This window comes from Arachis hypogaea, chromosome 12 (assembly GCF_003086295.3).
Source record: "Arachis hypogaea cultivar Tifrunner chromosome 12, arahy.Tifrunner.gnm2.J5K5, whole genome shotgun sequence".
Classification (NCBI taxonomy): domain Eukaryota; kingdom Viridiplantae; phylum Streptophyta; class Magnoliopsida; order Fabales; family Fabaceae; genus Arachis; species Arachis hypogaea.
Genome location: NC_092047.1, coordinates 35,043,606 through 35,115,694, shown reverse-complemented (window position 1 = coordinate 35,115,694; position 72,089 = coordinate 35,043,606). Strand labels below are relative to the sequence as shown.

Here is a 72,089-nt window from a genome sequence, read left to right as displayed (position 1 = left end):
GAAGCGCTTATTGGGAGGCAACCCAATGTAATTAATTATATTTAATTTTATAGATATTTGTTTTCCATTGTTATTTTATGTTTTCTTTAGGTTGATGATCATGTGAAGTCATAAAAATAGCTGCAGAATTAAAGCAAAATCAAAAACAGCATCAAAAATAGCACACCCTGGAGGACAGGCTTACTGGCGTTTAAACGTCAGTAAAGATAGCAGAATGGGCATTTAACGCCAAATCTGGGAGTATTCTAGGCGTTAAACGCCAGAATTGGCAGACAGACTGGTGTTTAACGCCAGAAAAGGATGTTTGGTGTCTGGGCGGCGTTAAATGCCAGAATTGGCAGACAGATTGGCGTTTAACGCCAGAAAAGGGTGTCTGGTTGGCGTTAAACGCCAGAAAGGGACATCAGCCTGGCGTTTAACGCCAGAAAAGGTAGCAAAGTTGGCATTAAATGCCAGAAATGGCACACAGAGGGCATTTAAACGCCAGAAAGGTGCAACGAGCAGAATTCCTTAACACCTCAAGATCTGTGGACCCCACAGGATCCCCACCTACCCCAACTCACTCTCTCTCCTCTTCACACCTCTCCATAACACTCTTCCCCAAATACCCTTGACCAATCACATCAATACCTCTTCCCTAAACACAATTCACCTATCAAATCCTACCCTCTTCCCTACAATCTCTTCACCACTCACATCCATCCACTACTCCCCAAAAACCCATCATAAAACCCCACCTACCTCACCATTCAAATTCAAAACATTTTCCTCCCAAACCTAACCCCCTCTTACACAAATTCCCTCTCCCTCTCACCCTATAAATACCCCTCCTTACCACCTTCAATTTCACACATCATAAACACTTTAAACCCCCTGGCCGAAACCAACACACCCCCTCTATCTCCTTCATTTCTTCTTCTTCTACTCCTTTCTTTCTTCTTTTGCTTGAGGACGAACAAACCTTTTAAGTTTGATGTGGAAAAAAGCTCTGTTTTTTGTTTTTCCATAACCATTAATGGCACCTAAGGCCGGAGAAACCTCTAGAAAGAGGAAAGGGAAGGCAATTGCTTCCACCTTCGAGTCATGCGAGATGGAGAGATTCATCTCAAAAGTCCATCAAGATGACTTCTATGAAGTTGTGGCCAACAAAAAGGTGATCTCCGAAGTCCCTCATCAAGAAATCCCTGAGATGCCTCAAGGGATGCATTTTCCTCCAAACAACTATTGGGAGTAACTCAACACCTCTTTAGGAGAATTGAGTTCCAATATGGGGCAACTAAGGATGGAGCACCAAGAGTACTTCATCATCCTCCATGAAATCAGAGAGGACCAAAAGGCCATGAGAGAGGAACAACAAAGGCAAGGAAGAGACATTGAGGAGCTCAAGCACTCCATAGGATCTTCAAGAGGAAGAACTAGCCGCCGTCACTAAGGTGGACTCGTTCTTTAATTTTCTTGTTCTTATTTTTCTGTTTTTCGGTTTCTATGCTTTACATTTTGTCTATATTTGTGTCTTTATTACATGGTCATTAGTGTTTAGTGTCTATGTCTTAAAGCTATGAATAATTCAATGAATCCTTCACCTTTTCTTAAATGAAAAATGTTTTTTGAAAAAGAAAAAGAAGTACATGAATTTCGAATTCTATCTTGAAAATAGTTTAATTATTTTGATGTTGTGGTAATACTTTTTGTTTTCTGAATGAATGCTTGAACAGTGCATATTTTTTATAGTGAAGTTTATGAATGTTAAAATTGTTGGCTCTTGAAAGAATAATGAAAAAAAAGAAATGTTATTGATAATCTGAAAAATCATAAAATTGATTCTTGAAGTAAGAAAAAGCAGTGAAAACCACAAAGCTTGCGAAAAAAAATAGAAATGCGAAAAATAAAGAAAAAAAAAAGAAAAAAGCAAGCAGAAAAAGCCAATAACCCTTTAAACTAAAAGGCAAGGGTAAAAAGGATCCAAGACTTTGAGCATTAATGGATAGGAGGGCCCAAAGGAATAAAATCCTGGCCTAAGTGGCTAAATCAAGTTGTCCCTAACCATGTGCTTGTGGCATGAAGGTGTCAAGTGAAAAGCTTGAGACTGAGCGGTTAAAATCGTGGTCCAAAGCAAAAAGAGTGTGCTTAAGAGCTCTGGGCACCTCTAACTGGGGACTCTAGCAACGCTGAGTCACAATTTGAAAAGGTTCACCCAATTATGTGTTTGTGGCATTTATGTATCCGATGGTAATACTGGAAAACAAAATGCTTAGGGTCACGGCCAAGACTCATAAAGTAGCTGTGTTCAAGAATCAACATACTGAACTAGGAGAATCAATAACACTATCTGAATTCTGAGTTCCTATGGATGCCAATCATTCTGAACTTCAAAGGATAAAGTGAGATGCCAAAACTGTTCAGAAGTAAAAAGCTACTAGTCCCACTCCTCTAATTGAAACTAATCTTCATTGATATTTTTGAGATTTATTGTATTTTCTCTTATTTTTATCCTATTTTGTTTTTAGTTTCTTGGGGAGAAGAAACAATTTAAGTTTGGTGTTGTCATGAGCAGATAATTTATACTATTTTTGGCATTGTTCTTACATAGTTTTTAGTATGTTTTAGTTACTTTTTATTATATTTTTATTAGTTTTTATGCAAAAATCACATTTCTGGACTTTACTATGAGTTTGTATATTTTTCTGTAATTTTAGCTATTTTCTGGCTGAAATTGAGGGACTTGAGCAAAAATCTGATTCAGAGGCTGAGAAAAGACTGCACATGCTATTGGATTCTGACCCTCCTGTACTCGAAGTAGATTTTCTAGAGCTACAGAAGCCCAATTGGCACGTTCTCAATTGCATTGGAAAGTAGACATCTTGGGCATTTCATCAATATATAATATTCCATACTTTACTCGAGATTTGATGGCCCAAACTGGCATTCAAACACCCACCAGAGACTCTTTTCTGGTGTAAAACGCCAGAACTGGCACCAAAACTGGAGTTAAAAGCCCAAACTGGCATCCAAGCTGGCGTTTAACTCTAGAAATGACCTATGTACGTGTAAAGCTCAATGCTCAGCCCAAGCACACACCAAGTGGGCGCCGGAAGTGGATTTCAACACTATCTGCACTTAGTTACTTAATTTCTGTAATCCCTAGTAACTAGTTTAGTATAAATAGAACTTTTTACTATTGTATTAGGGGATTATCACTTTTGGAATCACATGTTACGTTTTGGAGGCTGGCCATTCGGCCATGTCTAGACCTTTTTCTCTTATGTATTTTTTACGGTGGAGTTTCTACACCTCATAGATTAAGGTGCGGAGCTCTGCTGTTCTTCATGAATTAATGCAAGTACTATTGTTTCTCTTTTAATTCACGCTTACTTCTTCTCTAAGATATACTCTCGTACTTAATTCAGTTAAGTCAGAATGAAGGGGTGACCCATGACAATCACCCATTATCTTCGTTACTCGCTTAGCCAAGATTAGCGTGCCTGACAACCACAAGCGGTCTACATGATGTTCAACGTAGTCATTGGACGACAGCTCGAGTATATTCTCTTGGGTCTCTAATCCACAGACTGAGTCTGTGAGATTAGGATCTTCGTGGTATAGGCTAGAACCAATTGGCAGCATTCTTGAGATCCAAAAAGTCTAAACCTTGTCTGTGGTATTCCGAGTAGGATCTGGGAAAAGATGACTGTGACGAGCTTCAAACTCACAAATGTTGGGCGCAGTGACAGTGTGCAAAAGGATAGAGAGATCCTATTCTGACGCTAGTGAGAACCGACAGATGATTAGCCGTGCGGTAGCTGTACCTGGTATTTTTCATCCGAGACGAAAAATCCAACAGTTGATTAGCCGTGCAGAAATCGTACCTGGTATTTTTCATCTGAGAAGATCATACAGCTTGCCATGGAAGGGAGCACGCATGATTGGAAGAAGACAATAAGAAAGCAGAGGTTCAGAAGCAACAAAGCATCTCCAAACGCTTATCTGAAACTCCACCAATGAATTACATAAGTATCTTTATTTTATTTTATGTTTTATTTATCTTTTAAATATCAAAACCTCATAACCATTTGAATCCGTTTGACTAAGATTTACAAGATGACCATAGCTTGCTTCAAGCCGATAATCTTCGTGGGATCGATCCTTACTCACGTAAGGTATTACTTAGACGACCCAGTGCACTTGCTGGTTAGTTGTGCGGAGTTGTGAAAAGTGTGATCACAATTTCGTGCACCAATGGGCAAGCTGAAGTATCAAATAGAGAACTAAAGTGAATCTTATAGAGGACAGTAAGTACCTCTAGAAAGGATTGGGCTAAAAAGCTTGATGATACTCTATGGGCATACAGAACAGCTTTCAAAACCCCTATAGGAACATCACCATACTAGCTAGTGTATGGGAAATCCTATCATTTGCTAGTGAAACTAGAACATAAAGCCTATTGCGCTACCAGATTCCTTAACCTTGATGCTAAAGCAGTAGGAGAGAAACGGCTGCTCCAACTAAATGAGTTGGATGAATTCCGCTTAGATGCATTTGAAAATGCAAAGATCTATAAGGAAAAGGCAAAGAGGTGGCATAACAAGAAGATAGAATCCAGAGTCTTTGAACCAGGATAGAGAGTCCTTCTCTTCAACTCAAGGCTCAAATTATTCCTTGGGAAACTCAAATCCCGCTGGAAGGGACCGTATGTGATTACAATCACCTTACGGACATATAGAACTATGACGTGGCGGAAATTGGCGAATTAAGAATTGTTATGAGATATGCGTTGCAAGTATAGTTCTTAACCAACCAGAAGTCCGCTTATCAATTTAGAAGGGTTGTCACAAAATTAAAATTAAAATACTGGGAGTATGAATCCCAGGTCGTCTCCCAACGAGTTGCAGAAAGGTGTGCTATTTTATTAATCAGATGTTTTCAAAAAGGGTTTGATTTGAATAAACAGGAAATTAAATTGGAGAAATTAAGTAAGTTAAATAAAAGCCTTGACTGGGAGTAGATTAATTGGAAGCCCTATTCTTGTTGAAGTACTCTCAAGATTAATTGATAATTGAAGGTTGTTCTGTTTAGTTATCCCTTACAAGGTAAGGGAAAGTCAAATAAGTTGGAATGCTGTTTCTATTCACAAGTTCCAATCCACTCAATTGAAAAGGATTAGTATCAGTGACTAGAGAGCATTCCAACAATAAACCCAATTACAATTTTTCTTTTAAGCATCCCAACTCAATGGTTCCTTTCAATCAACTCTCCATCAAGTTAGGGAACTACTCACTCATTGTGAATGTAGAACTCTTAACATAGGAAAGGGAATTAAAGAAAGACATGATAAATAAAACTCAAAGGAATCAATTAAAAATAAAAGTAATTCTTGTATTAATAAATTCTAAATTAATCCAATAGTAAAATTGAGCAAATTAAAGGACATGGAAGAGTAAAGCCAAGTAAAGAAAACGAACTATAATGACAAAGTCTTGATGAGGTAATAACTCTTCTCAATATCCCAATGCAAAGAGCAATAGAAATAAAAATCCTAAGAACTATGAATGTGTAGAGAGAAAAACCTAGAGGAGGAGTAAAACTAGATCTAAAACCTAAAACTATGTAGAATGAATGTTGTTTTGGTTTCTGCATGTTCTCTGGCTCTAGTCTGCTTTTCTGGGCCGAAAACTGGGTCAAAACAGGGCCCAAAATCGCCCCCAGCGAATTCTGCAGATTATGCAGATCGCGCACGTCACACGATCGCGTCATTCACGTGGACGCGTCATTCGGCGTTTTGCTTTGCCACGCGGGCGCGTCATCCACACCTCTGCGTCACTTGTGCTATTCCAATCCGCGCGGTTGCGTGAGCCATGCGGCCGCGTCACTGCGATTTCCTCTCTTTCACGCGGTCGCGTGAGCCATGCGGCCGCGTCACTTCTCGCTGGTCATCTCCTTAATTTCTTGTGTTCCTTCCATTTTTGCAAGCTTCCTTTCTAATCTCCAACTCATTCATGCCCTATAAAGCCTGAAACATTTAACATACAGATCACGGCATCGAATGGAATAAAGGAGAATTAAAATACTTAATTAAAAGTCTCTTAGGAAGCAAGTTTTCAATCATGTAGTAATTTTAGGAAGGAAGTATAAATGCATGCTAATCATATGAATAAGTGGGTAAAGATCATGATAAAACCACACAATTAAGCACATTATAAACTATAAAATAGTGGTTTATCAACCTCCCCACACTTAAACATTAGCATGTCCTCATGCTTAGTTGAAGGAGATAAAATAAATGAGTAGGAACATGTAAAACTCATGCAATGCAATGCACCCTATATATGTAAATGCAACTATATGATTCTTGTCCACTTGATCAATAGTAAATAAGCTCCTCAAAACAATTACAAATTGAATTCCACTAATTCAATTCTTATACAGTAAGAACAGATAAAAATGCAAGAATGTAGCTTATGAAAGCAGGGAACATAGAATTTTAAGCATTGAACCCTCACTGATGATGTATATACGCTCTAATCTCTCTAGTGTATAGGGCAATCACTCTATCCTTCTCTAATCATGCTCTCTAATTTTTTTTCTTCTCCTAATCAATCAACAACATTTAATATACCAATGCAAACATCATGAGGTCTTTTCAAGGTTGTAATGGGGCCAAGGTAATGGTAAGGATACATATATGGCTAAGTAAGCTTATAAACTGAATCTTTAATTAACCCAAGCTTTAACATAACCTATATATATATATTCTATATAACTTTAGAATTCATACCTAGCTACCCAGAATTTTCCTTTCACATTCCATACTCATGTATCAACTTTTTTTTATCTTAATTTTTATCATACATGCATTGATCTTTGAATTATTAACTTAACATTGGGGTAATTTTGTCTCCTTATTTATTTATTGAATTTTTTTTCATAAACATAAAAATAAACATAGCTTATCAATGCACATAGATTTTTAATTCTTATAGTTTCACATGAGTAGATATCCAAATTCCCATTGTATTATCATGGCACATTCCCTTATTATCTTTTGTTCCCACAATTTCCCATACTTAATTAGCACACACAATTCTATCTTAAGCTAACCAAAGATTCAGTTTGGGATATATAATTGTTTTTTCGCTTAAGGCTAGTAATGTGGTAAAATGTAGAACAAATGGGATTTAAAGGCTCAAAGTGGCTAACAAAGGTAATTGAAAAGGTAGGCTTAATTTGGATAAGTGAGCTAAACAATTAATGGCCTCAATCATATGCAAACATATAAATATAATAAACATTGGACATATAGGATGGAACAAAATATAGATTACAATCATAGAGAAGTAAACACACAAGAATAAAATAATTATGGTTAAGTAGTATAACCATGCATAAAGGCTCAAATCTCATAGGTTGTGTGTTCTTTAGCTCAAAAATCATGTTCCAAATACAACTTCAAGCAAATTTAACATAAAAGTTTTAATTAAAATTAGTGAAATTTTGTTCCAAAAATAGAGTCTTAGAGGAAAACTTATTGTCTTTTCAACCAAGTAGAACATGCATGCAACTAACCTATTACTATGCAATTTATCCTATTCTACAAAAGAAAAACTAACTAAATATCCTAATTTATTGGTGTTTAGGGAAGAGAAATTACCTCCGGAAGTCAGGTACTAACCGACCTCCCCACACTTAAGGCTTTGCACCGTCCTCGGTGCCATCTGTCAGAAACAAAGGTGGGCTGGTAGCAGTATCTCCACAGTCTGGGCCATCATGGCTTCCTGTGCTGGTAAAGGACGTGGAGTCCGGGGTGTCTGAGTCCTTGAATTTTCCCATAATCAACTCCTTGAGGTATGTGAATCGGCGCTTGTTACGGCGCTCTCTCATCTTAGCTTTGTGTTCCTGCCGATCCAACCTTTCGAGTAACTGATGGAGCAGTTGGTCTGTTGTAGGTGCTTGTGGTGTTGAAGAAGGAATATCTTCAACCGGTTCAGTAGGATGGCTTATGGCGGCTGGTGGAGGTCTGATGTATTTCCCGTTAGGGACACACTGATCATCCCGTGGAAGCATGGCTTTGGTGTCCCCAGCTCTGTAGGAGACTCTGGCTGCTGAGACAAGATCTGAGACCAAGGAGGGAAAAGGTAAGTTGCCCGCAATTTGTACGTGTCCCATGGCATTCCGGATGTGTCTTGGTAGGTTCAGAGGTTGGTCTGTAAGGATGCACCATAGTAAAACGGCCATGTCCGCAGTGAAAGAGGACTCGTGAGTGATCGAAAAGACGTAATGGGACAAGATCTGTGCCCATACGCGAGCCTCCAAGGTAAGTGCTGAAGCCGATATTCCCTTAGGGCGGGTACGATGGTATCCGTAGATCCAACGGCTGCCAGGTAGTGCGATAACTCTGAGAACGGTGTCCCAGTCAAATTAGTACATCTGGCGCTTGAGTGCGGCTTCTTGAAAGGCGTCCAATCCTTTTGTAGTAGGGGGAAGATCTAGAGCTCTTTGAATGGCCTCTTCTGTAATGGGGACTTGCTTCTGACAGACAAAGACAGACTGTAAGGTTGGTAGGTGGAAGTTGGAGTAGAACTCGACTACCCAAGAAAGATTGACCTGCCTCGGCTGTCTCTGTAGGAAATCCCATTGTCTTTATGCAATTTGCAGCTTAACAAAGGTAGCAATATGGTTTGGGAGGAGAAGAAGGTATTCGTTGTTGTAACTCCTTTCTGCCAGGATGGGGAACATCTGCTCACAGTAGCGATTGGAAAATCGCGCAGTGTCCTTTGCTGGGAAGGCTTTTTCTTTATCATCAACCATTATAATCCTCTTAGTTCTTTTTGTTGAGGGTTTAACCGCAGTTGAAGAGGGCTCTGCCACTAATGCTCTTTTGGTTCCTCTTCTTGCTGGTGGTTTGGAATTAGCTTTCTCTTTTCCTTTCTTGGTGGCCATCCTGAAAGGGAGAAAAGAGGAAGTATGTCAAAATGTCAAGGGGTAAAGCAAGGAATATGATGGTATAGGTGGCAATCAATGAACATTAAAGATGAATAAAGTGAACACATGGTCATGACTACATGTGAAAAGTTCATTAAAGGGAATAAAGCAAGTGCATGTTTGGGTAATTAGATGCAAGATGTTTATTGGCATGCTGGCAAAGGCATGAGTGGCATAGGTCAAGCATCACTCGTAACAAACCATCACATTTGTATTGACAATTATTTTCAACGAATAAAATATAAAAGGGGTTTTGTGAAAAACAAGCATTTAATAGTAGAATAGAATAACGTAAAAAAATGCATAATGCCATATTGGCTTTTTCACAAACACATAGCATGCATGGTAAATAAGGTATAGAAAGTATTAAAGTGAACATGCAAGCAACCCTTTAAAAAAGTAATATATAATTGCCAAACAATTTTACAACAATCCACAAGCAAATAATGAGAAATAATGACTCAAATAAATTTCCAACTCCAAGTAAAAAGGAAAAAGAAAGAAAAAAGAAAATATGGATAATGAAAGTAAAAAGAAAAGAAAAGAAGATAACATATAAAAGTAAGAAGAATAATGAAAAAGTAAGGATGGAAGAAAAGAAAACCTTGTTAATGGGAGTGAGAGAGAGTGAGAGAGAGTAGAAAGTGAGAAAGAAGGAAAAAGGGAGAAAGAAGAAATAAGGGGGAAAAAGAGAAAATAGGATTTGGGGAAAAGAAAGATAAGATAATTGGCAAATCAGAGAAGCTGTGCAGCGCAAGCGACGCGGCCGCGTGGGGCACGCGGTCGTGCGAATTGCACTTATAATAATTGACGCGGTCGCGTCGGTCACGCCGTCGCTGACCCGTTTCATGCTACTGGCGCGAGGACAGCCTCGCGCTCGCACAACTCTCTGTTCGAAATTTTATTTTTGCCAAATCTAGGGTGATGCGATCGCGTGGGGCATGCGACCGCATGAGTGGCCATGAGAAGGATATGACACGGTCGCGTTGGTCACGCGGCCGCGTGGGAAGAATTGTGCGTTCAGCATCAATCTAGCACCACTCTAGCACAACTTTCGGTCGTGCACCCTTTTTACATCGAATTCCAGGGCACGCGGCCGCATGAGTGACGCGGTCGTGTGGGAGGCCAATGTTCCCATTTGACGCGGACGCATCGGTGATGCGGTCGCGTGGGGCATTTCGTGCCACTGGCACGCCTCCAGCCACGCTCTTGCGGGACTCTCTGTATATTTTATTATTTCCTCCATCTCCTGCGATGCGGACGCATCAATGATGCGGTCGCGTCGCGTGAAATTTTTTTTTGAAAATAAAAGTATGTAAATGCAGATGCACGAAATGTACTGATAAAGAGAAGAATTATTTAATAGGAAAACTGAGAACAAAGAAAAGAACGATCATACCATGGTGGGTTGTCTACCACCTAGCATTTTGCTTTAACGTCCGTAAGTTGGACGCTCCACTAGCTCAGGCTTCGGCGATGTGGGGATCTTCCAAGAGGAGGATCTCGAGCTCCTTATTTTTTTTCAGCTTCTCGCCATGGTACAGCTTTAAACGATGTCCATTAACTTTGATAAGTTCAGAGCTTGAAGGATGGCTTAGGTGATAAACTCCGTACGGTTCGGCCTTCTCTACTCTGTATGGACCCTCCCATCTTGATCTTAACTTGCCTGGCATGAGCCTCAGGCGAGATTTGTAAAGGAGGACTAAATTCCCAGGTTGGAACTCTTTTCTCTTGATGTGCTGATCATGTACAGCCTTCATCTTCTCCTTGTATAGTCTTGAGTTCTCATAAGCTTCTAGGCGAAGGCTTTCCAGTTCTTGCAGTTGCAACTTCCTTTCAGCTCTGGCTTTTTCAATTCCCATGTTGCACTCCTTTACTGCCCAAAAGGCTTTATGCTCTACTTCAACAGGGAGATGACAACCTTTTCCATAAACTAAGCGGAAAGGACTCATCCCAATGGGTGTTTTGCATGCGCTTCTGTATGCCCAGAGTGCATCTTGTAGCCTGGTGCTCCAATCTCTTCTATGAGGTTTGACTATCTTCTGTAAGATAAGCTTTATCTCTCTGTTTGACACCTCGGCTTGCCCATTAGTTTGAGGATGGTAGGCTGTTGCAACCTTATGAATTATCCCATGCTTCTTCATTAATCCTGTTAGTCTCCTGTTACAAAAATGGGTGCCTTGATCGCTCACGATTGCTCGTGGTGATCCAAAGCGACAAATAATGTGGTTTCTCACAAAGGAAACAACAGTGTTAGCATCATCAATGCGGGCAGGAATTGCTTCCACCCATTTGGAAATGTAATCCACAGCTAACAATATATAAAAATAACCATTAGAATTTGGAAATGGACCCATGAAGTCAATTCTCCAAACATCAAAAATTTCACAGAAAAATATAATTTGTTGAGGCATCTCATCCCTCTTGGATATATTACCAAATTTTTGGCATGGGAAACAAGATCTACAAAATTCAGCAGCGTCTCTAAAAAGTGTATGCCACTAGAATCCACAGTCTAAGATTTTTCTAGCTGTTCTTTGAGGGCCAAAATGTCCTCCACTCTCAGACGAGTGACATGCCTCTAAGATGGACTGGAATTCTGATTGAGGCATACACCGTCTAATTACCTGGTCAGCGCCACATCTCCATAAATATGGGTCATCCCATATATAATATTTAGACTCGCTTTTCAGCTTGGCTCTTTGATGCTTAGAAAAGTTTGGAGGAAAGGTGCGGCTAACTAGATAATTAGCTACAGGTGCATACCAAGGGACTACCTCAGATACTGCTAGAAGGTTATCAAATGGGAAATTATCAGCTATAGGAGTGGGGTCATTGATAAACCACTATTTTATGGTTTATATTGTGTTTAATTATGTGGTTTTATCATGATCTTTACCCACTTATTCATTAAATAAGCATGCATCTATAATTCCTTCCTAAAGTTATTGCATGATTGAAAACTTGCTTCCTAAAGACTTTTAATTATGTATTTTATTTCTCCTTTATTCTATTCAATGCCGTGATCTGTGTGTTAAGTGTTTCAGGCTTTATAGGGCATGAATGACTTAGAGATTGGAAAGGAAGCTTGCAAAAAATGGAAGGAACACAAGAAATTGAGGAGATGACCAGCGAGAAGCGACGCGGCCGCATGGATGACGCAACCGCGCGGAAGAGAGGAAATCGCAATGACGCGGCCGCATGGATGACGCGGCCGCACAAATTGGAAACTGCACAAGTGACGCGGAGGCGTGGACAACATGCCCACGTGGCAAAGCGAAACGCCGAATGACGCGTTCGCCTGAATGACGCGTCCGCGTGACATGCGCGATCTGCATAATCTGCAGAATCGCTGGGGGCGATTTCGGACCTTATTTTGACCCAGTTTTCGTCCCAGAAAAGCAGACTAGAGCCATAGAACATGCAGAAACCAAACACAACATTCATTCCGCATAGTTTTAGTTTTTAGATCTAGTTTTCCTCTCCTTTAGGTTTTCTCTCTACACATTCATAGTTTCCAGGATTTGTTATTTTCATTGTTTTTGCATTGGGATATTGAGAAGAGTTATTGCCTCATCAAGACTTCGACATTCTAGTTCGTTCTCTTTACTTGTCTCTTACTCTTCCATGTTCCTTAATTTACTTAATTTTACTATTGGATTATTTTAGCATTTATTAATTACAGGAATTACTTTTATTTTTAATTAATCTTTTGATCATTATTTATCATGTCTTTCTTTAATTCCCTTTCTTATGTTATGAATTTTACATTTACAATGAGCGAGTAGTTCCCTAACTTGATGGGGAGTTGATTGAAAGGAATCCTTGAGTTGGGATGCTCAAGAGAAAGATTGTAATTGGGTTTATTGTTGGATTGCTCTCTAGTCACTAACACCAATCCTCCCAAGAGCGGATTGGAACTTGTGGATAGAAATAGCATTCCAACTTGTTTAACTTTCCCTTATTTAGTGAGGGACAACTAAACATAATAACCCTCAATTGTCAATTAATCTTAAGAGTACTCCAACAAGAATAGGGCTTCCAGCTAATCAACTCCCAGTCAAGGCTTTTATTTAATTTTATATAAATTCTCTAATTTAATTTTCTGCCATTCAACTCAAACCTTTTTGAAAACATCTGATTAATAAAATAGCACACTTTTTTACAACTCGTTGTGAGACGACCTGGGATTCATACTCCCAGTATTTCAATTTTAATTTCTGTGACACCCTTCTAAATTGATAAGTGGATTTCTGGTTGGTTGAGAACTATACTTGCAATGCATATTTTATAATCATTCTTAACTCGCCAATTTCCGCCACCATCAATTTTTGGCGCCGTTGCCGGGGAGTTGCAATAGAGTGCTAAAGTTATTGATTGGATTTTATTTATTTGCATTTTATTTTATTTTACTACTATGAGCTACTTGTTTTTTTTGTTGGATGACGCGTTCGCTTCCTGACCCAAGCTTGCTAGTATTCGATCCTGAGATTGAAAGAACTATTTCACGAATAAGGCAAGCTCGGCGTCGGTTAGTCCTCTCTGAGGGCGGATCTGAAATGTCACTTGAGAAAGAAACCAGCCCCCGTTCTATTGATTTGGTTATTTTACATGCAGGTAACATGGCAGCAGCTAGGAGAGTTACTATCCAGGAGGCTGGAGCCCCTGATTTTACAATGCAACCATTTCAAGCGCATCACCCAGCGGTGGCTACAGACTTTGAAATAAAGACCGCACTACTCAATTTGATGCCCAAGTTTCATGGCTTGCCTGCTCAAGAGACTATCAAGCACCTGAGAGATTTTCAAGCAGCCTGTTCTACTGTCAGGCGTGATGGTGCAGATGAAACTTCAATTTTGCTGAAAGCTTTCCCATTTTCTCTTGAGGGGAAGGCAAGAGAGTGATACTACACTCAACCAGCAGCAATTGTATCCAACTAGGATACACTGAGAAGAGAATTCTTGGAAAAGTTCTTTCCAGCTGAAGTTACTGATAAACTGAGGAAAGATATTTCCATGATTGTTCAGGATGATTTTGAAACTCTCTATGAGTACTGGGAGTGCTTCAATAATCTTCTGGAAACTTGCCCCCACCATATGATTGACAAGATAGTGTTACTCAGTTATGTCACACAGGGCATGAGGCCCCAAGATAAGACCACATTGGAAAGTGCTAGCAATGGGTCTATGAAAAAGTACAAGACCACTGATGAGGCATGGCAATTGATCAGTAACTTAGCTTAATCTACTTGGAATCACAGGCAGAAACAAGGCCGTGCAAAAGCCGTTGCAGAAGTATCCTCTAGCAGAGAGACTGCTACTTTAACTCAGAGTATCTGTGAAATGACCAACTTGCTGAAGCAGATGCAATTGAATCAACAACAAGTTCAGCAAGCTTAACCTTCTCCAGCACAACAAAACCAACAGTTAGTCCCACAAAGAGTTTGCAGAATCTGTGCTGATTATAGCCATTATACTGATGAATGTCCGTAGCTCCAGTAGGAAGACAACACCGTGGCAGCCACTCATAACTTCTATGACCGCCCTAACCAAGGGTACAATCAAAGTGGCAATTACAACCATGGATGGCAGGACAATTCTAACCAGAATTGGAGGGACAACAACAACAATAGAGGAGGCAAAGATAATCAGGGGAATCAGAGGTGGAATAACAACAACAACAGGCAGCAGAACCAGTACCAGCCTTACAGAGCACCTCACCTAAGGCAATCCCAAGGACCACAGAATACCCAACAGCAGACCTCTCAAATTACCTATCCTTCTTCTTCTGCTAATGATGACTTACTACAATCAATTGATCGGAGACAGTAGACCATAGAAAATAACATTAATGCCACTCTGAATGGTCTGAACGCTACTTTGCAAGCTCTTGTCTCACAGATTGGTTCAATGAATAACTCCAATAATCAACCTTTGAGCTCTAGTGGAATTCCCTCTCAACTATCCCAATCCCAAGGGTGGTATTAATGCCATCACCCTAAGGTCCGGAACCACACTGCAGGAGAGGAACCAGGAGGAGCCAAGCTCACCAGAACACGCCTCAGCTGAAGAGGTAGTGGAAATAGAAGATGTTGAAGAGGAAGAAGACATACAGGACATAGCTGAAAAAGAAGAAGCTCGACCACAGGAGGAAGCATCAAAAGGCGCAGACACTGCAGAAGACACCACTCCTATTCCATTTCCACAACTTGCAAGGAAGCCTAGGAAGTAGCTAGAACCTGATCCAAAAATGGTAGAGATATTCAAAAAGGTTGAGGTAACTGTTCCTCTATTTGATGTTATTCAACAGGTACCTAAGTATTCAAAGTTTCTAAAAGATTTATGTATACATAAAGACAAAATTAATGAATTAGAAACTATTCCTTTAGGAAGTTCCATATCTGCTTTAATGGGAGGTTTACCTGAAAAGTGTAGTGACCCAGGTCCTTGTATAGTTAATTGTACTATTGGTGGTGTGATAATTTCTGACTGCATGTGTGATTTAGGAGCATGTGTGAGTATAATGCCTTTGTCTATATATGATGTTTTGAGGCTCCCTCCCTTAAAAAGGTCGGCAGCTCGTTTTGTGTTAGCAGATAAAAGCATTATTACAGTGGTTGGAGTTGCTGAAGATGTCTTAATGGGCATTAAGGGACTCACGTTCCCCACTGATTTTTATATCCTGGAAATGCCCCAAAATGACTCAGACAAGCCATCATCAATCCTACTCGGAAGGCCATTCTTGAAGACCTAAAAGTTTAAATTAGATGCTTTTTCAGGAACATACTCTTTTGAAATAGATGGCCGAATAGTGATCTTCAACCTGAATGGAGTTATGACGCACCCTCCGGAGGATCATTCTATCCTCCAGTGTGACATTATAGATGAAACCGTGGCTAAAATTCACCAGGAGGAATTTGAAGAGAAGCACACAGGACAAGGCCCAAGTGTGGGGACATTCTCAGAGGACAATGACAATGCCTTACCACTGTTACCAGCTTCAGACAACCCAGAGCCTGAACATGATCAGAAGTTAGAATTAAAACCCCTTCCTCCACACCTCAAATATGCTTACCTTGAAGACGAGCAGAAGTTTCCGGTTATCATTGCAAGGGAACTCACTTCTCAACAGGAAGAGCAGCTACTTGGTGTGCTGAGGAGGCACAAGAAGGCAATTGGTTGGAGTTTGGCAGACATAGTAGGCATCAATCCTCAAGTCTGTGAGCATAGGATATTTTTAGAAGAGGGAGCAAGACCTGTCCGTCAACCCCAGAGAAGACTGAACCCCACTATCCTAGAGGTTGTCAAAAAGGAAGTGACCAGACTACTAGAGGCAGATATCATCTATCCCATCTCAGACAGTGAATGGGTAAGCCCAGTACAAGTGGTGCCAAAGAAGTCTGGAGTCACTGTAGTGAAGAATGAGCATGGAGAGCTCCTGACAACCAGAGTTCAGAACGCCTGAAGGGTCTGCATTGACTACAGACGCCTCAACCAAGCAACCCGTAAGGATCACTATCCTCTTCCATTCATTGATCAAATGCTGGATCGCCTGTCAGGTAAATCACATTATTGTTTTCTAGATGGTTACACAGGTTATTTCCAGATTCATATAGCTCCTGAGGATCAGGAAAAGACCACTTTTACATGTCCTTTTGGGACTTATGCTTACAAGAGAATGCCCTTTGGCTTGTGCAATGCACTAGCTACTTTCCAAAGGTGCATGATGAGTCTTTTCTCCGATCTTATTGAGGACTGTATGGAGATTTTTATGGATGATTTTAGCGTATACGGCGATTCCTTTAGCCTTTGCTTAGATGGATTATCTAGAGTATTAGATAGATGTGTTAGTACAAACCTGGTATTAAATTTTGAAAAATGTCACTTTATGGTTAAACAAGGGATTGTACTAGGACATGTTGTGTCTAACACTGGCATTTCTATAGATCCAGCAAAGGTGGATGTTATTTCTAGTTTACCTTACCCCTCTTCTGTGAGGGAGGTCCATTCTTTCCTTGGCCATGCAGGTTTTTACAGGAGGTTCATTAAGGACTTTAGTAAGGTAGCACTTCCCTTATCCAGGCTACTGCAGAAAGATATTGAGTTCGAGTTCAGTGAAAATTGCAAACAAGCGTTTGATAAGCTGAAGACCGCACTGACTCAAGCCCCAATTGTGAAAGGATCATACTAGAGCCAACCATTTGAAATAATGTGTGATGCTTCCAACCATGTCGTAGGAGCAGCACTGGCTCAGCATGAAGGTAAGGATCCTTTTGTTATTGCTTACGTGTCTAAAACTTTAGATGCCGCTCAGTCGAATTACACTACTACTGAGAAAGAGCTTCTTGCTATTGTTTTTGCTCTGGATAAATTCCGAGCCTATTTACTTGGTACTAAAGTAGTAGTGTATTCAGACCACGCAGCTCTAAAGTATTTATTAGCTAAAAAAGAGTCCAAACCAAGGCTTATACGTTGGATACTGCTATTACAAGAATTTGATTTGGAAATTAAGGACAGGAGTGGCAACCAGAATTTAGTGGCAGACCCCTTGAGTCGCCTTGAACATATTACAGATGACTCCACTCCTATAGCTGATAATTTCCCATTTGATAACCTGCAAGCAGTATCTGAGATAGTCCCTTGATATGCACCTGTAGCTAATTATCTAGTTAGCCGCACTTTTCCTCCAAACTTTTCTAAGCATCAAAGAGACAAGCTGAAAAGCGAGTCTAAATATTATATATGGGATGACCCATATTTATGGAGATGTGGCGCTGACCAGGTAATTAGACGGTGTGTGCCTCAATCAGAATTCCAGTCCATCTTAGAGGCCTGTCACTCATCTGAGAGTGGAGGACATTTTGGCCCTCAAAGAACTGCTAGAAAAATCTTAGACTGTGAATTCTGGTGGCCTACTCTTTTTAGAGACGCTGCTAAATTTTGTAGATCTTGTTTTCCATGCAAGAAATTTGGTAATATATCCAGGAAGGATGAGATGCCTCAACAAATTATACTTTTCTGTGAAATTTTTTATGTTTGGGGCATTAACTTCATGGGTCCATTTCCAAATTCTAATGGTTATTTCTATATATTGTTAGCTGTGGATTACATTTCCAAATGGGTGGAAGCAATTCCTACCCGCACTGATGATGCTAACACTGTTGTTTCTGATGAAAAGTCATCTTAGCCTAGTTTCACTAGCCTTTTTCTTTTGTTTTCAATTGAATTATGCACTTTCTTGAGCCACAAGCAAGCCAATTGGGTAGATTTTCATGTTTCCTTTGATTTAATCAATCATAGATGAATTAATGCAATTTCATGAGGATTTATGCTATAATTGCCACATATTATGAAAGAATGACAAACTCATGATTTTGAGCATAGCTTTGATGTGTTTGGTTGTTTGATGATAAGTGAAGAAAGCTTGGAGAAAGGTTGAAGCAAGAAGGAATAGCTAGGAGCAAGAGAGAACAAAAAGTTTGAGCAAAAGTTTGCCTCAAACTTTAGCTCAAACTTTCGGAATAAGTGAAAACACCCCAGGGAACAAAAAGCTTGCGCCAACGTTTGCCTCAAACTTTTTGGCAAACGTTGGCGCCATCAGCAACACACCCTGGAGACAAAAAGTTTGCGCCAACGTTTGCCTCAAACTTTTTGGCAAACGTTGGCGCCATGAGTGTGCATAAGGGGGCCAACGTTTGAGAAAAAGTTTGACCCCAAACTTTAGCTCAAACGTTGGTAGCAGCAAGAATGGGGCAGCTGGTGTAAAAAGTTTGAGTAAAAGTTTGCCTCAAACTTTTACTCAAACTTTTACTCAAGCTTTTATAATTCCCAACCCGGTTCACTTCGGTTCTCTCTCCAACTCCAAGAGCAATCAACCAAGGCCTCTATCAATCCAATTCCATCAAGAGCAAAGGCCCAATTCAAGGCTTGAAGACCATTTGAAGAAAGTGTATAAATAGATGAGGATTTAAGTTTCTAGGGAGCTTTTTCTTTTCGGTTTTGATTAGGTAGTTTTGTAGAGAGCTCACCTTTACATTTTGGTATTGTTGTTTTAATTCAAGAAAATTTGGGGAGGAGAATTGATCTCTCTTCTTCCTTGTTCCTGCTTGAATACTCTTTACTTTTCTTGCTTCGGATCTTGGGTGGAGAATTGAAGAAATTCTGTTTCAATCTCACCTTGGGATCTTGTTTAATTTTCCGCATCATTGAATTTCAGTTTCTGTTAATTGCTTCTTCTTTTACTTTCTCTGCAATTTACATTTCTTCATTTCCTTTGCAATTGTTCTTGCTGGATCTAGGAAGGTATTGAGATCTAGACTTGGTTATCTAGTCTCTTGAGTCCTGAGATCTGGATTTCCCATTTTCGATTCTCTGTTTAATACTTTTCAAGCCCATTTACAATTTCGTTTTAGATCCGATTCAATTCAAGTTATCTTCTACTCTTCTGTGTGTTGAATTTTACTTTTCCTTGTTTAATTTCTGCAAATTCAATTCCCAATTCCCTTTACAATTCAAGCCATTTACATTTCTTGCACTTTAAGATTCTGCAATTTACATTTCTTGCGTTCTAAGTTTCTGCCATTTAATGTCTTGCTCTTTAAGATTTAGCACTTTAACATTTCAGTTCTCTTTAATTTCATGCAAATTACCCATTCCCTTTATTTTCCATGCAATCTAAATTCTGCAAATCATAAATCTCTCAACCAAATCATGATTCGCTTGACTAAATCAACCACTAAACTAAAATTGCTCAATCCTTCAATCCCTGTGGGATCGACCTCACTCCCGTGAGTTATTATTACTTGATGCGACCCGGTGCACTTGCCGGTGAGTTTTGTGTCGGATCGTTTTTCGCACATCAAGTTTTTGGCGCCGTTGCCGGGGATTGATTAGATTGACAATGATTAAGTGAGGTGGTGATCTAGATCTAGCATTTTTATTTTCTATTTCTCTAATCTTTGACTGACACGCTAACTGTTTGAAATTTTGCTTAAACAAAACTTCGTTCTAGCAATAGACTGAAGAGTTACTGGTGGTGTTTCTTTTGTTTTGTTTGTATGTCAGGTACAGGGAGATCCATTCCTGTTTTATCTAAAACTGACCAGAGAACTCTTAGAAGGTTGAGAAGAGCTGAAAGAGGGAAAAATATTGTTGGAGAGGAAGAATCTGAGGAAGAATATCACGAGATGGAAGGAGATCCATCTAATCCAGGAGGAGGGGTTAACAATAACCCACAGCAGAGGAGAGTATTGGCCTCCTATACCTTTGCAAATGCTAGACATTGTGGAAGCAGCATTCTCACCCCTAATGTCAATGCAAATAACTTTGAATTGAAGCCACAACTTATTACATTGGTCCAAAACAACTGCTCGTTTGGGGGAGGACCATTGGAGGATCCAAATCAACATCTATCTACCTTCTTAAGGATTTGTGACACTGTCAAGTCCAATGGCGTGAATCCTGAAACTTATAAGCTTCTGCTGTTCCCATTCTCATTAAGGGACAAGGCAGCACAATGGCTTGAAACTTTTCCTCAAGGAAGCATCACTAGCTGGGATGACTTGGTGACTAAATTTCTAGCCAAATTCTATCCACCTCAAAGAGTCATCAGGCTGAAGACTGAGGTGCAAACATTCACGCAATTGGATGCTGAAAATCTGTATGAAGCATGGGAGAGATACAAGGCTCTGCTGAGGAAATGTTCACCAGAAATGTTCACTGAGTGGGATAAGCTACAGAACTTCTATGAAGGACTCACTCTAAAGGCTCAAGAATCACTTGACCACTCAGCTGGAGGATCATTGCAACTGATGAAAACAGCAGAAGAAGCTCAAAATCTTATTGACATGGTGGCCAACAATCAATATTTCTTTGCTCATCAAAGAAATCGCCAACCATCACAAAAGAGAGGAGTAATGGAGCTAAAAGGGGTGGACTCAATCTTGGCTCAAAACAAGATGATGCAGCAGCAAATTCAACAACAATTTGAGCAAATGACCAAGAGGATTGATAGCCTCCAAGTTGCAGCAGTTAACACAAGCCAACCATCATCCACATGGGGGCAAAATGAAGAAACTCAAGAAGAACAACAATAAGAGCAAGTACAGTATATGCACAACCAAGGACCAAATGAAGTGTATGGTGATACATACAATCCATCCTGGAAGAACCACCCAAACCTCAAATGGGGAGATAATCACACCAAAAACCAACAACCATGAAAGAGGAACTCAAACCAAAACACTTCAAGAAACAACCAAAACCACAACCAGCAGCAAACTAACCAGAACCCCTACAGAAAACCTCAAAACAACTACCCCAACCCCATCCAGTACCAATCTAATAACCAACCCATCAACCAAAATGCCTACCATCCACCATCCACATCTCACAACCCACCACAAGCATCACCTGAATCTCAAAGACTCACTAACTTGGAGACCTTGATAGACAAAATGTTGAAACACCAGGAAATGACAACCAAGAACCATGAAGCCTCCATGAAGAGCCTAGAGAGGCAGATTGGGCAGATCTCTAAACAGATTTCTGTTGAGAGACCTTCAAGCTCACTGCCGAGTGACACAATTCTAAATCCTAAGGAAGAATGCAAGGCAATACAATTAAAGAGTGGGAGAACATTGAAGAGCAGCAAGAGACCACTAGAAGAGGAACAGCCAACACACACAGAGGAAGCCAATGATGATGATGCAATGGCAAGCAAGCAAGCTTCAAAGCAAACTCAAGAAAAGGAGGAACAATCAAAAATTCCAAAAAAGGGGAATGAAGCAATTGAAGAGCCAACAAAGAATCAAAAGCAACAAGCAGAGAAGACCTTTGTACCTCCACTGCCAAATCCTCAGAGATTCAACAAGGAGGCAAAGGACCAACAATTTCACAAGTTCCTTGAGACTTTCAAGAAGTTGGAGATAAATATTCCCTTGGCTGAGGCACTGGAGCAGATGCCCCTATATGCCAAGTTCATGAAGGAGCTAATCAACAAGAAGAGAAGTTGGCAAGAAAAAGAAACTATCATGCTCACTGAAGAATGTAGCGCTGTGATCCAGATGGGTATCCCACCAAAGCTCAAAGATCCAGGGAGTTTTGTAGTCTCATGCACCATAGGCAAGATAACATTGGAAAACGCCCTGTGTGATCTAGGTGCCAGCATCAATTTGATGCCTCTATCATTGATGAGAAAGCTTGTCATAGAAGAAATTAAACCCACCAGGATGTCACTAGTCATGGCCGATAGATCAATCAAGACACCCAATGGTATTGGGGAGAATTTACTAGTGAAGGTTGGAAAGTTTATCTTCCCCGCAGACTTCGTAATCTTAGACACAGAAGGGGAAGGAAGCAGCTCAATCATCTTGGGGAGACCATTTCTAGCCACCGCAAGAACCACTATTGATGTGGAGAAGGGAGAAATGACCTTCAGGGTGCATAATGAATAAATGGTAATCAATGTCTTCAAATCAATGCAACACCCCTCAGAGCAAGAAAACTACATGAATGTGGATATGATAGAAGGGCTGGTAGAAGAAATGTTTGAAGACGACTATTTGGAGCATTAGAAAGAACAAAGAGAGGAAGTGATAGAAATACTCATTGAAGACAAGAAAGAGGATAAACCGAAACAGGAGTTGAAACCTCTCCCTCCTCACCTCAAATACGTGTTTCTTGGGGAAGCAGAGGCATTACCAGTGATTATAAATTCCTCTTTGAACATGGATGAGGAAGCAAGGTTGATTGAAGTATTAAAAACTCACAAAACAGCCTTGGGGTGGACAATTGAGGACATCAAAGGCATCAGCCCTGCTATTTGCATGCATAAAATTTTATTAGAGGAAGAATCAAAACATGTGGTTTAACCTCAAAGAAGACTCAACCCAACCATGAAAGAGGTGATTCAAAAAGAAGTGATGAAGCTATGGAATGCAGGGATAATCTTCCCAATCTCAGACAGCTCTTGGATGAGTCCGGTTCAAGTTGTGCCAAAAAAAGGAGGAATGACAGTCATCACCAATGAAAAGAATGAGTTGATCCCCACTAGGACAGTGACTGGGTGGAGAATGTGCATAGACTACAGGAGATTGAATGATGCAACAAGAAAAGATCATTTTCTTTTGCCATTCATCGATCAAATGTTGGAAAGACTAGCAGGCCATGCTTATTATTGCTTCCTGGATGGGTATTCTGGTTACAATCAAATAGTGGTGGACCCCAAGGATCAAGAGAAGACCTCCTTCACATGCCCATTTGGAGTTTTTGCCTATAGAAGGATGCCATTTGGGCTGTGCAACGCCCCAGCCACTTTTCAAAGGTGTATGCTCTCTATTTTTTTTGATATGGTGGAAAAATTTTTAGAAGTCTTCATGGATGATTTTTCTGTTTTTGGCAATTCATTTAACACTTGCTTGCATAACTTAACTCTTGTTTTGAAAAGATGCCAAGAAACTAATTTGGTGTTGAATTGGGAAAAATGCCATTTCATGGTTCTGGAAGGAATAGTTCTTGGGCATAAAGTGTCATGTAGAGGTATAGAAGTTGATAAAGCTAAAATAGAAGTTATTGAAAAACTCTCTATACCTGTTAATGTGAAAGCAGTAAGAAGTTTTCTTGGGCATGCTGGCTTCTACAGAAGGTTCATCAAGGACTTTTCAAAAATAGCAAAACCATTGAGCAATTTACTAATGAATGATGTTCCCTTCATTTTTGATGATAACTGTAGACATGCCTTTGAAACTCTCAAGAGAAAGCTCATTACAGCACCAATCATCACACCCCCTGATTGGAATTTACCTTTTGAACTTATGTGTGATGCAAGCAACCTTGCTATCGGTGCTGTACTGGGGCAAAAGAAGGACAAATTACATCATGTCATATATTATGCTAGCAAAGTGTTGAATGAAACACAGAAAAATTATACCATCACTGAAAAAGAACTTTTAGCAATTGTATATGCATTTGATAAGTTTAGACAATACTTGATCGGTTCAAAAGTTATAGTATACACTGGCCATTCTGCTCTCAAGTATTTAATGTCTAAACAGGATTCAAAGCCAAGGCTTATTAGGTGGGTGTTGCTGTTACAAGAATTTGATATTGAAGTGAGGGATAGGAAGGGAAGTGAAAATCAAGTAGCAGATCATCTATCAAGAGTGCCACAAGAAGCTAAGCAAGACAAACCACATCAAGTAAATGAGAACTTCCCTGATGAACATCTTTTCCAAATTCAACAAACACCTTGGTTTGCTGACATAGCAAACTACAAGGTAGGAAGGAAGATACCTCAAGAATTTTCCAAGCAACAAATGAAGAAATTACTCAATGAAGCAAGGAAGTTCTTGTGGGATGAACCTTTTCTATTCAAGAGATGCGCTGATGGAATGATTAGGAGGTGTGTCCCTGAAAGTGAAATAAAGGACATACTATGGCATTGCCATGGCTCAGCATATGGTGGACACTTTGGACCAGAGAGAACAGCTGCAAAGGTATTACAGAGTGGGTTTTATTGGCCAACCATCTTCAAGGATGCCAGAGAGTTTGTTCACCAATGCAATGAATGTCAAAGAACTGGAGGATTGACAAAGAAAAATGAGATGCCTCAAAATTTCATCCTGGAAGTGGAGGTGTTTGACTTATGGGGCATTGATTTCATGGGGCCTTTTCCTCCTTCCTACTCTTTCAGATATATCCTGGTGGCAGTAGAGTATGTATCAAAGTGGGTGGAAGCCATAGCCACAACCACCTGTGATGCATAGATTGTCCTCCAATTCCTTAAAAAGCACATTTTCACAAGATATGGAGTGCCCAAGGGGCTAGTTAGTGATGGTGGTGGTCACTTTTGCAACAAACAGATGGAGAAACTCCTCCACAAATATGGAGTAATCCATAAAGTAGCCACACCTTACCACCCTCAGACTAATGGCCAGGCTGAACTCGCAAATAGGGAACTGAAGAAGATCCTAGAGAAAACAGTGGGAAGCACGAGAAAGGATTGGGCTAGGAAGTTAGAAGATGCCTTATGGGCATATAGGACAGCTTACAAAACCCCTATTGGCAAGTCACCCTTTCAGTTATTATATGGCAAATCCTGTCACCTCCCTGTAGAACTGGAACACAGAGCTTTTGGGGCCACTAAACTCCTCAACCTTGATTCCCAAGCTGCAGGAGAGAAAAGGTTGTTACAACTAAATGAGTTAGATGAATTCAGGCTAGAAGCCTATGAGAGTGCTAAGATATACAAGGAAAGAGCTAAGAGGTGGCATGATAAGAAGATCACAAAGAAGGAGTTCAAGCCAGGACAACAAGTGCTCCTGTATAACTCAAGGCTTAAGATCTTCCCTGGCAAACTTAAGTCTAAGTGGACTGGCCCGTACTTGGTGACAAAGGTTTTTCCTTATGGGATTATTGAATTACTAGATGAAGCAACAAAGAGTCAATTTACAGCAAACAGTCACAGAGCAAAGCTGTACTTGGGAGGACAATGGGATAAGGAAAAAGAGGTTCAGAACCTACAACCTTCTTGAAAAGAATTAAAGAATGTCAAGCTAATGACAATAAAGAAGCGCTTGTTGGGAGGCAACCCAACCTGAGGTAATTTTTGTTTTATAGCTATTTCAATAAAAAGGTTGAATGATTGGTATGTATTGCAAGGAGCTAAGTTTGGTGTTTCACACCAAAACAATTTAAGGGAGAATAAAGGATTCTAAGTTTGGTGTTCCACCAAAATCTCATTTCAAAGCACATTCTCACCTTCTGCACAAAGGGTTACTAGCTCCAAGCAATCTGATAAATCATTTAATCATTGTCTTTTTTTTTTAGTTTTATTACCTTTAGCAAAGACTTAGGCTTTCACATATGGATATTTTAATGCATGAGAAATGATGAGCGGATAATTTATACGCTTTTTGGCATTGTTTTTAGTATGTTTTAGTAGGATCTAGTTACTTTTAGGGATGTTTTCATTAGTTTTTATGTTAAATTCACATTTCTGGACTTTACTATGAGTTTGTGTGTTTTTCTGTGATTTCAGGTATTTTCTGGCTGAAATTGAGGGACTTGAGCAGAAATCAGATTCAGAGGTTGAAAAAGGACTGCTGATGCTGTTGGATTCTGACCTCCCTGCACTCAAAGTGGATTTTCTGGAGCTACAGAACTCGAAATGGCGCGCTTCCAATTGCTTTAAAAAGTAGACATCCAGGGCTTTCCAGAAATATATAATAGTCTATACTTTGGCCAAGAATAGACGACGTAAACTGGCGTTCAACGCCAGCTTTCTACCCAAATCTGGCGTCTAGCGCCAGAAAAGGAGCCAAAACCAGAGTTGAACGCCCAAACTGGCACAAAAGCTAGCGTTCAACTCCACAAATGGCCTCTGCACGTGCAACACTTAAGCTCAGCCCAAACACACACCAAGTGGGCCCCGGAAGTGGATTTATGCATCAATTACTTACTCATGTAAACCCTAGTGACTAGTTTATTATAAATAGGACCTTTTACTAGTCTTTTTGACCATCTTTGGTCTCAGTTTTAATCCATTGTTCATCTTAGGAGACTATTGATCATGTTTTAGGGGGCTGGCCATCTCGGCCATGCCTGGCCCTTCACTTATGTATTTTCAACGGTAGAGTTTCTACACTCCATAGATTAAGGTGTGGAGCTCTGCTGTTCCTCAAAGATTAATGCAAAGTACTACTGTTTTCTATTTAATTCATCTTATTTCGCTTCTAAGATATCCATTCGCACCCAAGAACATGATGAAGGTGATGATTATGTGTGACGCTCATCATCCTTCTCCCCTATGAACGCGTGCCTGACAAACACTTCTGTTCTACATGAATTAAGCTAGAATGAGTATCTCTTAGATCTCCTAACCAGAATCTTCGTGGCGTAAGCTAGAATGATGGCGGCATTCAAGAGAATCCGGAAAGTCTAAACCTTGTCTGTGGTATTCCGAGTAGGATTCAATGATTAAATGACTGTGACGAGCTCCTAACTCGCGATTGCAGGGCGTTAGTGACAGACGCAAAAGGATAGTAAATCCTATTCCAGCATGATCGAGAACCGACAGATGAATAGCCGTGCCGCAATAGGGTGCGTGAGCATATTATTCACTGAGAGGATAAGATGAAGCCATTGGCAAGGGTGATGCCTCCAGACGATTAGCCGTGCCGTGACAGGGCATTGGATCATTTTCCCGAGAGATGACCGAAAGTAGCCATTGACAGTGGTGATGTATCACATAAAGCCAGCCATGGAAAGGAGTAAGACTGATTGGATGAAGATAGCAGGAAAGCAGAGGTTCAGAGGAACGAAAGCATCTCCATTCGCTTATCTGAAACTCTCACCAATGAATTACATAAGTATTTCTATCCCTATTCTATTAATTATTATTCGAAAACACCATTATCACTTTATATCTGCCTGACTGAGATTTACAAGGTAACCATAGCTTGCTTCATACCAACAATCTCCGTGGGATTCGACCCTTACTCACGTAAGGTATTACTTGGACGACCCAGTGCACTTGCTGGTTAGTTGTATCGAAGTTGTGACATATTATGAATGTGTAATCACGATTACGCGTACCAAGTTGCTCACGTGCCAGGAATAGTTTGAGCCTGGACATCACAATTTCGTGCACCAAGTTTTTGGCGCCGTTGCCGGGGATTGTTCGAGTTTGGACAACTAACGGTTCATCCTGTTGCTCAGATTAGGTAATTTTCTTTTTATTCTCTTTTCAAAAAATTTTTCAAAAAAATAGTTCAAAATTCTCTCATCTGTTTTCGAAAAAAAATGTTTTCAAAAAAAAATTTTTTTTTATTCAAAATTTTTAAGAATGAATTCTAGTGTTTCATGAAGCATGTAAAGCCTGGCTGGCTGTAAAGCCATGTCTAAATTTATTTGGACTGAGGCTTGCAATTTGTTATCAAGAGAAATATACTCTCGTGTTAAATGCTGAAGCTTGGCTGGCCATTGGCCATGTCTAGTGTTTTGGACTGGAGCTTTCATTGAAAGCTTGGCTGGCTAATGAGCCATGTCTAATTCCTGGACTGAAGCTTTAGACTAACATGGCAAGATTCCTGGAATTCATATTAAAAATTTTGGAATCCTCATTTTTTCTTTCTTTTTCATATAATTTTCAAAAAAATCCAAAAAAAAAATTAGAAAATCATAAAAATCAAAAATATTTTTCTGTTTCTTGTTTGAGTCTTGAGTCATGTTATAAGTTTGGTGTCAATTGCATATGCATCTTGCATTTTTTCGAAAATAGCATGCATTCATAGTGTTCTTCATGATATTCAAGTTGTTCTTGGTAAGTCTTCTTGTTTGATCTTGATGATTTTTTGTTTTGTGTCTTTTCATGTTTATCATATGCATTCTTGAATTCTTAGTGCGTAACCATTAAAGAATTCTAAGTTTGGTGTCTTGCATGTTTTCTTTGCATTAAAAATTTTTCAAAAATATGTTCTTGATGTTCATCTTGACATTCAAAGTGTTCTTGGTGTTCATCTTGACACTCATATCATTCATGCATGCATTCATTGTTTGATCTAAAAATTTCATGCATTGCATCATTTTTCTTGTTTTTCCCTTGCATCATAAAAATTCAAAAATAAAAAAAAATATCTTTCCCTTTTTCTCTCATCAAATTCGAAAATTTGAGTTGACTTTTTCAAAAATTTTTAAAATCAAGTTGTTTCTTATGAGTCAAATCAAATTTTCAATTTGAAAATCTTATCTTTTTCAAAATCTTTTTCAAAAATCAAATCTTTTTCAAAATTCTTAGTTATTTTCGAAAATTCCAAAAATATTTTTCAAAAATATTTTTCTTATTTTTATATCAAATTTTCGAAAATAACATAATCAATTAATGTTTTGATTCAGAAATTTCAAGTTTGTTACTTGCTTGTTAAGAAAGATTCAAACTTTAAGTTCTAGAATAATATCTTGTGATTTCTTATGAATCAAGTCATTAATTGAGATTTTAAAAATCAAATCTTTTTCAAAAATAATTTCAATCATATCTTTTCAAAATATCTTCTTATCTTATCTTTTTCAAAAATATCTTTCAAATATCTTTTCTAACTTCCTAACTTCTTATCTTTTCAAAATTTGTTTCAACTAACTAACTAACTTTTTGTTTGTTTCTTAACTTTTTCAAAACCACCTAACTAACTCTCTCTCTCTCATTTTCGAAAATATCTTCCCTCTTTTTCAAAAATTCCTTTTTAATTAACTAATTATTTTTATTTTTTATTTTTGATTTCAAAAATTTTCGAAAATTACTAACATTTTTCAAAAACCATTTTCGAAAATCACTAACTCTTTTTCAAAATATTAATTTCGAAAATTCCCTCCTTCTCTCTCATCTTATTCTATTTATTCATTCATTAACTAACATCTCTTCCTCACATCATCACCAAATTCGAACCCCCTCTTCTATCTGTGTTCGAATTTCTTCTTCTTTTCTTCTACTAACAATAAGGAACCTCTTTACTGTGACATAGAGGATTCCTCTTCTTTTCTTGTTCTCTTCTCTTTCTTATGAGCAGGGACAGAGAAAAAGGCATTCTTGTTGAAGCTGATCCAGAACCTGAAAGGACTCTGAAGAGAAAATTAAGAGAAGCTAAATTACAACAATCCAGAGACAACTTAATTGAAAATTTCGAACAGGTAAAGGAGATGGCAGCCGAACCCAACAACAATGCAAGGAGAATGCTTGGTGACTTTACTGCACCTAATTCCAATTTACATGGAAGAAGCATCTCCATTCCTGCCATTGGAGCAAACAACTTTCAGCTGAAACCTCAATTAGTTTCTCTGATGCAGCAGAACTGCAAGTTTCATGGACTTCCATCTGAAGATCCTTTTCAGTTCTTAACTGAATTCTTGCAGATATGTGATACTGTTAAGACTAATGGAGTAGATCCTGAAGTCTACAGGCTCATGCTTTTCCCTTTTGCTGTAAGAGACAGAGCTAGATTATGGTTGGATTCTCAACCTAAAGACAGCCTGAACTCTTGGGATAAGCTGGTCACGGCTTTCTTAGCCAAGTATTTCCTCCTCAAAAGCTGAGCAAGCTTAGAGCTGATGTTCAAACCTTCAGGCAGAAAGAAGGTGAATCCCTCTATGAAGCTTGGAAAATACAAACAGTTGACCAAAAAGTGTCCTTCTGACATGCTTTCAGAATGGACCATCCTGGATATATTCTATGATGGTCTGTCTGAGTTATCTAAGATGTCATTGGATACTTCTGCAGGTGGATCCATTCACCTAAAGAAAACGCTTGCAGAAGCTCAAGAACTCATTGACATGGTTGCTAATAACCAGTTCATGTACACTTCTGAAAGGAATCCTGTGAGTAATGGGATGCCTATGAAGAAGGGAGTTCTTGAAGCTGATACTCTGAATGCCATATTGGCTCAGAACAAAATATTGACTCAGCAAGTCAATATGATTTCTCAGAGTCTGCATGGAATGCAAGCTGCATCCAACAGTACTCAAGAGGCATCTTCTGAGGAAGAAGCCTATGATCTTGAGAACCCTGCAATAGCAGAGGTAAATTACTTAGGTGAACCTTATGGAAACACCTATAACTCAACATGGAGAAATCATCCAAATTTCTCATGGAAGGATCAAAAGCCCCAACAAGGCTTTAATAATGGTGGAAGAAACAGGTTTAGCAATAGCAAGCCTTTTCCATCATCAACTCAGCAACAGAGAGAGAACTCTGAACAAAATGCTTCTAATTTAGCAAATCTAGTCTCTGATCTATCTAAGGCCACTGTAAGTTTCATGAATGAAACAAGGTCTTCCATTAGAAATCTGGAAGCACAAGTGGGCCAGCTGAGTAAAAGGATCACTGAAATCACTCCTAGTATTCTCCCAAGCAATACAGAAGAGAACCCAAAAGGAGAATGCAAGGCCATTGACATAAGCGCCATGGCCGAACCTGTGAGGAGAGGAGAGGACGCGAATCCCAAGGAGGAAGGCCTCCTGGGACGTCCAGTGATCAATAAGGAGCTTCCCTCTAAGGAACCAAAGGACTCTGAGGCTCATCTAGAGACCATAGAGATTCCATTGAACCTCCTTATGACCTTCATGAGCTCTGATGAATATTCCTCTTCTGAAGAGAACGAGGATGTTACTGAAGAGCAAACTGCCAAGTTTCTTGGTGCAATCATGAAGCTGAATGCCAAATTATTTGGCATTGATACTTGGGAAGTTGAACCTCCCTTGTTCATCAATGAACTAAGTGATCTGGATCAACTGACATTGCCTCAGAAGAGACAGGATCCTGGAAAGTTCATAATACCCTGCACCATAGTCACCATGATCTTTAAGGCTCTGTGTGACCTTGGTTCAGGAATAAACCTCATGCCCCTCTCTGTAATAGAGAAACTGGGAATCTATGGGGTGCAAGCTGCTAAAATCTGTTAGAGATGGCAGACAGTTCAAGAAAACAGGCTTATGGACAAGTAGAGGACGTGTTAGTAAAGGTTGAAGGCCTTTACATCCCTGCTGATTTCATAGTCCTGGATACTGGAAAGGAAGAGGATGAATCCATCATCCTAGGAAGACCTTTCCTGGCCACAGCAAGAGCTATGATTGATGTTGACAGAGGTGAAATATTCCTTCAATGGAATGAGAACTCCCTTGTGTTTAAAACTCAAGGATCTCCCTCTGAACTATGGAGAGGAAGCAGAAAAAGCTTCTCTCAAAGCAGAGTCAACCAGAGCCCCCACAGTCAAACTCTAAGTTTGGTGTTGGGAGGCCACAACCAAACTCTAAGTTTGGTGTTGAACTCCCATATCCAAACTCTAAGTTTAGTGTTGGAGAGTCTCAACAAAGCTCTGCACATCTGTGAGGCTCCATGAGAGCTCACTGTCAAGCTATTGACATTAAAGAAGCGCTTGTTGGGAGGCAACCCAATGTTTATCTAATTCTTATTTTTTATTGTTTTTCATGTTTTCTTAGGTTCATGATCATGTGGAGTCACAAAATAAATATAAAAATTGAAAACGAATCAAAAACAGCAGAAGAAAAATCACACCTGGAGGAGCATCTGTCTGGCGTTCAGCGCCAGAACAGAGCATGGTTCTGGCGCTGAACGCCCAAAATGGGCAGCTTCTGGGCGCTGAACGCCAGAACAGGCATGGTTCTGGCGTTCAACGCCAGAAATGGCACACAAATGGGCGTTGAACGCCCAAAATGGCCACCAACCTGGCGCTGAACGCCCAGAGTTGGGTACAAAGGCATTTTTACATGCCTAAAGGGTACAGGGATGTAAATCCTTGAACACCTCAGGATCTGTGGACCCCACAGGATCCACTCAGGATCTGTGGACCCCACAGGATCCCCACCTACCTCCACTCACTTCTTCTCACCACTCTCTTTCACACAACCCCATAAACACTCTTCCCTAAAAACCCTTCACCAATCACCTCAATCTCTCTTCCCCATCACCTCTTCACCACTCACATCCATCCACTCTTCCCCATAAACCTACCTCATAAACTCCACCTACCTTCAAAATTCAAAACCAATTTCCCACCCAAACCCAACCATATAGCCGAACCTTAACCCCCCCTCCCTTCCCTATATAAAGCCTCCATTCTTCATCAAATTCACACAACACACCCCTCTACACTCCTCTTGGCCGAAACCACATCTCCCTCTCCCTCTCCATATTTCTTCTTCTTCTTCTTCTATTCTTTTGTTTATTGCTCGAGGGCGAGCAATATTCTAAGTTTGGTGTGGTAAAAGCATAGCTTTTTTTGTTTTCCATTACCATTGATGGCATCTAAGACTGGAGAATCCTCTAGAAGAGGGAAAGGGAAGACAAAAGCTTCCACATCCGAGTCATGGGAGATGGAAAGGTTCATCTCCAAAGCCCATCAAGACCACTTCTATGATGTTGTGGCCAAGAAGAAGGTGATCCCTGAGGTCCCTTTTAAACTCAAAAGAAATGAGTATCCGGAGATCCGACATGAAATTCAAAGAAGAGGTTGGGAAGTTCTAACAAATCCCATCCAACAAGTCGGCATCCTAATGGTTCAAGAGTTCTATGCCAATGCATGGATCACCAAGAACCATGATCAAAGTAAGAACCCGGATCCAAAGAACTATGTTACAATGGTTCGGGGGAAATACTTAGATTTTAGTCCGGAAAATGTGAGGTTGCGTTCAACTTGCCATACATGGAAGAGAACACACGCCCCTACACAAGGAGAGTCAACTTTGATCAAAGGTTGGACCAAGTCCTTATGGACATATGTGTAGAAGGAGCTCAATGGAAGGTTGACTCCAAAGGCAAGCCGGTTCAACTAAGAAGATTGGACCTCAAGCCTGTAGCTAGAGGATGGTTGGAGTTTATTCAATGCTCAATCATTCCCACTAGCAACCGGTCTGAAGTTACTATAGACCGGGCCATCATGATCCATAGCATCATTATTGGAGAAGAGGTGGAAGTTCATGAGATTATACCTCAAGAACTCTACAAGGTGGCTGACAAGTCCTCCACCATGGCAAGGTTAGCCTTTCCTCACCTCATTTGCCACCTATGCAATTCGGCTGGGATTGACATAGAGGGAGATATCCTCATCAAAGAGGACAAGCCCATCACCAAGAAAAAGATGGAGCAAGCAAGAGAGCCCAGTCATGGAGCTCAAGAGGCGCAAGAAGCTCATTTCCATGAGATCCCGGAGATGCCTCAAATGCACTTTCCTCCACAAAATTATTGGGAGCAAATCAACACCTCCCTAGGAGAATTGAGTTCCAATATGGGACAACTAAGGGTGGAACATCAAGAGCACTCCATCATGCTTCATGAAATAAGGGAAGATCAAAAAGCAATGAGGGAGGAGCAACAAAGACAAGGAAGAGACATAGAAGAGCTCAAGGACATCATTGGTTCCTCAAGAAGGAAACGCCACCATCACTAAGGTGGATTCATTCCTTGTTCTTCTTTCTTCTGTTTTTCGTTTTCTATGTTATGTGCCTATCTATGTTTGTGTCTTCACTACATGATCATTAATAGTTAGTAACTTTGTCTTAAAGATATGAATGTCCTATGAATCCATCACCTCTCTTAAATGAAAAATGTTTTAATTCAAAAGAACAAGAAGTACATGAGTTTCGAATTTATCCTTGAACTTAGCTTAATTATATTAATGTGGTGACAATGCTTCCTGTTTTCTGAATGTATGCTTGAACAGTGCATATGTCTTTTGAAGTTGTTGTTTAAGAATGTTAAATATGTTGGCTCTTGAAAGAATGATGACTAGGAGACATGTTATTTGATAATCTGAAAAATTATAAAAATGATTCTTGAAGCAAGAAAAAGCAGCAAAGAGCAAAGCTTGCAGAAAAAAAAAAGAGAAAAAAAAATAGGCGAAAAAAAAATTATAAAGAAAAAGAAAAAGCAAGCAGAAAAAGCCAATAACCCTTAAAACCAAAAGGCAAGGGCAAATAAAAAGGATCCCAAGGCTTTGAGCATCAGTGGCATAGGAGGGCCTAAAGGAATAAAATCCTGGTCTAAGCGGCTAAACCAAGCTGTCCCTATCCATGTGCTTGTGGCGTGTAGGTGTCAAGTGAAAACTTGAGACTGAGCGGTTAAAGTCAAGGTCCAAAGCAAAAGAAGAGTGTGCTTAAGAACCCTGGACACCTCTAATTGGGGACTTTAGCAAAGCTGAGTCACAATCTGAAAAGGTTCACCCAATTATGTGTCTGTGGCATTTATGTATCTGGTGGTAATATTGGAAAACAAAGTGCTTAGGGCCACGGCCAAGACTCATAAAGAAGCTGTGTTCAAGAATCATCATACTGAACTAGGAGAGTCAATAACACTATTCGAAATCTGAAGTTCCTATAGATGCCAATCATTCTGAACCTCAATGGATAAAGCGAGATGCCAAAACTATTCAAGAGGCAAAAGCTATAAGTCCCGCTCATATGATTGCAGCTATGTTTCATTGATTGTTTGGAATTTATAGTATATTCTCTTCTTTTTATCCTATTTGATTTTCAGTTGCTTGGGGACAAGCAACAATTTAAGTTTGGTGTTGTGATGAGCGGATAATTTATACGCTTTTTGGCATTGTTTTTAGTATGTTTTTAGTAGGATCTAGTTACTTTTAGGGATGTTTTCATTAGTTTTTATGTTAAATTCACATTTCTGGACTTTACTATGAGTTTGTGTGTTTTTCTGTGATTTCAGGTATTTTCTGGCTGAAATTGAGGGACTTGAGTAGAAATCAGATTCAGAGGTTGAAAAAGGACTGCTGATGCTATTGGATTCTGACCTCCCTGCACTCAAAGTGGATTTTCTGGAGCTACAAAACTCGAAATGGCGCGCTTCCAATTGCTTTGGAAAGTAGACATTCAGGGCTTTCCAGAAATATATAATAGTTCATACTTTGGCCAAGAATAGATGACGTAAACCGGCGTTCAACGCCAGCTTTCTACCCAAATCTGGCGTCCAGCGCCAGAAAAGGAGCCAAAACCAGAGTTGAACGCCCAAACTGGCACAAAAGCTAGCGTTCAACTCCACAAATGGCCTCTGCACGTGCAACACTTAAGATCAGCCCAAACACACACCAAGTGGGCCCCGGAAGTGGATTTATGCATCAAGTACTTACTCATGTAAACCCTAGTGACTAGTTTATTATAAATAGGACCTTTTACTAGTCTTTTTGACCATCTTTGGTCTCAGTTTTAATCCATTGTTCATCTTAGGAGACTATTGATCACGTTTTAGGGGGCTGGCCATCTCGGCCATGCCTGGCCCTTCACTTATGTATTTTCAACGGTAGAGTTTCTACACTCCATAGATTAAGGTGTGGAGCTCTGCTGTTCCTCAAAGATTAATGCAAAGTACTACTGTTTTCTATTCAATTCATCTTATTTCGCTTCTAAGATATCCATTCGCACCCAAGAACATGATGAAGGTGATGATTATGTGTGACGCTCATCATCCTTCTCCCCTATGAACGCGTGCCTGACAAACACTTCTGTTCTACATGAATTAAGCTAGAATGAGTATCTCTTAGATCTCCTAACCAGAATCTTCGTGGCGTAAGCTAGAATGATGGCGGCATTCAAGAGAATCCGGAAAGTCTAAACCTTGTCTGTGGTATTCCGAGTAGGATTCAATGATTGAATGACTGTGACGAGCTCCTAACTCGCGATTGCAGGGCGTTAGTGACAGACGCAAAAGGATAGTAAATCCTATTCCAGCATGATCGAGAACCGACAGATGAATAGCCGTGCCGTGACAGGGTGCGTGAGCATATTATTCACTGAGAGGATAAGATAAAGCCATTGGCAAGGGTGATGCCTCCAGACGATTAGCCGTGCCGTGACAGGGCATTGGATCATTTTCCCGAGAGATGACCGAAAGTAGCCATTGACAGTGGTGATGTATCACATAAAGCCAGCCATGGAAAGGAGTAAGACTGATTGGATGAAGATAGCAGGAAAGCAGAGGTTCAGAGGAACGAAAGCATCTCCATTCGCTTATCTGAAACTCTCACCAATGAATTACATAAGTATTTCTATCCCTATTCTATTAATTATTATTCGAAAACACCATTATCACTTTATATCTGCCTGACTGAGATTTACAAGGTGACCATAGCTTGCTTCATACCAACAATCTCCGTGGGATTCGACCCTTACTCACGTAAGGTATTACTTGGACGACCCAGTGCACTTGCTGGTTAGTTGTATCGAAGTTGTGACATATTATGAATGTGTAATCACGATTACGCGTACCAAGTTGCTCACGTGCCAGGAATAGTTTGAGCCTGGACATCACAATTTCGTGCACCAAGAAACATGACAAGGGATTAAGTTTGGTGTTCACCCACCAATGTAAGTTCAAACGCCTACAAGAAAGTCTTACACACTAATCAGTCACCTAAGGGCTTGAGAAACAAGCAACTTCCATTAACACTGCAGGAATTCAATTACTCTCTTGGGAGGGCTACACACCATTAGCTGAGAGAAAAGAAGAAGAAGCCACCAAGAGGTTGTATTGTCACTTAACTCCATCAGCATTGAATTGCTTTAAATTGGAAGTGTGAATATGCCCATCTTAACAGTAACTGTTAGTTTAGTAGTCTTTGCATTATGTTTGTTTCTCTTAAAATAAGTAAGCTAGCCTATGTGTGTGCTTGGGTGTTTACTTTCACTGAACAAAAAGCATGCTTTGTCCCCTGCATCTTTAATTCAATAAAAGAAAGGTTTGAATGTGAAGTGAGATAGTTCTCTGTTAGATAGAAGTACAATAAAAGTAAGTGGTGGTATGAATGTGTGATTGCATAATAGCTCACTTTTAATGAATAAGAGAACTAGGATGTCTCCTCTTAAGTAGAAAGTGGCCTACTGTCTATGAATCTCAATCAAATAAAAATCCTTGGTTAAAAAGAAAAACAAAAAAAAGAGAGAAAAGAAAAGCCAAAAATGGCAACAGAACAAAAGAAAAACAAAAAGAAACAAAGCTAGACACCAATAGCTTGAACCTTAGAATATATGCCTGTGGTGTCTTTGTACTAGGATCTGCTTGGACTATTAAGCTCTTTGGAGTGCATCAACACTCGGTGACTTGGGTTAACTAACCTGGGATCATCAGCTGAAAGTCCACTATCAAGAGCAACCTAACTACAAGGCATTTAGTAGCCCAAAGAGGTGCTGGGCATCAATGTTTTAAGAAGGAATGTGAGCCAAGTGTCTATAGTGAATAATGTGTCAAGTATAAAGAAATCAATGAACTTGTTACACATGACACTCAAATAAAGCTTATGAACAAAATAATAGCCAAGGATAAAGAAATAATGAGAGGTTATAGCAGTGTGTTGCTTGATGCTTGACGAAGACTTTCTAGGCCTAAGAGTCAATAAGAAGTGAGTGTTTACATATCCACATAAAACCTCATGAACTACCAATAATACTCTGCTAGCATGAACATCATCTTCCATTTCATTCTTTTTTCTCAATAATTCATTTCTTGCTTGGGGACAAGCAAGCTTTAAGTTTGGTGTTGTGATGACAAGTCATCTTAGCCTAGTTTCACTAGCCTTTTTCTTTTGTTTTCAATTGAATTATGCACTTTCTTGAGCCACAAGCAAGCCAATTGGGTAGATTTTCATGTTTCCTTTGATTTAATCAATCATAGATGAATTAATACAATTTCATGAGGATTTATGCTATAATTGCCACATATTATGAAAGAATGACAAACTCATGATTTTGAGCATAGCTTTGATGTGTTTGGTTGTTTGATGATAGGTGAAGAAAGCTTGGAGAAAGGTTGAAGCAAAAAGGAATAGCTAGGAGCAAGAGAGAACAAAAAGTTTGAGCAAAAGTTTGCCTCAAACTTTAGCTCAAACTTTCGGAATAAGTGAAAACACCCCAGGGAACAAAAAGCTTGAGCAAAAGTTTGCCTCAAACTTTAGCTCAAACTTTTGGGAAAAAAGCTTGCACCAACGTTTGCCTCAAACTTTTTGGCAAACGTTGGCATCACAAATCAATACCCTGGAGGACAAAAGCTTGCGCCAACGTTTGCCTCAAACTTTTTGGCAAACGTTGGCGCCATCAGCAACACACCCTGGAGACAAAAAGTTTGTGCCAAAGTTTGCCTCAAACTTTTTGGCAAACGTTGGCGCCATGAGTGTGCATAAGGGGGCCAACGTTTGAGCAAAAGTTTGACCCCAAACTTTAGCTCAAACGTTGGTAGCAGCAAGAATGGGGCAGCTGGTGTAAAAAGTTTGAGTAAAAGTTTGCCTCAAACTTTTACTCAAACTTTTACTCAAGCTTTTATAATTCCCAATCCGGTTCACTTCGGTTCTCTCTCCAACTCCAAGAGCAATCAACCAAGGCCTCTATCAACCCAATTCCATCAAGAGCAAAGGCCCAATTCAAGGCTTGAAGACCATTTGAAGAAAGTGTATAAATAGATGAGGATTTAAGTTTCTAGGGAGCTTTTTCTTTTCGGTTTTGATTAGGTAGTTTTGTAGAGAGCTCACCTTTACATTTTGGTATTGTTGTTTTAATTCAAGAAAATTTGGGAAGAAGAATTGATCTCTCTTCTTCCTTGTTCCTGCTTGAATACTCTTTACTTTTCTTGCTTCGGATCTTGGGTGGAGAATTGAAGAAATTCTGTTTCAATCTCACCTTGGGATATTGTTTAATTTTCTGCATCATTGAATTTCAGTTTCTGTTAATTGCTTCTTCTTTTACTTTCTCTGCAATTTACATTTCTTCATTTCCTTTGCAATTGTTCTTGCTGGATCTAGGAAGGCATTGAGATCTAGACTTGGTTATCTAGTTTCTTGAGTCCTGAGATCTGGATTTCCCATTTTCGATTCTCTGTTTAATACTTTTCAAGCCCATTTACAATTCCGTTTTAGATCCGATTCAATTCAAGTTATCTTCTACTCTTCTGTGTGTTGAATTTTACTTTTCCTTGTTTAATTTTTGCAAATCCAATTCCCAATTCCCTTTACAATTCAAGCCATTTACATTTCTTGCACTTTAAGATTCTGCAATTTACATTTCTTGCGTTCTAAGTTTTTGCCATTTAATTTCTTGCTCTTTAAGATTTAGCATTTTAACATTTCAATTCTCTTTAATTTCATGCAAATTACCCATTCACTTTATTTTCCATGCAATCTAAATTCTGCAAATCATAAATCTCTCAACCAAATCATGATTCGCTTGACTAAATCAACCACTAAACTAAAATTGCTCAATCCTTCAATCCCTGTGGGATCGACCTCACTCCCGTGAGTTATTATTACTTGATGCGACCCGGTGCACTTGCCGGTGAGTTTTGTGTCGGATCGTTTTCCGCACATCAGTTTCCTTTGTGAGAAACCACATTATTTGTCGCTTTGGATCACCACGAGCAATCATGAGCGATCAAGGCACCCATTTTTGTAACAGGAGACTAACAGGACTAATGAAGAAGCATGGGATAATTCATAAAGTTGCAACAGCCTACCATCCTCAGACTAATGGGCAAGCCGAGGTATCAAATAGAGAGATAAAGCGTATCTTGCAGAAGATAGTCAAACCTCATAGAAGAGACTGGAGCACCAGGCTACAAGATGCACTCTGGGCATACAGAACAGCATACAAAACACCCATTGGGATGAGTCCTTTCTGCTTAGTTTATGGAAAAGCTTGTCATCTCCCTGTTGAAGTAGAGCACAAAGCCTTCTGGGCAGTAAAGGAATGCAACATGGGAATCAAAAAAGCCAGAGCTGAAAGGAAGTTGCAACTGCAGGAACTGGAGAGCCTTCGCCTAGAAGCTTATGAGAACTCAATACTATACAAGGAGAAGATGAAGGCTGTACATGATCAGCACATCAAGTGGAAAGAGTTCCAACCTGGGGACTTAGTCCTCCTTTATTAGTCTCGACTGAGGCTCATGCCAGGCAAGTTGAGATCAAGATGGGAAGGTCCATACAGAGTAGAGAAGGCCGAACCGTACGGAGTTTATCACCTAAGCCATCCTTCAAGCTCTGAACTTATCAAAGTTAATGGACATCGTTTAAAGCTGTACCATGGCGAGAAGCTGAAGAAAAACAAGGAGCTTGAAATCTTCCTCTTGGAAGATCCCCACATAGCCGAAGACTGAGCTAGTGGAGCGTCCAACTTACAGACGTTAAAGCAAAGTACTAGGTGGGAGACAACCCACCATGGTATGATCGTTCTTTTCTTTATTTTTAGTTTTCTTATTCAATAACTCTTCTCTTCATTAGTACATTTCGTGCATCTGCATTTCCATACTCTTATTTTAATTAAAAAAAATTCACGCGACGCGACCGCCTCATTGACGCGTCTGCGTCGTAGGTGTGGGAGAGAATAATAAATTGAACAGAGAGTCACGCGAGAGCGTGGCTGGAGGTGTGCCAATGGCACAAATTGTCCCATGCAAACGCGTTGCCGACGCGACCGCGTCATATGGGAATAATGGCCTCACACGCGACCGCGTGCCCCACGCGGCCGCGTGACCAGGATTTCGACGTCAAAGTGGTGCACACCCGAAAGTTGTGCTAGAGTGGTGCTGGACTGGCGCTAAACGCGCAGTCCCTCTCACGCGATTGCGTGCCCCACGCGTCCGCGTCGTACCCCAATAATTGACCACTCACGCGATCGCATGCCCCATGCGATCGCGTCACCCAAAATTTGGCATTTAATGATTTTGAACAGAGAGTTGTGCGAGTGTGCGGCTGCCTTCGCGCCAATGGCATAAAACGGGTCATGCGACCGCGTAACCGACGCGACCGCGTCAATTAGTTTCAACGCACGTCGCGCGACCGCGTCGCTTGCGCCGCACAGTTTTCCTAATTTGCCAATTATCATATCTTTTTCTCCCCAAATCCTATTTTCTCTTTTCCCTCTTTATTTCTTCTCCCTCCCTTCCTCCCTTCTTCCTTCTTTCTCACTTTTTCCTCTCTCTCACCCCCATTAACAAGGTTTTTCTTTTTTTTTTCTCCTTCCCTCCTTACTTTTCTATTATTCTTCTTATTTTTATATGTTATCTTCTTTTATTTTCTTTTTACTTTCATTACTCATATCTTCTTTTTCTTCCTTTCTTTTTCCTTTTTACTTGGTGTTATAAATTTATTTGAGTCATTGTTTTTCATTATATGCTTGTGGATTGTTGTCAATTTGTTTGACAATTATATATTGCTTTTTAAGGGATTACTTGCATGTTCAAATTCTTATTTTCAAGAGCTTCTTCTACATGCATGCTATGTGTTTGTGAAAAAGCCCATATGGCATTATGAACTTCTTTACATTTTTCTACTCTAATATTCAATGCTTGCTTTTCACAAATTTCCTTTACTATTTTATTCATTGAATTTAATTATCAATACAAACGTGATGGTTAGTTACGAGTGATAACATATTTTAATTGGACACTGAATGCTTGATCTATGCTACTCATGCCTTTGCCTGCATGCCAATAAACCCCTTGCATTTATTTGTCCCCATATGCACTTGCTATATTTCCATTGATTACTTTTTCCATGTGGTCATAACCACGAGTTAACGTCATTCTTCTTTATTGTACATTGATTATCACTTACACCACCCTCTTCCTTGCTCTACCCCTGTAAATTTAATTTACTTTCTCTTTCTTTTTTCAGGATGGCCACCAAAAAAGGAAAGGAGAAAGCTACCCCCAAACAACCAGCAAGAAGAGGTACAAAAAGAGCATTAGTGGCAGAACCCTCTTCAATTGCGATAAAGCCCTCCACAAAGAAAATTAAGAGGATCATAAAGGTTGATGATAAAGAAAAAGCCTTCCCAGCAAAGGACACTGCGCGATTCCCCAATCGCTACTGTGAGCAGATGTTCCCCATCCTGGCTGAAAGGAGTTACAACAACGAATACCTTCTTCTCCTCCCACCCAATATTGCTACCTTTGTTGAGCCGCAAATTGCCCGAAGACAATGGGGTTTCCTACAGAGACAGCCAAGGCAGGTCATTCTTTCTTAGGTAGTCGAGTTCTACTCCAACTTCCACCTGCCAACCCTGCAGTCTGTCTATGTCCGTCAGAAGCAAGTCCCCATTACTGAAGAAGCCATTCAACAAGCTCTAGGTCTTTGATGCCAAGGCATCTTAGGCTAGTTTCACTAGCATTTTTCTGTTAGTTTTAGTTGTTTTATGCATTTTCTTGAGCTTAAAGTAACCAAGAATGGTTAAATGAATAACAAAGCAATGAACCATCCAAACAGTATGATTTTGATGCAAATTCCATGAGTTTTTAGTTATATTACTTGAAAGCTATGAATGGAAGATTCTCATGAAAATTTGCAAGACTTTGATGCAGTTGTTTGGATGATTTCAGGAAAGAAGAGGCTAGGCAAGGAAGCAACAAAAATCAATAAAGGAAGCTTGAATATCACATGTGGAGTTTAAGTTCCAGTTTAAGCTTAAACTGGAACTTAAACGGCCAAAATCATGAAAGCTGAGGAAAGGGTGAAAGTGGCGTTTAACCTCCAGTTTAACCTTAAACTGGAAGTTAAACGCCAGAAATGGGAAATGCACCAGGGAGCCATTTCCACGTTTAAGCTCCAGTTTAACCTTAAACTGGAGCTTAAACGTGTTCGACCAAGTTTTCTCCTCCAGGGTTGCTCTCTCCATTTCCACGTTTAAGCTCCAGTTTAACCTTAAACTGGAGCTTAAACGTGTTCGACACCTCCAGGGCTACCTTTCTCCGCTTCCACGTTTAAGCTCCAGTTTAACCTTAAACTGGAGCTTAAACGTGTTCGACCTCCAGGGCTACCTTTCTCCGCTTCCACGTTTAAGCTCCAGTTTAACCTTAAACTGGAGCTTAAACGTGTTCGACCTCCAGGGCTGCCGTTCTCTATTCCCACGTTTAAGCTCCAGTTTAACCTTAAACTGGAGCTTAAACGTGTTCGACCTCCAGGGCTGCCTTTCCTATCTCCACGTTTAAGCTTCAGTTTAACCTTAAACTGAAGCTTAAACGTGTTCGACTACGTTACCCTCCAGGGCTGCCTTCTTCCATTTCCACGTTTAAGCTTCAGTTTAACCTTAAACTGAAGTTTAAACGTGCTTCCACAAAAGGCATCACTGGAAGTGTCTGGCGTTTAAGCTGCAGTTTAAGCTTAAACTGCAACTTAAACGCCACTCTTGGAAAAGGTTTCTGGGCCAAAAATATTGCAGTTTAAGTTAGCATTTGAGCACAAACATTAACTTAAACTTACTCTGGTATGAAACCCAATTGAATATCATGGTTTATGGGATTGGGCCTGAAGGATTGATGAGTCTGGAATTTCAATTTGTTGAGTCATGTGTCATTACTTGATTATCACTAAGTTGGCTCAATGAATGTTACAGAATTTGGATCAGCAGCCTCATCAAGATTATGGATCATAAACCCAAAGCAAAAGGAAAGCAGGGAGAGGCCTCAAAGCCCAAGAAACACAACAGAAGCTCAATATAGAAAGTGTATAAATAGGATAGAATTTAAGTTAGGAAGGACTTTTACCTTTTCATTTTGCTAGTTTTCATACCTTTGTAATTGAATTCAGAGCTATGACTCACTAAACCCCTTTCATTGGGTTAGGGAGCTCTATTGTAATTCAATGAATCAATAATAGTTTTATCTTCTTCTTCAATCTTTTCTCTTGAATTTTGTTAGAAAGCTTCTCGATCTAATTCCATTGGGTAGTTGTCTTGGGAAAGAAACTACCCATAATTGGAATCCTTCGGAACCTTGGGAAAGGAATGGAGGATTCATGCTAGAGAAGCTTTCTCACAGTGAATTGGATTGGGGTTTGGATGGATATTGTGACATGTAATCCTACCAAATTGTGGTTCATGAAACTGTGTGGTATAATCAGTGATCGAGCATCATCTCTTCTTATGAACATTTAAACCAAGGGATTGGGAATTTGTTTGTTTTTAGAGAGAATTAGTGAGCCAAGGGATTGGGATCCAATCATATAAGATTGCCAAGCAAAATTTAATGAACGCATTGGTTGAGGAAGAGATAAACATGTTTTGATTCGGAGATCTCAATATCTCCTATAACCCAATGAATTCCCCATTTCTGATTTCCACTTTCTCTTTACATTCTGCAACTCAATTCATGCAATCACCCCCATTCCCTTTTAATTTCAGCAATTTAGCTTCTGCTCTTTAATTCATGCAATTTAAGATTCCGCCATTTCAATTTCTTGTCATTTACGTTTCCCGCCAATTTTACATTCCGCAATTCTCATCTAATTCTTGATTCCGCTCAACTAGACACACTTCTAATCCGAATTGCTCATTCAACCAATCCTTGTGGGATTCGACCTCACTCTATTGTGAGTTTTTACTTGACGATAACCGGTGCACTTGCCGGAAGGAATTTTGCCGATCGTGCAATTTCCTAAATCGTAGCATAACAAGTTTATGCGCATCAAGTTTATGGCGCCGTTGCCGGGGATTGGTTTTCGATTGACAATTCTCAAATTGGAAGTTAACTAGACTGAGCATTTTTTTGTTTTGATTAATTCAGTACAAGTTACTTGTTGAATTTTAATTTCTGCACTCTGTTACATGCTTTCTTTCTTTATGCCTTTAAATTCAAGCAACTAACTCACTGACTCACTAACTGTTTGAATTAATTCCTCAACTGCTCTAACCATACTCTTCCATTAACCAAGAGTATTTCACTTGTTTGTTGCCTGTGCTGTGTTCTTGTATGACAGGTAGGAGAGGAGAGACATCAACTCCTCCATATACCGAACCAGAGAGGACCCTTCATAGACTTAGAAGGGAAGCAAGAGGGAAGAGAGTACTGGGAGAAGAAGAATCTGAAGGAGAATCTGAGGACAATTTTGAGGAAGCTTTAGATCTCAACATGGATAGAGAAGTTCACAACCATAAGAGAGCTGATGGAACAATGCCATCCCTGAGAGGAGGGTTCTTAGTTCATACATAAACCCAACCTCTGGGAATTGTGGTAGCAGCATTCAGAAACCACCCATTCAGGCCAACAATTTTGAGCTCAAACCACAGCTAATATCACTTGTGGAGAATCATTGTTCATTTGGTGGGAGTGCTAATGAAGACCCAAACCAACATCTCACAAAATTCCTGAGAATTTGCGACACTGTGAAGTCCAATGGAGTCCAGGAAGATGCCTATAAACTGCTTTTGTTCCCATTTTCACTTAGGGACAAGGCAGCTAAGTGGCTGGAATCATTCCCAAGGGGGAGCCTAACAACATGGGACGAGGTGGAAAGCAAGTTTCTGGCACGTTTCTACCCCCCACAAAAGGTCAATAGGCTTCGATCTGAGGTTCAGACTTTTAGACAACAAGATGGTGAAACTCTCTACGAGGCATGAGAGAGATTCAAGGATTTGACAAGGAAATGCCCACCAGACATGTTCCATGACTGGGTGCAATTGCATATTTTCTATGATGGACTCTCTTATGAATCAAGGAAGGCTGTAGACCATTCATCAGGAGGTTCATTGAACAGGAAAAAGACTGTGGAAGAAGCCATTGAAGTGATTGAGACAGTGGCTGAGAATGAGTACTACTATGCATCAGAGAGACACAACACTAAGGGAGTCATGGAGCTGAACCAGGTTGATACAATTCTAGCCCAAAACAAGGTGTTTGCCAAGCAACTAGCAGAGCTCACCAGGAAATTAGAAACAAAACAAGTGGCTGCAATACACACACAAGATCAAGAGGAAGAAAGCACTGAAGGAGGTGATTGGGAAGAGGCCAATTATGTAGGAAATCAACAAAGGCAACCATATGATCCACATTCCAACACTTACAACCCAGGCTGGAAAAACCACCCAAACTTTGGGTGGGGAAACCAGCAAAACCAACATAACAAGTCCACATACCAAAACTCCAACCAAAGATCATACCAAGCCACACAAAACACTTACTCCCAACCATCATATCATGGCCAAAATAATCAACCTACCCAACCTAATCCGAACCAACAATTTCAAGATCAATTAAACAGGATAGAAGGAATGCTTGCAACCATGAGTCAAGACATAACCGAATTGAAAGCTTTTAAGGAAGAAGTAAATTCTAACCTGCAAAACCAAGGAGCTGCCATCCAGAAGCTAGAAAATCAAATTGTGTATTTGTCTAAGCAAACCCCTGGGACAAGCGTTTCTCATGCTGCCAAGGCTATTGCAAGGGAAGAATGTAAGGCCATAACCCTCAGAAGTGGAAAGAATCTAAAGGAGATCTCAAAGGAAACCACAGAGGATGAAGCAAAGGAAAATGTGAGAGACAAGGAACAAGGACAATCTTTTACACCGTCTGCAACAAAAGAAAAAGAAAAAGAAAAAGAGGTCCTGAAGCCTTATACACCTAAAGCACCATACCCTCAACGTTTGATGAAAAGTGAAAAGGATGGCCAATTCTCCAGGTTCATGGAGATTTTCAAGAAGCTTCAAATCAACATTCCGTTTGCTGAGGCAATAGAGCAAATGCCACTCTATGCAAAATTCTTAAAGGAATTAATGACCAAGAAGAGAAGCTGGAGAAATGAGGAAACTGTGTTGTTAACTGAAGAATGCAGTGCCATCATTCAGCACAAATTGCCTCAGAAATTGAAGGATCCAGGCAGTTTCCAAATCCCCTGCATCATAGGAGAAGTCATGGTGGAGAAGGCCTTATGTGACTTAGGGGCCAGTATCAATTTGATGTCCCTAACAATGATGAGAAGAATGAAGATTGAGGAAGCCAAACCAACAAGAATGGCCCTCCAATTGGCAGATCGAACTTTTAAATTCCCTCATGGGATAGTTGAGGATTTGTTGGTGAAAGTGGGAGATTTTATATTTCCTGCTGATTTTGTGGTGTTAGATATGGAGGAAGAAGCCAAAGCTTCAATAATTCTGGGAAGACCCTTCCTGGCTACTGCTGGAGCCATCATAGATGTACAAAAGGGTGAGCTCACTCTTAGACTACATGATGAGAAATTGGTGTTTAACGTATTCAAGGCAATGAGCTATCCATCAGAATCACTAAGGGAATGCATGAGGGTAGATGTAGTGGACATTGCAGTACAAGAAACCTTTGAGGAAACAACAAAGGAAGTGGCAGAGGAAGAGTTCACCAAGGACATAGAAGTTAGTGACATCAAGGCTGCTGAAACAACCATGCCAAGCATGCCAGAGATAGTGAAAGAAGAGAAGGAAGCACCAAAACCTGAGCTCAAAGCATTGCCCCCTAATCTCAAGTATGCATACTTGGGTAGTGATGAGAGTCATCCTGTTATCATCAGCTCTGCCCTGAGTCAAGAACAGGAAGAAGAATTGATCAAGGTGCTACAAACTCATCAAGATGCCATTGGATGGACCCTAGCTGATTTGAAAGGGATAAGTTCATCCATATGCATGCATAAAATCTTGTTAGAAGAGGATGCTAGACCCTCCATCCAAGCTCAGAGAAGATTGAATCCCGTCATGAAAGAAGTGGTACAAAAGGAGGTCATGAAGTTATGGCAAGCAGGGGTAATCTACCCCATTTCTGATAGCCCATGGGTTAGTCCCATCCATGTAGTTCCCAAGAAAGGTGGCATAACTGTGGTGCCAAATGAGAGGAACGAACTCATACCCACAAGAACTGTCACTGGGTGGAGGATGTGCATAGACTACAGGAAGCTCAATGAAGCCACCAGAAAAGATCATTTCCCACTCCCATTCATGGATCAGATGCTTGAAAGGCTTGCAGGACATGCTTACTATTGCTTTCTGGATGGATACTCAGGCTATAATCAGATAGTAGTTGATCCTAGAGATCAAGAGAAAACATCATTTGTTTGTCCATATGGAGTTTTTGCTTATAGACGCATGCCCTTTGGATTGTGCAATGCACCTGCCACTTTCCAAAGATGCATGCTGTCCATCTTTTCGGACATGATTGAAAAATTTATTGAGGTCTTCATGGATGATTTTTCTGTGTTTGGAGATTCTTTTCCTAGCTGCCTACACCACCTTGCCTTGGTGCTTAAGAGGTGCCAAGAGACCAACCTAGTATTAAACTGGGAAAAGTGTCATTTCATGGTCACAGAAGGAATAGTCCTTGGCCACAAAATCTCTAATAGAGGCATTGAGGTGGACAGAGCTAAGGTGGAACTCATTGAAAAACTACCTCCACCAAGTAATGTCAAGGCAGTTAGGAGTTTTTTGGGACACGCTGGTTTTTACAGAAGGTTTATTAGAGACTTTTCTAAAATAGCCAAACCTTTGAGTAACTTGCTTGTCTCTGATACACCCTTTGTATTTGATAAAAATTGCATGCTAGCCTATGAACTTTTGAAGCAAAAACTTTCCTCTGCACCTATCATTGCCCCACCTGATTGGAACTTACCTTTTGAACTGATGTGTGATGCATCAGACCTTGCTATTGGGGCAGTGTTAGGACAAAGGAAAGATAATTTGGTACATGTGATTTATTATGCCAGTAAAGTCTTGAATGATAACCAAAGGAATTACACAACCACTGAAAAAGAACTCTTGGCAATAGTCTTTGCATTTGACAAATTTAGATCCTATCTCATTGGATCTAAAGTCATTGTCTTCACTGATCATTCAGCTTTAAAATACTTACTTGCTAAACAAGAATCCAAACGAAGACTTATTAGATGGGTTCTTTTGTTGCAGGAATTTGACATTGAAATCAAAGACAAGAAGGGTGTAGAGAACAAGGTGGCAGACCATTTATCAAGGATACCATGTGAAGAAGGAAGCGCACAAAGCACACATATAAATGAGTGCTTTCCTGATGAACAACTCATGGTAATTCACAAAGCACCCTGGTTTGCAGACATAGCAAACTTCAAGGCCACTGGGAGTTTGCCGTTGGAATTTAACAAGCATCAAAGGAAGAAATTGGTAAATGATGCCAATTACTTCATCTGGGACGAACCATACTTGTTCAAAAAATGTTCGGATGGCATACTCAGAAGATGCATATCAGAGGAAGAAGGAAGGGAAGTCTTATGGGACTGCCATGGCTCTACTTATGGAGGACATTTTGCAGGAGAAAGAACAGCAGCTAAGGTGTTGCAGTGTGGTTTTTATTGGCCCACTATCTTCAAAGATGCAAAGGAACTAGTGAAGCACTGCCATGAATGCCAGAAAGCGGGGAACCTGCCAAGAAGAAATGAAATGCCACAACAATTCATTCTGGAACTTGAATTGTTTGATGTATGGGGGATAGATTTCATGGGACCCTTTCCCTCCTCATACTCAAATAATTACATTCTTGTGGCAGTAGACTATGTCTCCAAATGGGTTGAAGCAATAGCAACTCCAACCAATAATAATAAGGTAGTCATGAACTTCCTCAGAAAACACATTTTTTGCCGCTTTGGGGTTCCAAGAGCAATCATCAGTGATGGAGGAAGCCACTTCTGCAACAAACCATTAGAGGCATTGCTTCTAAAATATGGAGTCAAACACAAGGTAGCCACACCATACCATCCACAGACAAGTGGGCAAGCCGAAATATCTAACAGAGAACTCAAAAGAATCTTGGAAAAGACTGTGGGAACTTCAAGGAAGGACTGGTCGATTAAGCTAGATGATGCTCTTTGGGCATATAGGACAGCTTTCAAAACACCAATTGGAATGTCTCCTTACCAACTAGTATATGGAAAAGCTTGCCATTTGCCACTGGAGTTGGAGCACAAGGCATTCTGGGCCTTAAAAATTTTGAACTTGGACAGCAAAGCTGCTGGAGAAAGAAGGATGTTGCAAATTCAAGAGTTAGAAGAATTCAGAGCTGAAGCTTATGAGAATGCCAAAATTTACAAAGAAAGAGCAAAGAAGAAGCATGACAGCAACATAGCCCCAAGGAAATTTGAAGAAGGACAAAAAGTATTGCTTTACAATTCTAGGCTGAAGCTATTTCCAGGGAAGCTAAAATCAAGGTGGTCTGGACCATTCCTTATCACCAAGGTCTCCCAGTATGGACAAGTAGAAATCATGGAAGAAAAGTCACAACGAACCTTCACTGTGAATGGTCAAAGACTCAAACATTACTTGGGAGATGTGGAGGAGAAGGACAAAGTTAAATATCACCTCAACTGAGGAAGCTGACCGTCAAGCTAATAACGTTAAAGAAGCGCTTGTTGGGAGGCAACCCAACCTGAGGTAGTACCCCTTTGCTGTTTCTTTTATTTGTTTCAATAAAAAGGGTGAAGTAGTTTCTGTGCATTGCAAAGAATTAAGTTTGGTGTTTCACACCAAACAATGAATTCGTGGATCAATAATTCAAAGGGGAATGTGTGACTCTAAGTTTGGTGTTCCACCATAAAGATCAACTGAACACAAACAACCTTTGAATTATATGAAAGGAACAACCATTCTAAGCAGTCACAGAAATGCTTAAAACCCTTAGCAGCAACTTCATTCCAAAGAGAACTCAAGGATTCAAGGAACAGAGAAGTAAGTGGGAGACTAAGTTTGGTGTTCACACACCAACTTAAGACTCAGACACTTACCCACACATAGTTGAGCTAACCACTCAAGTGCTTGAGAAGCAAGCAACTTCATCACTCTTTGCAGGAAAGGAAACAAGGATCTTAAAGCATAAAGCAACAATTAGGAGAAGAAGGAGAAATCAATTTGTTTCCTGGCAACAAAGAGAAAACAAGGAATTTCACAAGGTGGTGTTGTTCCTTAATAATTCTTTAAAAAGGGCAAACAAAAGCATGCTTGTTCTGGTTTAAACTGTAAATGTTGAATCTTTCTGGAATGTGAAGTTTTTAGTATGTTTGTCTGTTTATTGCTTTGAATAAAGTGAATGCCTAGATGTTTGGATATAACTTCACCTTCTTAAACAAATGCTTGCCATGCTTGTTCTGTTTCCAAAAATAAAAGAAAAGTTTGAACAAAAGTAACTTGGCTCAATTAGTGACAAATCAAGTAGAATTAAGTGGTGGTATGCATGCTTGATTGTTTAGTCAGATCACTGGAAATAGAGTGTAGAATTATCATTTTTTGTGTAGAAATTGAAAACTGTCTATGGATCTTGATGAATAAATGTCTTGGGCCATGAAAAAGAAAGAAAAAGAAGAAGAAAAAGCCACTGAAAAAGGGCAACCAAAAAGCAAAAAAAATTGAGAAAATAAGCTAGGCACCAATGGTTCGAACTTCTGAGACAAATGCCTGTGGTGTTTATGTATTAAGGATATGCTTGGATGAATAGGTTCTGAGGAGTGTTTCAACACTTGGTAACTTGGGTTAACTAACCCGGGATTATCAACCAAAAGTCCATTATCAAGAGCAACCTAAATACAAAACATTTAGTCACACAAAGAGGTGCTGGGCACCAATGTCTCAAGAAGAAATGTGAACTAAAATGCCTGCAGTGGATATGTGTAGTGCACTGATAAGAAAAAGAAAATGCCAAAGGCGTGTGCAACACATGACACTAAGCAAACAAGGAGCAAAGGAGCTCAAAGAAAAAGAAAAGAAAAACAAAGAAGAGAAAAGTGCCAAGGACATAAGAATAACAAGAGGCCATAGCAGTGTTTGATGAATGCAATGAAAAAGTGATGCTGCAACTTTCTGCATAAAACCCTTCTGATGAACTTCAAATGCTTGCTAATATAGCCAATGTAATTGCTTTCTGTTTCATACTTTCTTCTCAAATAACTCAGGACTTGCTTAGGGACAAGCAAGTATTAAGTTTGGTGTTGTGATGCCAAGGCATCTTAGGCTAGTTTCACTAGCATTTTTCTGTTAGTTTTAGTTGTTTTATGCATTTTCTTGAGCTTAAAGTAACCAAGAATGGTTAAATGAATAACAAAGCAATGAACCATCCAAACAGTATGATTTTGATGCAAATTTCATGAGTTTTTAGTTATATTTCTTGAAAGCTATGAATGGAAGATTCTCATGAAAATTTGCAAGACTTTGATGCAGTTGTTTGGATGATTTCAGGAAAGAAGAGGCTAGGCAAGGAAGCAACAAAAATCAATAAAGGAAGCTTGAATATCACATGTGGAGTTTAAGTTCCAGTTTAAGCTTAAACTGGAACTTAAACGGCCAAAATCATGAAAGCTGAGGAAAGGGTGAAAGTGGCGTTTAACCTCCAGTTTAACCTTAAACTGGAAGTTAAACGCCAGAAATGGGAAATGCACCAGGGAGCCATTTCCACGTTTAAGCTCCAGTTTAACCTTAAACTGGAGCTTAAACGTGTTCGACCAAGTTTTCTCCTCCAGGGTTGCTCTCTCCATTTCCATGTTTAAGCTCCAGTTTAACCTTAAACTGGAGCTTAAACGTGTTCGACACCTCCAGGGCTACCTTTCTCCGCTTCCACGTTTAAGCTCCAGTTTAACCTTAAACTGGAGCTTAAACGTGTTCGACCTCCAGGGCTACCTTTCTCCGCTTCCACGTTTAAGCTCCAGTTTAACCTTAAACTGGAGCTTAAACGTGTTCGACCTCCAGGGCTGCCGTTCTCTATTCCCACGTTTAAGCTCCAGTTTAACCTTAAACTGGAGCTTAAACGTGTTCGACCTCCAGGGCTGCCTTTCCTATCTCCACGTTTAAGCTTCAGTTTAACCTTAAACTGAAGCTTAAACGTGTTCGACTACGTTACCCTCCAGGGCTGCCTTCTTCCATTTCCACGTTTAAGCTTCAGTTTAACCTTAAACTGAAGCTTAAACGTGCTTCCACAAAAGGCATCACTGGAAGTGTCTGGCGTTTAAGCTGCAGTTTAAGCTTAAACTGCAACTTAAACGCCACTCTTGGAAAAGGTTTCTGGGCCAAAAATATTGCAGTTTAAGTTAGCATTTGAGCACAAACATTAACTTAAACTTACTCTGGTATGAAACCCAATTGAATATCATGGTTTATGGGATTGGGCCTGAAGGATTGATGAGTCTGGAATTTCAATTTGTTGAGTCATGTGTCATTACTTGATTATCACTAAGTTGGCTCAATGAATGTTACAGAATTTGGATCAGCAGCCTCATCAAGATTATGGATCATAAACCCAAAGCAAAAGGAAAGCAGGGAGAGGCCTCAAAGCCCAAGAAACACAACAGAAGCTCAATATAGAAAGTGTATAAATAGGATAGAATTTAAGTTAGGAAGGACTTTTACCTTTTCATTTTGCTAGTTTTCATACCTTTGTAATTGAATTCAGAGCTATGACTCACTAAACCCCTTTCATTGGGTTAGGGAGCTCTATTGTAATTCAATGAATCAATAATAGTTTTATCTTCTTCTTCAATCTTTTCTCTTGAATTTTGTTAGAAAGCTTCTCGATCTAATTCCATTGGGTAGTTGTCTTGGGAAAGAAACTACCCATAATTGGAATCCTTCGGAACCTTGGGAAAGGAATGGAGGATTCATGCTAGAGAAGCTTTCTCACAGTGAATTGGATTGGGGTTTGGATGGATATTGTGACATGTAATCCTACCAAATTGTGGTTCATGAAACTGTGTGGTATAATCAGTGATCGAGCATCATCTCTTCTTATGAACATTTAAACCAAGGGATTGGGAATTTGTTTGTTTTTAGAGAGAATTGGTGAGCCAAGGGATTGGGATCCAATCATATAAGATTGCCAAGCAAAATTTAATGAACGCATTGGTTGAGGAAGAGATAAACATGTTTTGATTCGGAGATCTCAATATCTCCTATAACCCAATGAATTCCCCATTTCTGATTTCCACTTTCTCTTTACATTCTGCAACTCAATTCATGCAATCACCCCCATTCCCTTTTAATTTCAGCAATTTAGCTTCTGCTCTTTAATTCATGCAATTTAAGATTCCGCCATTTCAATTTCTTGTCATTTACGTTTCCCGCCAATTTTACATTCCGCAATTCTCATCTAATTCTTGATTCCGCTCAACTAGACACACTTCTAATCCGAATTGCTCATTCAACCAATCCTTGTGGGATTCGACCTCACTCTATTGTGAGTTTTTACTTGACGATAACCGGTGCACTTGCCGGAAGGAATTTTGCCGATCGTGCAATTTCCTAAATCGTAGCATAACAAGTTTATGCGCATCAAGTCTTCCCCCTATTCCAGAAGGATTGGACGCCTTTCAAGAAGCCGCACTCAAGCGCCAGATATACCAATTTGACTGGGACGCCGTTCTCAGAGTTATCACACTACCTGGCAGCAGATGGATCTACGGATACCATCGTACCCACCCTAAGGGAATTTTGGCTTCAGCACTTACCTTGGAGGCTCGCGTATGGGCACAGATTATGTCCCATTACGTCTTTCCGAGCACTCACGAGTCCTCCTTCACTGCGGACATGGCCGTTCTACTATGGTGCATCCTTACAGACCAACCTCTGAATCTACCAAGACATATCCGGAATGCCATGGGACACGTACAAATCGCTGGCAACTTACCTTTTCCCGTCCTGGTCTCAGATCTTGTCTCAGCAGCCGGAGTCTCCTACAGAGCTGGGGACACCAAAGCCATGCTTCCACGGGATGATCAGTATATCCCCAACGGGAAGTACCTTAGACTTCCAGCAGCCACTTTTAGCCAGTCTACTGAACTAGTTGAAGATATTCCTTCTTCAACACCACAGGCTCCTACAACAGCCCAACTGCTCCATCAGATACTTGAAAAGTTGGATCAGCATGAACAGAAAGCTAAGATGAGAGAGCGCCGTAACAAGCGCCGATTCACATACCTCAAGGAGCTGTTCATGGGAAAATTCAAGGACTCAGATACCCCGGACTCCACTTCCTTTACCAGCACAGGGAGCCACGATGGCCCCGATGATGGAGATACTGCTACCAACCCACCTTTGTTCCTAACAGATGGCACCGAGGACGGTGCAAAGCCCTAAGTGTGGGGAGGTCGGTCAGTACCTGACTTCCAAAGGTAATTTCTCTTCCCTAGCACCAATAAATTAGGATATTTAGTTAGATTTTTTTTTTTGTAGAATAGGATAAATTGCATAGTAATAGATTAGTTGCATGCATGTTCTGCTTGATTGAAAAGACAATAAGTTTCTAAGACCCTATCTTTGGAACAAAATTTCACTAATTTTAATTAAAACTTTTATGTTAAATTTGCTTGAAGTTGTATTTGGAACATGATTTTTGAGCTAAAGAACACACAACCTGTGAGATTTGAGCCTTTATGAATGGTTACATTATTTAACCATAATTATTTTATTCTTGTGTGTTTACTTCTCTATGATTGTAATCTATATTTTGTTTCATCCTATATGTCCAATGTTTATTATATTTATATGTTTGCATATGATTGAGGCCATTATTTGTTTATCTTACTTATCCAAATTAAGCCTACCCTTTCAACTACCTTTATTAGCCACTTTGAGCCTTTAAATCCCATTTGTTCTATATTTTACCACATTACTAGCCTTAAGCGGAAAAACAATTATATATCCCAAATTGAATCTTTGGTTAGTTTAAGATAGAATTGTGTGTGCTATTTAAGTATGGAAAATTGTGGAAGCAAAAGATAATAAGGGAATGTGTCATGATAATATACTGGGAATTTGGATACCTACTCATGAGAAACTATAAGAATTAAAAATCTATGTGCATTGATAAGCTATGTTTATGTTTATGTTTATGTTAAAAAAAATATTCAAAAAAATAAATAAGGGAAAAAAATTACCCCAATGTTAAATTAAGAATTCAAGGGTCAATGCATGTATGATAAAATTAAAATAAAAGGTTGAAACATGAGTATGGAATGTGAAAGGAAATTTCTGGGTAGCTAGGTATGAATTTTAAAAGTTATATAGAATATATATAGGTTATGTTAAAGCTTGGGTTAATTAAAGATTCAATTTATAAGCTTACTTAGCCATATATATATCCTTACCCTCACCTTGGCCCCATTACAACCTTGAAAAGACCTCATGATGTTTGCATTGGTGTATTAAATGTTGTTGATTGGTTAGGAGAAGAACAAAAACTAGAAAGCATGATTAGAGAAGGATAGAGTAATTACCCTATACACTAGAGAGACTGGAGTATACATACACGTCAGTGAGGGTTCAATGCTTGAAATATTATGTTCCCTGCTTTCACGAGCTATCTTCTTGCATTTTTAGCTGTTCTTGCTGTATAAGAATTGGGTTAGTGGAATTTGATTTGTAATTGTTTTGAAGAGCTTATTTACTTTAAGTGGACAAGAATCATATAGCTGCATTCGCATATATAGGCTGCATTGCATTGCATGGGTTTTACATGTTCTTACTCATTCATTTTATCTCCTTCAACTAAGCATGAGGACATGCTAATGTTTAAGTGTGGGGAGGTTGATAAACCACTATTTTATGGTTTATATTGTGTTTAATTATGTGGTTTTATCATGATCTTTACCCATTTATTCATTAAATAAGCATGCATCTATAATTCCTTCCTAAAGTTATTGCATGATTGAAAACTTGCTTCCTAGAGACTTTTAATTATGTATTTTATTTCTCCTTTATTCCATTCGATGCCGTGATCTGTGTGTTAAGTGTTTCAGGCTTTATAGGGAATTAATGAGTTAGAGATTGGAAAGGAAGCTTGCAAAAAACGGAAGGAACACAAGAAATTGAGGAGATGACCAGCGAGTAGCGACGCGGCCGCATGGATGACGCGACCGCGCGGAAGAGAGGAAATCGCAATGACGCGGCCGCATGGATGACGCGGCCACGCGAATTGGAAACTGCACAAGTGACGCGGAGGCATGGACGACGCGCCCGCGTGGCAAAGCGAAACACAGAATGACGCGTCCGCCTGAATGACGGGTCCGCGTGACATGTGCGATCTGCATAATCTGCAGAATCGCTGGGGGCGATTTCGGGCCTTATTTTGACCCAGTTTTCGGCCCAGAAAAGCAAACTAGAGCCAGAGAACATGCAGAAACCAAACACAACATTCATTCCGCATAGTTTTAGTTTTTAGATCTAGTTTTCCTCTCCTCTAGGTTTTCTCTCTACACATTCATAGTTTTTAGGATTTATTATTTTCATTGTTTTTGCATGGGATATTGAGAAGAGTTATTGCCTCATCAAGACTTCGACATTCTAGTTCGTTCTCTTTACTTGTCTCTTACTCTTCCATGTTCCTTAATTTACTTAATTTTACTATTGGATTATTTTAGCATTTATTAAATACAAGAATTACTTTTATTTTTAATTAATCTTTTGATCATTATTTATCATGTCTTTCTTTAATTCCCTTTCTTATGTTATGAATTTTACATTTACAATGAGTGAGTAGTTCCCTAACTTGATGGGGAGTTGATTGAAAGGAATCCTTGAGTTGGGATGCTCAAGAGAAAGATTGTAATTGGGTTTATTGTTGGATTGCTCTCTAGTCACTAACATCAATCCTCCCAAGAGCGGATTGGAACTTGTGGATAGAAACAACATTCCAACTTGTTTAACTTTTCCTTACTTAGTGAGGGACAACTAAACATAATAACCCTCAATTGTCAATTAATCTTGAGAGTACTCCAACAAGAATAGGGCTTCCAGCTAATCAACTCCCAGTCAAGGCTTTTATTTAAATTTATATAAATTCTCTAATTTAATTTTCTGCCATTCAACTCAAACCTTTTTAAAAACATCTGATTAATAAAATAGCACACTTTTCTGCAACTCGTTGGGAGACGACCTGGGATTCATATGCCCAGTATTTCAATTTTAATTTCTATGATACCCTTCTAAATTGATAAGTAGATTTCTGGTTGGTTGAGAACTATACTTGCAACGCATATTTTATAATCATTCTTAACTCGCCAATTTCCGCCATCATCAGTCATCTGTAATGTGCTCGAGGCGACTCAAATGGTCTGTCACTAAATTCTGGTTACCACTCCTATCCTTAATTTCTAAATCAAATTCTTGTAATAGCAGTAGCCAACGTATGAGCCTTGGTTTGGATTCCTTTTTAGCTAATAGATACTTTAGAGATGCGTGGTCTGAGTACACTACTACCTTCGTACCAAGTAAATAGGCTCGGAATTTATCCAGAGCAAAAACAATAGCAAGAAGCTCTTTCTCAGTAGTAGTGTAATTGGACTGAGCTGCATCTAAAGTTTTAGACGCATAAGCAATAACAAAGGGGTCCTTACCTTCACGCTGAGTCAGTGCTGCTCCTACTGCATGGTTGGAGGCGTCGCACATTATTTCAAATGGCTGGCTCCAGTCTGGTCCTCTCACAATTGGAGCTTGAGTCAGGGCGGTCTTCATCTTATCAAACGCTTGTTTGCAATTCTCACTGAACTCGAACTCAATATCCTTCTGCAGTACCCTGGATAAGGGAAGTGCTACCTTACTGAAGTCCTTAATGAATCTCCTGTAAAAACCTACATGGCCAAGGAACGAACGGACTTCCCTCACAGAAGAGGGGTAAGGTAAACTAGAAATAACATTCACCTTTGCTGGATCTATAGAAATGCCAGTATTAGACACAACATGTCCTAGTACAATACCTTGTTTTACCATAAAGTGACATTTTTCAAAATTTAATACAAGGTTTGTCCTGACACATCTATCTAATACTCTAAATAATCCATCTAAGCAAAGGCTAAAGGAATTGCCGTACACACTAAAATCATCCATAAAAACTTTCATACAGTCCTCAATAAGATCAGAGAAAAGACTCATCATGCACCTTTGGAAGGTAGCTGGTGCATTGCACAAGCCAAAGGGCATTCTCTTGTAAGCATAAGTCCCAAAAGGACATGTAAAAGTGGTCTTTTCCTGATCCTCAGGAGCTATATGAATCTGGAAATAACCTGTGTAACCATCTAAAAAACAATAATGTGATTTACCTGACAGTCGATCCAGCATTTGATCAATGAATGGAAGAGGATAGTGATCCTTACGAGTGGCCTGGTTGAGGCGTCTGTAGTCAATACAGACCCTCCAGGCGTTCTAAAATCTGGTTGCAATGAGCTCTCCATGCTCATCCTTCACTGTAGTGACTCCAGACTTCTTGGGCACCACTTGTACTAGGCTTACCCATTCACTGTCTGAAATGGTGTAGATGATATCTGCCTCCAGTAGTCTGGTCACTTCCTTCTTGACAACCTCTAAGATAGTGGGGTTCAGTCTTCTCTGGGATTGACGAATAGGTCTGGCTCCCTCTTCTAAAAATATTCTATGCTCACAGACTTGAGGGTTGATGCCTACTATGTCTGCCAAACTCTAACCGATTGCCTTTTTGTGCCTCCTCAGCACACTAAGTAACTGCTCTTCCTGTTGAGAAGTGAGTTCCCTTGCAATGATAACTGGAAACTTCTGCTCGTCCTCAAGGTAAGCATATTTGAGGTATGGAGGAAGGGGTTTTAATTCTAACTTCTGATCATGGTCAGGCTCTGGGTTGTCTGGAGCTGGTGACAATGGTAAAGCACTGTCATTGTCCTCTGAGAATATCCCCACATTCGGACCTTGTCCTATGTACTTCTCTTCGAATTCCTCCTGGTGAACTTCAGCCACGGTTTCATCTATGATGTCACACTGGAGGATAGAATGATCCTCCGGAGGATGCTTCATAACTCCATTCAGATTGAAGATTACTACTCGGCCATTTATTTCAAAAGAGTATGTTCCTGAAAAAGCATCTAATTTAAACTTCGAGGTCTTCAGGAATGGTCTTCCGAGTAGGATTGATGATGGCTTCTCTGAATCATTTTTGGGCATCTCCAAGATATAAAAATCAATGGGAAATGTGAGCCCCTTAATGCCCACTAATACATCTTCAGCAACTCCAGCCACTGTAATAATGCTTTTATCCGCTAACACAAAACGAGCTGTCGACCTTTTTAAGGGAGGGAGCCTCAAAATATCATATATAGACAAAGGCATTATACTCACACATGCTCCTAAATCACACATGCAGTCAGAAAATACCACACCACCAATATTACAATTAACCATACATGGACCTGGGTCACTACACTTTTCAGGTAAACCTCCCATTAAAGCAGATATGGAACTACCTAAAGGAATAGTTTCTAATTCATTAATTTTGTCTTTATGTATACATAAATCTTTTAGAAACTTGGCATATTTAGGTACCTGTTGAATAACATCAAAAAGAGGAACAGTTACCTCAACCTTTTTGAATATCTTTACCATTTTGGGATCGGGTTCCAGCTGCTTCCTGGGCTTCTTTGCAAGTTGTGGAAATGGAATGGGAGTGGTGTCTTCTGCAGTGTCTGCGCCCTTTGGTGCTTCCTCATGTGGTTGAACTTCTTCTTTTTCATCTATGTCATGTATGTCCTCTTCCTCTTCAACATCTTCTATTTCCACTACCTCTTCAGCTGAGGCGTGTTCTGGTGGGCTTGGCTCCTTCTGATTCCTCTCCTGCAGTGTGGTTCCGGACCTTAGGGTGATGGCATTAATGCCACCCTTTGGATTGGGTAATGGTTGAGAGGGGATTCCACTGGAGCTCAAAGGCTGGTTATTGGAGTTATTCATTGATCCAATCTGTGAGACAAGAGCTTGCAAAGTAGAGTTCAGACCATTTAGTGTAGCATAAAGGTTATTTTCCATGGTCTATTGCCTCCGATCAATAGATTGTAGTAAGTCATCATTCGAAGATGAAGAAGGATAAGTAATTTGAGAGGTCTGCTGTTGGATATTCTGTGGTCCTTGGGATTGCCTCAGGTGAGGTGCTCTGTAAGGCTGGTTCTGGTTCTGCTGCCTGTTGCTGTTGTTATTCCACCTCTAATTTTCCTGATTGTCTCTGCCTCTTCTGTTGTTGTTGTCCCTCCAATTCTAGTTAGAATTGTCCTGCCATCCATGGCTGTGATTGCCACCTTGATTGTACCCTTAGTTGGGGCGGTCATAGAAGTTATGAGTGGCTGCCACGGTGTTGTCTTCCTGCTGGAGCTACGAACATTCGTCAGTATAATGGCTATAATTAGCACAGATTCCGCAAACTCTCTGTGCGACTAACTGTTGGCTTTGCTGTGGTGGAGAAGGTTGAGCTTGCTGAACTTGTTGTTGATTCAATTGCATCTGCTTTAGCAAGTTGGCCATTTCACAGATACTTTGAGTTAGAGCAGCAGTCTCTCTGCTAGAGGATACTTCTGCAACGATTTTTGAATGGCCTTGTTTCTGCCTGTGATTCTGAGTGGATTCAGCTAAGTTGCTGATCAATTGCCATGCCTCATCAGTGGTCTTGTACTTTTTCATAGACCCATTGCTAGCACTTTTCAATGTGGTCTTATCTTGGGGCCTCATGCCCTGTGTGACGTAACCGAGCAACACTATCTTGTCAATCATATGGTGGGGGCATACTTCCAGAAGATTATTGAAGTGCTCTCAGTATTCATAGAGAGTCTCAGATTCGTCCTGAACAATCATGGAAATATCTTTCCTCAGTTTATCAGTAACTTCAGCTGGAAAGAACTTTTCTAAAAATTCTCTTCTAAGTGTATCCCAGTTAGATACAGTTGCTGCGGGTTGAGTGTAGTACCACTCTCTTGCCTTTTCCTCAAGAGAAAATGGGAAAGCTTTCAACAAAATTGAAGTTTCATCTGCACCATCATGCCTGACAGTAGAACAGGCTGCTTAAAAATCTCTCAGGTGCTTGATAGGCTCTTGAGCAGGTAAGCCATGAAACTTGGGCATCAAATTGAGCAGTGCAGTCTTTATTTCAAAGTCTGTAGCCACCGCTGGGTGATGCGCTTGAAACGGTTGTATTGTAAAATCAGGGGCTCCAGCCTCCTGGATAGTAACTCTCCTAGGTTCTGCCATGTCACCTACACGTAAATCAACCGAATCAATAGAACGGGGACTGGTTTCTTCCTCAAATGACGTTTCAGAGCCGCCCTTAGAGAGGACTAACCGACGCCGAGCTTGCCTTATTCGTGAAATAGTTCTTTCAATCTCAGGATCGAATACTGGCAAGCTTGGATCAGGAAGTGAACACGTCATCTAGCGAAAGAAACAAGAAGCTCATAGTAGCAAGATAAAATAAAATGAAAATAAATAAATTCCAATTAATAACTTTAGCACTCTATTACAACTCCTCGGCAACGGCGCCAAAAATTGACGTGGCGGAAATTGGCGAGTTAAGAATTGTTATGAGATATGCGTTGCAAGTATAGTTCTTAACCAACCAGAAGTCCGCTTATCAATTTAGAAGGGTTGTCACAAAAATCAAAATTAAAATACTGGGAGTATGAATCATAGGTCGTCTCCCAACGAGTTGCAGAAAGGTGTGCTATTTTATTAATCAGATGTTTTCAAAAAGGGTTTGAGTTGAATAAACAGGAAATTAAATTGGAGAAATTAAGTAAGTTAAATAAAAGCCTTGACTGGGAGTAGATTAGTTGGAAGCCCTATTCTTGTTGAATTACTCTCAAGATTAATTGATAATTGAAGGTTGTTCTGTTTAGTTATCCCTTACTAGGTAAGAAAAAGTCAAATAAGTTGGAATGTTGTTTCTATCCACAAGTTCCAATCCACTCAATTGAAAAGGATTAGTGTTAGTGACTAGAGAGCATTCCAACAATAAACCCAATTACAATTTTTCTTTTAAGCATCCCAACTCAAGGGTTCCTTTCAATCAACTCCCCATCAAGTTAGGGAACTACTCACTCATTGTGAATGTAGAACTCATAACATAGGAAAGGGAATTAAAGAAAGACATGATAAATAAAACTCAAAGGAATCAATTAAAAATAAAAGTAATTCTTGTATTAATAAATTTTAAATTAATCCAATAGTAAAATTGAGCAAATTAAAGGACATGGAAGAGTAAAGCCAAGTAAAGAAAACGAACTAGAATGACGAAGTCTTGATGAGGTAATAACTCTTCTCAATATCCCAATGCAAAGAGCAATAGAAATAAAAATCCTAAGAACTATGAATGTGTAGAGAGAAAAACCTAGAGGAGGAGTAAAACTAGATCTAAAAACTAAAACTGTGTAGAATGAATGTTGTTTTGGTTTCTGCATGTTCTCTGGCTCTAGTCTAATTTTCTGGGCCGAAAACTGGGTCAAAACAGGGCTCAAAATCGCCCCCAGCGAATTCTGCAGATTATGTAGATCGCGCACGTCACGCGATCGCGTCATTCACGCGGATGCGTCATTCGGCGTTTTGCTTTGCCACGCGGGCGCGTCGTCCACGCCTCCACGTCACTTGTGCTATTCCAATCCGTGCGGTTGCGTGAGCCATGCGGCCGCGTCACTGCGATTTCCTCTCTTTCGCGCGGTCGCGTGAGCCATGCGGCCGCGTCACTTCTTGCTGGTCATCTCCTTAATTTCTTGTGTTTCTTCCATTTTTGCAAGCTTCCTTTCCAATCTCCAACTCATTCATGCCCTATAAAGCCTGAAACATTTAACACACAGATCACGGCATCGAATGGAATAAAGGAGAATTAAAATACTTAATTAAAAGTCTCTTAGGAATCAAGTTTTCAATCATGTAGTAATTTTAGGAAAGAAGTATAAATGCATGCTAATCATATGAATAAGTGGGTAAAGATCATGATAAAACCACACAATTAAGCACATTATAAACCATAAAATAGTGGTTTATCAAACTTCAAGGTAAAGATCCTGAAAACAAGTTCACCGTCAATGGACAGAGAGTTAAGCACTATCTTGAAGGAGATATAGAGCCAGAAGGCTCAACACTGTTACTAAGCTAAGTACAGTGAAGTCTAGCTAAAGACATTAAAGAAGCGCTTGTTGGGAGGCAACCCAATTATTCCTTATATGTTATTAATTCTCTAATTACTTCTATTTTAAATTGTTTTCTTTTTAATTAGTTTTTATTATATTTTAAGTTAATTTTAATGTTAGTGATCATGAACAGTGCTTAAACAGAGACAGAATAGTGCAGAAAAGCAAACATAAAGCCCTGGAGTAAGGATCTTTTTGGCGTTAAACGCCAGAAAGGGTAGGCAATTGGGCGTTCAAACCCCCAATGGAGGCAGCAATCCTGGCGTTAAACGCCAGCCAGGGAGCACTAGCTAGGTGTTTAACGCCCTAAAGGGAGTACAAGACTGGCGTTAAACGCTAGCCAGGAGGCCTTGGCTGGGCGTTTAACGCCCAAGAGGGAGGACCACTCTGGCGTTAAACGCCAGAATGCTAGCATTCTGGGCGTTTAAACGCCAGCAAGGCAGCATGGAGGTAACTTCAAAATACTCATCTTTTCTTGATTCAACTCATCTTCTTCCAATTCAATTTCAAATATTCTTTGATTTTTCAATCAAATCTTGTTTAAATACTTCAATTTTAATTTAGTTTCAATTTTTAAATATTCTTTTTCAAAAACTTTCAATTTTTTTTTCAAAATTTCATATCTTTTTCAACTTGTTTTAAAATTCTTTCAAAATATTTTCTTATTTTTCCCATTTTTGTTCATATCTTTTATTAAACTTTAATATCTTTTTTCATTATTCTTATCTTATCTTTAAAGCTTTTTCTATCTTTTTTAAAATCTTTTCTTATCTTTCAAGTTTAACAACTTATCTTTTTCTATCATTTTCAAAAATCTTTATCTTTCTTTCATAATTGTTTTCGAAAATTGATGAACGAATTTTTGATGGTATAGAATTTCACAAATAAAATCGCGCTGCAAGTATAGTTTCTAAACCAACAAATAATCATCTCATGCAAAAAATTGTTTGTCACAAGTAACAAACCCCAATAAAAATAACCGAAGTATTCAAACCTCAGGTCGTCTCTCAAAGAAATTACAGGGAAGTGTTCTTGTTATTGGCTATAGATAGTATATTTTGGGGTTTTGTGAGAAGAGGCATGAAAGATAAATTGCAAGAAATAAACTAATAGCTAAGAAAGCTATTGGCAAGGAATGAGAATTAGAAGTCCTATCCTCATTATCATCATCAATTGTGATAAGAATTGTCCATTGCTCCACTTAGTTAACCTCTAACTATGAAGGAAAGTCAAGTGGAGATAATCAACTTGAGTCCACAAGTCCTAGTCAAATCATAGTGAAAGACTAGCTTTAGTGAAATTCAAGTCAACTAGCAACTTCCAATTACCGATCAACAAAAGAGTTTGATAACTCAAGAGTCTCCAATTACTCAACCAAAGCCAAGAGGAGAAAAATCTACTCTAACATTCTTCCAAGCATTTTTTCAAATACTTTAAAGGCATAAAAGGAAAAGCATGGTAAATTGACAACAAGAGTATATTAAATCTACAACTACTCAATTGCAAAGAATTAACAACAACTCAATTAAACAACAAAGGCAAGTAAAACATGAATTGCATCAAAAGTAAATCCAAATCCATCAATAGTGTGTCAATATAGAGACATCAAAGGGAAATTGGCAAGAAAAATAAGAGAGCAAAGATGTAACAACAAGGAATTGAAATGGAAACAAGATGAAAGTAAGAAATTAAACCTAGATCTAGAGAAGAATTAAACCTAATCGTAATCCTAATTCTAGAGAGAAGAGAGAGCTTCTCTCTCTAGAAACTACCTCCAAACTAGACTCCTCTGTATCAATTCCTTCCCCCTTCAATCCTTGGTCCTTTTAGTCTTTTCCCGCCAAAATTCAGCTCGAAACTGGGCCAGGAGCTCTTCTAAATTCGCCAGGCACGATTTCACTAAAGAAGTCACGTGCGAGCATCGACGCATATGCGTGGGTCATGCGTACACGTCGCTTGGAATTTTTGTTATCCACGCGTACACGTCATGTACGCGTACGCGTCGCCTTGCAACTTCAAATACACGCGTGCGCATTGGTTGCACGTGCGCGTCGTTGAGTGCATCCCAAATCCTTGATTTTCCATGATTTTTCCACTTTGCATGCTTTTCTCTTCACTCTTTTGATCCATTCCTAGCCTTTTCATCCTGAAATCACTAACAAACACATCAAGGCATCTAGTGGAATCAAAGGTGAATCAAAATTAGCAATTTAGGGGCCTAAGAAGCATGTTTTTATACTTAAGCACAATTTAGAAAAAAATTATGAAACCATGCTATTTCATTGAATAAATGTGGGAAAAGTGGATAAAATCCACCTAAATTAAGCACAAAATGTACCACGAAATAGTGGTGCATCAAAAATCCCTCTCGCCTCCCTATATATATATATGTGTGTGTGTGTGTGTGTGACCATGCCCCTCTCCCTCACTCACCACCTCTCATTCGAATTTTCTCCTCCTTTTCTGCTTCTATTCTCTTTTCTTCTTCTTCTTTTCTTATTTTTTGCTCGAGGACGAGCAAATTTTTAAGTTTGGTATGGTAGGAGCCCTGTTCTCTCATCAAAATTCGAAACTCATGGCTCCAAAAAGTGGCAAGATCGCCCCAAAGAACAAGAAGGAAGACAACTCAACAGTTGTTTTCAAACCTGTTCAATTCCTTACCAAGCAACATGAAGAACATTATCACACAATAATGAGTAAAAGGCTAGTAATCCCTGAGGTGGGATTCAAGCTAGGAGAAGTAGAATGCCCGGAGATCCAAGAGCAGATTCGATGGAGAGGCTGGGAGATTCTAAGGAATCCCGAATTAAATGTTGGATACAACATGATCCGTGAATTCTATGCAAATCTGTGGATGACAGATAAGCAAAAGAAAGATGGAACATCATTCCATAATTTTCGTACTACGGTCTGGGGGAAGATCATGTTCTTTCATCTGGATAGGGTGAAAGAGATCTTCAAATTACCCTTGCAAAGGGATGACTGATGAGCGGATATTTTATATGCTTTTTGGGGTTAATTACATGTAGTTTTTAGTATGTTTTAGTTAGCTTTTAGTATATTTTCATTAGTTTCTAAGCAAAATTCATATTTCTGGACTTTACTATGAGTTTGTGTATTTTTCTGTAATTTCAGGTATTTTCTAGCTGAAATTGAGGGAGCAGAGCAAAAATCTGATTCAGGCTGAAAAAGGACTGCTGATGCTGTTGGATTCTGACCTCTCTGCACTCAGAATGGATTTTTTGGAGCTACAGAAGTCCCATTGGCGCGCTTCCAATTACGTTGGAAAGTAGACATCCAGGGCTTTCCAGCAATATATAATAGTCCATACTTTGCTCAAGGATAGACGGCTTAAACTGGCGTTCAACGCCAGTTCTATATTGCAGTCTGGCGTTAAACGCCAGAAACAAGTTACAAGTTGGAGTTAAACAGCCTAGGCACGTGTAAAGATTAAGTCTCAGCCCCAGCACACACCAAGTGGGCCCCAGAAGTGGATTTCTGCACTATCTATCTTAGTTTACTCATTTTCTGTAAACCTAGGTTTCGAGTTTAGTATTTAAACAACTTTTAGAGATTTATTTTGTACCTCATGACATTTTAGATCTGAACTTTGTACTCTTTGACGGCATGAGTCTCTGAACTCCATTGTTGGGGGTGAGAAGCTCTGCTGTGTTTCGATGAATTAATGCAACTATTTCTGTTTTCTATTCAAACACGCTTGTTTCTATCTAAGATGTTTATTCGCACTTCAATATGATGGATGTGATGATCCGTGACACTCATCATCATCCTCAACCTATGAATGCATGCCTGACAACCACCTCCGTTCTACCTTTGATTGAATGAAGATCTCTTGGATTCCTTAATCAGAATCTTCGTGGTATAAGCTAGAATCCATTGGCAGCATTCATGAGAATCTGAAAAGTCTAAACCTTGTCTGTGGTATTCCGAGCAGGATTCAGGGATTGAATGACTGTGACGAGCTTCAAACTCACAAGGGCTGGGCATAGTGACAGACGCAAAAGGATCAATGGATCCTATTCCAGCATGAGTGGGAACCGACAGATGATTAGCCGTGCAGTGACAGCGCACCTGGACCTTTTTTACTGAGAGGACATATGGTAGCCATTGACAACGGTGATCCACCAACACACAGCTTGCCATAGGAGGAACCTTGCGTGCGTAAAGAAGAAGACAGGGAGAAAGCAGAGATTCAGAAGACAAAGCATCTCCAAAACTCTAACATATTCTCCATTACTGCAAAACAAGTATTTAATCCATGCTCTTTTATTCTTCACAATTCATACTGATAATTATAATTGATTTCCTGACTAAGATTTACAAGATAACCATAGATTGCTTCAAACCAACAATCTCCGTGGGATTCGACCCTTACTCACGTAAGGTATTACTTGGACGACCCAGTGCACTTGCTAGTTAGTGGTACGAGTTGTGAAAAGCGTGATTCACAATTCGTGCACCAAGTCTTTGGCGCCGTTGCTGGGGATTGTTCGAGTTTGAACAACTGACGATTCATTTTGTTGCTTAGATTAGGAAAAATTTTTCTTTTTGGTTTAGAGTCTTTTATTATTGTTTTTGGTTGAAATTTTTTTTAAATCCTTATTTTCTCTTTTTAAAATTTTTTGAAAATTTTATAAACTGATAATTGAGTTTTTCTATTTGAGTTTAGTTTCATGTTTTAAGTTTGGTGTCAATTGCATGTTTTTATTTTCTTTTAAATTTTCAAAATTGTGTTCATTGTTCTTTCTTAATCTTCAAGTTGTTCTTGTTTATTTTCCTTGTTTGATCTTTAGTTTTTCTTGTTTTGTGATTTTTCTTGTTTTTCTTGTGCATTTTCGAATTATTAGTATCTAAAAAAAATTATTTATTAAATACCTTGTTAAAACACTTTAAATTTATAGCTCAATTGGCTAGAGCGTGGTGCTTATGTTCTTGGTAATTGGCTATCTTCTTTTTTAAAAACTTGTTCAAAAATAATTTTTCTTTGAATAAATCTTGTGCCAAACTTTAAGTTTGGTGTTTTCTTGTTGATTTTTCTTTAGTTTTCAAAAATTTTATTTTGGTTTTCTAAAAATTTTAAGTTTGGTGTTCTATCTTCATGTTTTTGTTGTTCTTGTGAGTCTTCAAAGTGTTCTTGAGTCTTCCTTATGTTTTGATCTTAAAATTTTTAAGTTTGGTGTTCCTTGGTGTTTCCCTCCAAAATTTTCGAAAATAAGGAACATTAGATCTAAAAATTTTAAGTTGCGTGTCTTTTGTGTGTTTTTCTCTTTCATCATAAAATTCAAAAATCAAAAAAATATCTTTTCTCTCTATTTTAAAGTGAATTTTCGAAAATTGCCTTTAAAATTCAGATTTCTATTTCAAAATTTAAAATCTTTTTCAAAAATCATATCCAAAGCTTTTCAAATCTTCTTAATTAAGTAATTATTTTAGTTTTAATTTTTTATTCTTAATTTTCGAAATCTATATTTAATTTCTAGTTATTTTATTTCATTTTTCTTTTCGTTCTCTTTTTATAAAATAAAAATAAAAATATATTTTAATTTCAATTCACATCAATTCCCTTTTCTCCATCATGGACCTAAGTGGAAATGAGCAGTCCAGAAGGACTCTGGGGTCATATGCCAACCCCACTACTGCTTCATATGGGAGTAGTATCTGTATACCCTCCATTGGAGTCAGTAGCTTTGAGTTGAATCCTCAGCTCATTATCATGGTGCAGCAAAGTTGCCAGTATTCCGGTCTTCCACAGGAAGAACCTACAGAGTTTCTGGCACAGTTTTTATAGATTGCTGACACAGTACATGATAAGGAAGTAGATCAGGATGTCTATAGATTATTACTGTTTCCATTTGCTGTAAAAGACCAAGCTAAGAGGTGGTTAAATAACCAACCTAAGGCTAGCATAAGGACATGAAAACAGCTGTTAGAAAAATTTCTGAATCAATACTTCCCTCCAAAACGGATGACACAGCTAAGGCTAGACATCCAAGGCTTTAAACAAGGAGATAATGAATCTCTTTATGATGCCTGGGAGAGATACAGAGAGATGCTAAGAAAATGCCCCTCTGAAATGTTTTCAGAATAGGTGCAGTTAGACATCTTCTATTATGGGCTTACAGAGAAAGCTCGAATTTCTCTAGATCACTCAGCTGGTGGATCTATACACATGAGAAAGACAATTGAAGAGGCTCAAGAGCTTATTAATACAGTTGCCAGAAATCAGCATCTGTACCTAAATAGTGAATCTTCCATGAAAGAAGAGGCTAAAACAGTAACTGCTAAACTCAGTCCTGTAGAATAAATTACTGAATTCAATCAGCAATTAGACTTTCTAACAAAATAACTGGCCGAATTTAAAGAGATACTACAAGACACAAGAATGGCTAATATAAATATAGAGGTACAGTTGAAGCAAAAAGAACAACAGTTATCAAAACAAATAACAGAAGAGTGCCAAGCAGTTCAATTAAGAAGTGGAAAAACATTAAATACCTCACTTCAAGGCAGCAGGAAGCCAAGAAAAGAACAAACTGCTATCCAAAATCCCTCTGAGGACAGTAAGAGCCCAGAGAGGAATAACTCTGGCGTTCAAACGCCAGAAATAGGCAAGGATTTGGCGTCAAACGCCCAATGGAAGCTCAGTTCTGGCATTCAAACGCCAGGAACAAGTAAGGAGTTGGCGTCCAACGCCACTCCAGCTTCTAACCCTAGCATTCAAATGCCAGTGAGGGATCAGACACTCACAAGTGCTGATAACAACCCCTCTAAAAAGGCTTCTCCAACCACCTCTGTAGGAAATAAACCTGCAGCAACTAAGGTTGAGGAATATAAAGCCAAGATACCTTATCCTCAAAAACTCTGCCAAGAGGAGCAGGATAAGCAATTTGCTCGCTTTGCAGATTACCTCAGGACTCTTGAAATAAAGATTCCATTTGCAGAGGCACTTGAGCAAATACCTTCTTATGTCAAGTTCATGAAGGAGATCTTGAGTCATAAGAAGGATTGGAGAGAAACTGAAAGAGTTCTCCTCACTAAAGAATGCAGTGCAGTCATTCTGAAAGTTTTCCAGAAAAGCTTAAAGATCCCGGGAGCTTTCTGATACTATGCATATTAGAGGGTAATTGCACCAAGACAGCTTTATGTGATCTTGGGGCAAGCATCAACTTAATACCTGCATCCACTATTAGAAAGCTTGGTTTAACTGAAGAAGTTAAACTAACCTGGATATGTCTCTAACTTGCTGATGGCTCCATTAAATACCCATCAGGCGTGATTGAAGACATGATTGTCAGGGTTGGGCCATTCGCCTTTCCCACTGACTTTGTAATGCTGGAAATGGAGGAGCACAAGAGTGCTACTCTCATTCTAGGAAGACCTTTCCTAGCAACTGGACGAATTCTCATTGATGTCCAAAAGGGGGAAGTAACCTAAGAGTCAATGAGGATGAGTTTAAGTTGAATGCTGTCAAGGCCATGCAGCATCCAGACACACCAAAAGACTTCATGAAAGTTGATCTCATTGACTCTTTGGTAGAGGAGGTCAACATGGCTGAGAGTCTCAAATCAGAGCTAGAAGACATCTTTAAAGATGTTTAGCCTGATTTGGAGGGTTCAGAGGAACTGAAAGAGCCTCTGAGATTTCCTCAGGAAGAGGAGAAACCTCCTGAACCCGAGCTCAAGCCATTACCACCATCCCTAAAATATGCATTTCTGGGAGAAGGTGACACTTTTCCAGTGATCATAAGCTCTGCATTAAACCCACTGGAAGAGGAAGCACTAATCCAAGTGCTAAGGACACACAAGACAGCTCTTGGGTGGTCCATAAGTGACCTTAAGGGCATAAGCCCAGCTAGATGCATGCACAAAATCCTATTGGGGGATGATGCTATGCCAATGGTTCA

The 72,089-nt window shown here is 39.5% G+C and overlaps 2 non-coding genes across 2 annotated transcripts; both read right to left on the bottom strand.

Moving 5' to 3' along the window:
• Positions 1–13,970: 13,970 nt before the first annotated feature.
• Positions 13,971–14,078, bottom strand: LOC112730840 (small nucleolar RNA R71). The gene has a single exon (XR_003166646.1). It is a non-coding gene; the product is annotated as a small nucleolar RNA R71 (small nucleolar RNA).
• Positions 14,079–45,800: 31,722 nt separating this feature from the next.
• On the bottom strand, positions 45,801–45,904 carry LOC112731824 (small nucleolar RNA R71). The gene has a single exon (XR_003167581.1). It is a non-coding gene; the product is annotated as a small nucleolar RNA R71 (small nucleolar RNA).
• Positions 45,905–72,089: the final 26,185 nt, after the last annotated feature.